The sequence below is a fragment of the Scomber scombrus genome, chromosome 8 (assembly GCF_963691925.1).
Source record: "Scomber scombrus chromosome 8, fScoSco1.1, whole genome shotgun sequence".
NCBI lineage: Eukaryota > Metazoa > Chordata > Actinopteri > Scombriformes > Scombridae > Scomber > Scomber scombrus.
Window position 1 is genome coordinate 22,751,498 of NC_084977.1, and position 72,089 is coordinate 22,823,586.

The 72,089-nt window shown below is 39.1% G+C and overlaps 3 protein-coding genes across 3 annotated transcripts in view; 2 read left to right on the forward strand and 1 right to left on the reverse strand.

Annotated features, from left to right (window-relative positions):
• The first annotated feature begins 4,037 nt into the window (after positions 1-4,037).
• Positions 4,038-9,557, forward strand: LOC133984661 (DET1- and DDB1-associated protein 1). The gene is made up of 5 exons (XM_062424103.1): positions 4,038-4,342; positions 6,096-6,176; positions 6,847-6,898; positions 7,119-7,180; positions 7,328-9,557. Exons 1-5 carry the CDS (start codon positions 4,334-4,336, stop codon positions 7,430-7,432), a joined length of 309 nt encoding a protein of 102 aa, XP_062280087.1. The 5' UTR covers positions 4,038-4,333; the 3' UTR covers positions 7,433-9,557.
• Positions 9,558-9,697: 140 nt separating this feature from the next.
• ano8b (anoctamin 8b) lies at positions 9,698-50,252 on the reverse strand. The gene is made up of 19 exons (XM_062424736.1): positions 49,923-50,252; positions 31,877-31,987; positions 30,690-30,822; positions 23,214-23,352; positions 23,032-23,128; positions 22,673-22,789; positions 22,430-22,557; positions 21,774-21,935; positions 21,539-21,691; positions 21,141-21,267; positions 20,838-20,893; positions 20,642-20,716; positions 17,664-17,911; positions 17,227-17,386; positions 16,628-17,035; positions 15,914-16,105; positions 15,458-15,589; positions 14,274-14,384; positions 9,698-13,817 (listed from the first exon to the last, which is right to left on the reverse strand). The coding sequence occupies exons 1-19, from the start codon at positions 50,074-50,076 to the stop codon at positions 13,077-13,079; spliced, it is 3,444 nt and encodes a 1,147-aa protein (XP_062280720.1). The 5' UTR covers positions 50,077-50,252; the 3' UTR covers positions 9,698-13,076.
• A 6,833-nt stretch (positions 50,253-57,085) lies between these two features.
• gtpbp3 (GTP binding protein 3, mitochondrial) overlaps positions 57,086-72,089 on the forward strand; it is a 17,680-nt gene continuing 2,676 nt past the window's right edge. Inside the window, exons 1-8 of the mRNA XM_062424091.1 lie at positions 57,086-57,427; positions 58,629-58,900; positions 59,628-59,714; positions 60,642-60,724; positions 61,490-61,609; positions 66,847-66,919; positions 68,659-68,802; positions 70,544-70,709. Of these exons, the coding sequence (XP_062280075.1) occupies positions 57,363-57,427; positions 58,629-58,900; positions 59,628-59,714; positions 60,642-60,724; positions 61,490-61,609; positions 66,847-66,919; positions 68,659-68,802; positions 70,544-70,709 (1,010 nt within the window). The 5' untranslated portion in view covers positions 57,086-57,362. The remainder of the gene's footprint in view (positions 57,428-58,628; positions 58,901-59,627; positions 59,715-60,641; positions 60,725-61,489; positions 61,610-66,846; positions 66,920-68,658; positions 68,803-70,543; positions 70,710-72,089) is intronic.

Sequence of the window (72,089 nt, forward strand, 5' to 3'; positions counted from 1 at the left end):
CAACATAACCGTCCCACTCGTCTCTAAATCGAGGCTGAGAGAGTAGGCTGCACCGTGCATGATGTGCCAACATGTTGATTCATATTGCATGTCATAATTCAGCCAGATGGGTGAAGTACACCGACTGTCTTTAACCATATCTGTAATGGTAGAGATTAGTTGACTAATTAATTCCATTTCTGTTGGCTGCTGGTGCAGTCAGGTGTCGTCTGTCTTGTTTACCTTCATCAGCGGGTAATGAGGGAAATGCTTCTCATTCACATTCCAGCTCAGTTTAATGAAGCTCGTCCAGAGATGACCCAGAAATTAACCAATAACCTCATCATCACAACCCAGCTACCCTTTAGTAGTATCCTAGTGTTACTGATGTGTTTCATACTGTAAGTGTTTGCCTTTACATTACACCTTTACATTACTGCTATCCTCTCTAAATGCTGTGAGTTTGATTCTTATCGCAGTCTCTAAGTGACTTCTGTTGACAGTGGCTGAAGGAGGCTGTTATATAACAATCCCTGCAGGTCAGACACATTCACAGTGGGGACTGGTGCCCAGAAAAGACCAGAGACTGTCACAGGGATTAAAAACAATTAGCCTACAGTATAGTACAGTACAATCACTGTTGGTAGCACTAATGTGATCTACTATCTTGAAAATAAGTCTTTCTTAAGAACTGCTGCATGGACAGAAGACAAGATGCAGCATGACTGAACTGCACATTTTAAGAAATAGATCATCACTGTCTGCATGTTGCTTTGTATGATGACAAATGCTCCAAACACAACTGATGAATGAAACTGCTTTGAATGAAATTTGTTTGAAAGTTGTTTTGAAGCATTTAGCCACAGACTGTTGGGACAGATGCATCATTTATAATGTCAATATGCTAATGTATTCAAAAATAAACATATTTTGAGTAATTTCACACATTATGTGTGAAAATCAAGTAGTCGGAAATTAGACATTTTAGTGACCATTCAGCAAAAATGTAATGCTGATAGATAGGGCCTATAATTTAACACATATTAGCCAACAGAAAAACAACTTTTCAAAAAAGGAAATGATATGAGGCCTGCATTGCTCACTATTATAACTTTGTTGTCCATTAAAGAAGAATACGGTAAAAGATATTTTACCTAATGTTTTACGTGAATTAGAAGGACCATCTATTCACTAATAACAATCCGAGGTGAATAGGCCACCCACTGGCGTCTGATGCTGCATAATGAGGCAAATGCCAGAATGTCTTTCTCTTTTAGTTCAGATTCATTTCAGAATTTTACACTAGACACACTAAATAACCTGTTTACCTTGGATAATAAAGCGCAACATGATATGCAGCGACCTACTTCTTGTCTGTTGTCAAACATTATACTGTAACCAAAATAAAATTAGTCCAATAAAAACAAAACTACATGGCAATACAGCAAAAAAAAACCATACCTTTATATTTCCGAAATTCCGCGTGAAATATGATCAGATTGATGTAGTTTTCTTATGAAGCACCGAAGAAGAAGGGGAGCTATAATCTGTTGCAGTCAATCCAATAATCTAATTTATCTCTTGTCCTGTAGGTAGCATCCACATGGCGGCCAGTATCCGCCTGATGACAACATATCTGTTTACTGCTCACAGGCTCCAGATATCTGCGCGTCCCGGTACTCCGGTTCCATGTTGGGATATTGGTTAAGGCGCATGGAGACGCGCCGGAGTTTAGCCGGATGTCATCGGTGTTTTTACTCCATCAACTGGACTAGTTGGTGCGTCCGACCCACTGAAACGTCCTGGTTGAGTTTGTGGATGTGTAGAGCTGCCCCCTGCTGCTCTGTGACGCAAGACAAACGGAGGATAAGCTCATGCTCAAGAAAAAAATAATAATAAACACTGCCAGTGGTGTAATAGGATTTTTTTTTTTTTTAATTTACAGCAATTTAAAAATTAAGGAGAGAAATGTGAACAGCTTGTGTCTTATCTAAAATATCCTCAGTATGAGTTAACTAAAGAACTATTCAAATGAGAATCTTTAAAAAATAATAACATTTTAAAAGTCTGCAAACCTCTCAACATTATAACTGATATATAAGGGGGTGTATTAAGGCTAATGCATGAATCCAGCAATGATTTCATTTGGCTTTCACAATGCAGTGTGTATGTGTGTGTGTCTAGATGTTTTCATTAACTTCAGGAGCTGATTCTGTTGTCAGAGTTTGTGGGTTTAAACTTATGGCTGCACAGAAAAGTTTAGAGGAGATCAAGTTAGCTAAGTCACTTTCTTTTTTCTATATATTGTAGACAGTGTAGTGTTTCACTTTCAACCCATGCTTGAAAAAGTTCCTATTGACAGTTTTACTTGATTTGTGTCATTACAGCAAGACAATCCCCATCAGTTATTAGTCATTTTGAATTTTAATCAAAATGTTCAAGTTACTATGGACAAATATTCCCCGACAGCAAAAAATATTCACTCTGTCTCATTCACAAGGAGCTGGTGCTGTTGCAGTTGCCATGGCTGGTGTTGCTAGGTAACTACTGTATATGTAAGGAGCCCGTGAAGGTAGGTGCTAGGGTGAGGTGAGAGAAGACCACAGACATCAAGACTCAGTAAATCTCTTCAATCACAGTATCAATCTTCAGTAACAAATTAAGGTTAGTTCAAGGGCAATCATTATATACTATATGTTGGGATACATTGATACTAATATTGATAATGCTGCATGCTGTAGCTTGAGATAGCTGAAATAAACATATTGATGTAGCAAAGAAGATCAAATAAAAGTAGAGTCACTCCCAAAAAAGGACAGAGGCATTGTTGTAGCTTCAAAACTATGTTTTAAAGTAACATCTGACCAAAAGCTTGAAACGGCAATGCCTCTGTACTGTTGTGTGTTTTAAATACCAGGGGCTTTCCTCAAATTAAAGAGTGCAGTCTAGACCTGCTCTATGTGTAAAGTGCCTTGAGATGACTTTTGTTGTGATTTGGTGCGATATGAAAAAAAGATTGATTGATTTGACTCTTTGACTCTCTTCAGTCATTTGAGATTTCTGCTGCTTTTCTTCACAGGATGTCCTGCACACATTCACAGATCACTCATTAACTAACTCAAATCCAGAAGATATAATTATTGAATTCAATTTGATTAAATACCCCAAATTGTGTCTACGTCCAATTTTGCCTATATATTACATCATTTATACTGAAGCATCAATGTGTAAGCAGCATGTAACTGTTGTAGCTGCTGGAGGTGGAGCTGGTGAGTCCTGTGGTTCTCACCTTAGAGAAAAATTGAAGGGGTCATGAGATGATCTATGGGAGAGGAAAGAAGATAAAAAAAAACTTCTTCTACACAAATATGTTTTCAGTTTTGGACTTTTCCTCTTATCTTTGATATCTTGTGAAATATTACATCAGTTGAACATTTAATAAAATGAAACCATGTGAACCAAGTTTAGAGGGAAAAATCACTAATTGGTGAAGTTGTTAACAACTCATAGACTTCTGAAATGTGACCCCAATTACTCACTGCTTTTTGTAAGATGTCAAAAGCCAAAAAGGCTGGAAACCACTTTAACTTTAACAATGTGTTTTATTTTGAAGCATGTTATATTATTTATTGTGCCAAATCTTCATCTGAGAAAGAACTAAAGCTGTCAAATAAGTATAGTGGAGTAGACTGCAATATTTCCCCTTGAAATGTACTAGAGTGTGTGGTGGAGTGGAAGTATATATGTAGCATCAAATGGAAATAATCAAGTAAAGAACTAAAAGTAGCATTAAGGTACCTCAAAATGTTAAAGTCGCCTCCTTGAATTAATATTTAGTTTTTCTCCCGCATTGCATTTATCAGTAACATCACATGTTCAGAGCATTGCTCTCCAAGCTGTCTAATGTGCTGTGACGCTTTTTTCATGAAGCTGCCTGCTCAATATTTTAAGGAGGGGTCAGTCTTTGTTTTGCTCACTGATTGGCTGTTTCGTCAAGGGGACAACACGTGGGGGCAAAAACCAGCCAATGAGCGCTTTCCGGGGCGTGGTTAAGGAAGCGTTGCTACCATCCAGCCATCATGCTAGCTGAGGAAGTCCTGTGTAACTAGCTTTACCAGCTCATGGGCTATTTTTCTTGAGTTAATATAATTGTTTTAGTGGCTGCCGGGATCTACAATGGAAACAGCAACTTGTGTGTGAACGTCGTTGTTTTCTTTTGGAAAGAGGTGCCCGACAGGACAGCTGTGTGTCGGCTAACTGCTCAGTAAGCTAGCGCGGCTAACCGTGAACGCACTCGACAACAGACGCCAAGTCACAAGTCGGCGGCTCGACGTTGGATATTTCAACCACTACCATGGAGAAGGTACATACTACACATACCGATACAGAGCTACTAATGTCTACTCAAGCTGTCGTATCGATCTGAAGGGGTATCATGTGAGTTAGTTAGCTGCCTGGTAGCTGCTCGGCACACCTGCCTCTCCTGCTGGATATTCATTCACTGAAGGCCGGTTTCGTTTTGTGCTCTCTAATTTGACACCACTTTGCTGTCACGTTACATTCAATCTCATGTCATCGCCTGCAGTTTGGGAGGTTAACGGGAGTGTTATGGGGGTAGGCAGCAGGCCTGTTAGCGTCCACCGGGTGTGAAGGCACGCCCAGCCCCGCTGTCTGTGTCCTGCATCCACAGCCTGCCTCCTCTCTATCTAATCTAACATGTAGTGCAAAACTCAGGATACCTTTAATGTTAATGTGTTGTAGCCAGTGGTGGAAAGTAACTACGTACATTTATTCATGTTCAGGGTAGAGGTAATTGTGTTTTACTTGAGTATTTCCATTTGAAGCTACCTTTTTATTGGGTTTTTATCCATAACATACAATGCATTGTAACAACAACAACTACTACTACTATGCCGCCCCCGCCCCTGAGAGACTGGCCAACACATGCAGAAAATAATAGTAACAATAAATAAATAATGAAATGAGTATCAGTAGTGTAAATACCAATCATAGTTAAAAAAAAAAAAAAAAAGAGACAAAAAAACCTTGCATTAATATAAAAACAAACAATACTAAAAAGAAACCTTGAAGAAAAAATAATAAATACAAATAAAAATTATACAGCGACTCTACCAAGTTGATCTTCAATTACAGTCATTAAGTCATTTGATGCTACTTTATACTTCCACTCCACTACATTTCAGAGGGAAACATTGTACTCTCTACTCCACTACATTTATTTGATAGCTTTAGTTACTTCTAAGATAAAGGTTTCACACAATGGATAATATAACACGTTTTTTAAAATACAACACATTTTTAAAGATGACACCAGTGGTTTCCAACCTTTTTGGCTTTTGACGTTTTACAAAAAGCAGTGTGTAGTCGGGGTCACAATTCAGATGTCTATGAGTTGTTAACTGCTCCAACAAATAGTGATTTTTCCCTCTAAACTTCTCACATGGTTTCATTTAAATAAATGTTCAAATGATCCAATATTTCACCAAAAATCAAAGAGAAAATCAATTAGAGAAAAAGTCTAAAAACTAAAAACAGATTTGTGTATCAGAGCTTTGTTTTTTCTTCTTTCCTCTCCCATTAATCATGTCATGACCTCTCTGATTTATCTGGTGACCCTTTGGTGGGGCCCGACTACGTATCTGTATACAAAGTAGTTGAAACTAGCTCCACCTCCAGCAGCTACAGCAGTAACATGCTGCTTACACACTCTGATGCTTCAGTATTAATAATCTAATGTCACATATTATAATATATAAGTCAGGGGGATGAAATTTGTACTTTTACTTAAAATAAAGGTTTCTGCTTATATTGCACATGTGTTTTTACTTAAGTAGGATTTTTCATACAGGACTTTTTTCTTGTGATGGAGCATTTTTAACATTGCTGTATTGGTGAATACTTCGCCCACCACTTGTTGTTGCAGTTGCTTTATAGGTGAATAACCACTGAAATGGGTCTACACGCTAAAAGTAGAATCACTATGGGAGACAAACAGGCATGAGGTCAATGTTTAGGGTCAAGTAATAGATGGAAGGAAATATATTCAGCAGTCCACAGCTGCAGGGTTAACTGATCACCTCACCTTCTTCCCACAGGCGGATTTTTTGAAAGGACTCCCTGTCTACAATAAGAGCAACTTCAGCAGGTTTCATGCAGACTCTGTTTGTAAAGCATCTGTAAGTAGACTGTGATAATATGTATTTCATCACACTCTCATTAATCACAATACACTGTTGGAAAAGATGCCTAACAGTAGTCTAATACAGGAGGTTTTAATGTCGGAGACTGTGGGCCTCCCTTCAGGCAAAGGTTGGAAAAAGGCACCCCACGCCCCCCTTAGTTTACTTGCTTAATAAAGTATAGTTTTACTCAATTCCTAGATGCCTAAGGGATCATTATTATGTTATTTGATCCCATAGACATTCAACAATTGAGCCAAGATAACCTGATATCACTGTTTGACATAATTCAGACTAGACCAAATACATTAAAAATCTGTCCTAAGGCATTTATTAGTTTCTGACTCTAGGAGAGTTAGAAAAAAACTACTGTATCTCTGAACTATGTCTTTAACCAAATCACACACATTTAAGCTATTCTATGTGATCTCTCTTTTGATCACTAATCTAATATCTTTACACTTCCATTAACTGAGCCTCCCCTGAAACTGTTTGGGGCCCGCCTCCCACTTTGAAAACCTCTGGTCTATGTTTGCACATATATATCAAGATCAAGACAAATAACATAATAAATGTTGTGATTGTTCCTTGATTCATTTATACATTAAGAATACAAAAGACAAATGCATAACTGTAATTCGTAACCTCTTACTGCCCTGTCTTACAGAATCGAAGACCCTCTGTTTACCTTCCAACACGTGAATACCCCTCTGAACAGAGTAAGTACCAAAAGGCTCAAAGGTCAAAACTGTGGGAGAATAGTCACTTAAAACCATACATTAACAGTAAGGCTGTACTAGCACAGGCTTTTGTTGTAGTTTATCACTGACGTGTCTTCACCCAGGCTTAACTGGCATTGTTTTTTGGGTGACTGTGCTCTCAGATGGTCAGCTTTAAACTTAATTTCTCAGTAATATGCTGGTTGTGTTTTCTCTACAGTTATTGTAACAGAGAAAACCAACATCCTCCTGCGTTACCTCCATCAGCAGTGGGACAAAAAGGTGAGCATGTTCAAATCTTCGGAGTTAATTTTCTAAATCTGTGTTTACTTGTTAACCATCTTAACTTGGTCTCAGTTAATGGTAATGATTCATATTTGTGTAGTGTGTGATTTTACTTACTGCTTTATAATCCTTTGTGTCAAACAGAATGCAGCAAAGAAAAGGGAACAGGAACAAGGTGAGAGCGACAGCCCAGCACCCCCAAGGAAGATCGCCAGGACAGATAGCCAAGAGATGAATGAAGACTCATAAGTGTGTGTGTGTGTGTGTGTGTGTGTGTGTGTGTGTGTGTGTGTGTGTGTGTGTGTGTGTGTGTGTGTGTGTGTGTGTGTGTGTGTGTGTGTGTGTGTGTGTGTGTGTGTGTGTGTGTGTGTGTGTGTGTGTGTGTGTGTGTGTACACACAGGGCATAGCCAATATAAACAGAAAGGATAATCCCACCTGAGTAACGACTCCTGGCCATTCTCTACCATGGCAGGATGCCTTTCCTGGCATGAAATTAAGGGTCACCCACAGAGAATTGGGGACATTTCCATTAACAAAGCAGTCATTTATAGCTTAAATATCATGTACATGGAAAAATGTAAAGATAAATGGTCATAAATGCTGTAGTTGGCTTTAGGAGAATTTTACACCAACATTTTTTCCTGAACTGTCTCCTTAACTCACTGTTGGTCAGTGACACTTTGGCCACGAGGATAGGACTCCGTACTGATGATTCTTTAATTTGTATTGACCATATCCTGTGTGGATTCATGTATGTGCATATGTTTGTATGAATGTTGAGCTGTGAGTGTGTATTGTGTGTTGTACTGTGTGTGTGTGTGTGTGTGTGAGGTGAATGAATAGTAAAAAAAAGAAAAAAGAATAGATCAGAATAGATTCAAGATCAGCGATGGACTTGACAGATAAAGTCAGACTTGACCCTAAAAAAACCTCTCTCATACTGTTACATGACTTGTGTAGCCTTCTGTCAGCTGGAGAGTCTGTCCTGATTTGTGCAAAGATAACATTTTTATTACTGTTTTAATTTTATTATATCTATTCTTGTTTATGTATGGCAATGCGCTTCCTGCCAGCCACAGTGCCCACCCTCTCAGTTTCACTGCCTACTCTGCAACCACATGGGGACATTGCATTATTTCTCTACACTGTTTGAATCAACAGAACCAAGAATGCACTGTGAAGAACAGCACAAAGTAGAAGCAACTCTTCCACATTTCCCCTTAGACGTGTATGTTTATGGTGAATATGCATATCTCCATTCTATCCGGGAACTTGTGCTTTTAGGACTAAATGTCGTCTTGGTGTTTCTGGGAAATATTTTTGCATCTAGCACCACCCTCTGGCTAACTGAGGCTAGTATAAATGGGATTGGCTCTGAATTTTAGCTGTTCTGTCATCAATGGGCGTAAAAAGCAAAGAAAAAAAAGCAAAGAGTTGAGTTTAAATATGAAGTTGTAAATCCTAATGTCGGATTTTATTGCACAACTTGGCAACAGCACAGATAGTGAGGAAAAATATGTATAGTAATGTCTGAAAAAAGGGATAACAAATACATTATGATGTGTTAATAATTGCCAGTACCAGAATTAGTTTATCCAATGAAGTATCTTTGTGTCTGCCTTTTTGTAAAATAACACATGCCCACAGATACAATAAGAAACAACTCATGTGTAGGTAAAGACAAGAACCCCATTGCCCAGTGGATTTTATCTTGCCTTGCATGTTGATTTTTTTCATGGCTGGGCATTATATTCCTGGACCAGTAATAAAACTTAAGGGGTTTGAGGTTGTGGCGCTATCTTGTGTGACTGTGAAAGATATTAGAGGCCTTACAACCTGTCATCATGGTTTGGACCCTTTTCCTCTCCCAGCTCAGGTCCGGGTAGTTGTACTGTACGTCCTGTACTTGTGACAGCCCTGGGTGGTTTTCGTGTGAGAGCTGGTGCAATGGAACATAGGAGGCTCAAAGGGGTATTATAATTTCAGCCATAGAATGCACAATAAGCATGCACAGCAAAGTGCAGTCGCCATCCTGCCTTGTTCCTGAGATTCAGTTTGTATTGGTGTCACATACTGAACAACACTGAATAAAGCTTTGGGTTTTTTTTTTTAGAAAAAATGTTCTTATCACTGCCCAGCAGAGTCACATAAAAGCATCCTGTCCTTCTGTAAGTCTATGCTGCAATGTGGGTTGACAGTGTGGTCATCTTCCTACCTACAGTGTAAATAGCCTGTCTGTTTTTGAAGTGTAAAGCCACATTTAGCTTCTGCTCAGACTGTTCTACAACACCCTAGGCCTTGCCCCCATCTCATGTGTGTTAGATCAGATTTGTTCTTTTTAGCTTTACTGAAATAAAACTGGACTGAAACTGGGTATTTGTCATGTGGTACTTTAAATGGAAGATTGTATTTCTAAAATTCTTGAATTTATGAGATACTGTGAGGCCTAAAAGACAAATGAGTGAGAAAAAAAAACTGATTTTGCAGGAACAAATGAGTCACAACACATGAAATGCATTTGAAATAGTTTTATTAACTATTTTTCAGGTCTTACAAAAATATGACAAAATAAATTAAAAGAAATAAATAGTCCCATTTCCCAGTATTTTTCTTTAAAAGATTTTTTTTGTACAGTGGTACATTGGAAGAGCATATGATGTTCAGTAAATGAGGCTTCCATGAAGATGTCTAATCTTAAACTCTGAGGTTAGGGTCAGGATTTAATGTAGCTGTGGTGAGAATCTCACCTGTTCATGTCCACTCTTAAAATCCAGAATACTATACGTTTGCTAAATTCATTCAGTCCAATCCCACTGATTTCACATGTTTCATGGTGCTTGTTAAGTTTAAATGAGCCAAAAACCTTGTAAAGAACTGCTGTTGCTTTGATAGTGAATTTGAGACGGCTGATGAAGCGTCTCGGTTGTCTGAGCTGATGTCCTTCTGTAACGGACGCCTGTGCTGGGCCCGAGAAAACAGTGATGGTGCTGTCTCTGGATGTGTCTTGAAGATGTTTTCTACGATATCCAAAACTATCCAATATTTAGATTTACTTCAAACAAAACTTATTTAAAGACCTCCATAATAACAATATTCAGAAGAAGACAATATGCTGCTGCCGAAAGTGCAAGGATGAAAGAAGTAATAAGTTGGTCAATCCATTTCCATTTTATGAAGTTGTATGTTTTCCCTGAATAAGGAGGAACCTACATGGAGGCCTAAGCTCAGATTCACTGTGTTGCACCAATGTCAGCCCATGCCCTTATCGTCTCTCCTCTCATTTAAGTCACCTGTTTTGTCGCTGGCTTCTCGTTTCTACACAAACTTTTAAATGATATATGGACTCTATTGCATCCCTGAAATCCAAATGCTGCAAGAAAAAAAAGATTTTGATGAGACTAAGCTCAGCTACGTGATACCGCCCTGATCTCTATCATGTGTCTCTTTAACAATGTCCAGCCTGTGAGAATGATACAAAAGACACTGATCATATTGCATTCCTCTCAGCCTTTCACATCTCATTTTACATTTGTAATAAACAATGACCTCTAAGTATAAAAAAGAACATAGATTGACAGAAAAATGATACTGAGACCATACAAATTAATCTCCTGTCTATTTCCTTATTGCATTTAATATAATTAATAGAATCTCATATTTTTGCCCATCTTGTCTGTTGATGCATGTGATTGAAAAAGTGCACTAGACTTGTTAAGTTGTTACAGATATCATGAAAGCAGCAGCAAAATGCAGAAACTTAAAGGTCAATGTCATAACCAACCTCAGGTGGGACAGATTCTGTGAACACAAAGCGGTTGATGGATGAGATTATTGGTATTATTATTTTAATAGTGAGTCAGGGGAGATTCCTTGCATTAAATATGACACAGGAGGGAGCTGAGAGTGTACTGCATTCACTGACATTGACAGTGAATACTGAGCGGACACAAAGAAAAGGTTTTGTAGCAGGAACATGGTGCATAGAGTCTGACTGGGGATAATGCAGGGTTGATGGGTGCCGTGGGTGGAGGGGTTAGTCTAGACTTATAGTATTACAGATAAGTCTCCTGCAACTCAGTGTTATTGCCAAAATCCTTGCCAGAGGAGGTGGTATTGAAATGCATAGTTAATGTTCTCGTCTCTCATCCTATAGTGTGTATGTGTACCTTTTCTAATGACTGTCTTATACGTTTTCCTTTCAAAGCCCTCTTAAACTGCAGTCTGCTCCCCTTGCTGTATCACACACTGATGGCATGGGCAAGTAGTCAATAGCACATCAACATAAGTGGTTCAACAACACAATTTGCTATGCAGCTAAACTCTGGCACCACCCTCTGGAGACCCTGCAGTAGTGAAATACCGGTTAATGGTAGATGATGGGCTTGATTACTCAAAGAACAATATATAGTATATCCATGATGTACATGATCAACAAAACATACAGCACATACATCTTGGGTTAACAGTATAATCCGAAAAATACCGCTTTGGTTAAAAAAGGAGATCCCATCATCAGCACTGCATTAAAGGAATGCAGCAAATGGCTCGTATAAAAAAGATACGGAGCTCAACTGAAATAAGAGCAACTATTATAAAAAAAACAACAACTTAACCTAAAAACAAAACAGAAAAGAAGCCTAATCTGAATATTTAGGAAAATCCCTTTGTTGCTGAGGGCAGGACAGGTGAGTAGATAGCATGTTTTGTGTGTGAAAGGAGGAAATCGGAACAATCCAGCTTTTGCATAATGTTATGAGGCAGGCTGGTGTCGGCCCTCTCTCCTGCAGAGAGAGATACGTTTCTATGCAGGGCGTAAGGGTTTAGTGCAAATGTATCTTCTTCAACTCTGCGCTCGTGGAATGGAGCACCATCTGTGTTTACAAGGCGGTCTACAAGCTCGGACGGGGAACAGCAAGCAACAGGCTTCCATGCTCCATTTTCTCCAAATTACCTACATCTACTTCTGCATTTTTATTTTTTTGTTTGTTTGTTTTTTTGCCTTTTCTCTTGGGAAAAATACTGGTATGTGACAGCTTGACTTACTAAGCTCTTTACTTTCTTACTTTCTTTTCAAACAGATCTGATACTGCCACAGGATGGGAAGTAGTGTACAAAGCTCAGACATCATCACCTCTGCTTTGAAAATAAAGCTGGTGATATATCGGGGATGCTTATTAAGGGAGGGTTTATGTGATGATTGATAAGAATTGAAGTACTATTTATAATTAAAACACTGATTGATATTGCTTTTCCATTTTTCCACTTCAATATAAAAGTGAAGGGCCCAAGAATTCTTCACAGTCAAAAATGAGACAGTTATCTAATAAATCACTTGTGTTGTGATGGCTAAAAACATCCTCAGTAGTTATTTGATGTACAATCGGTGATCCTTTCATACCACTGTATACTTTTTTTTTTTTTTTTTTTTTTTAATCTTTTTCCTCCACAACAGACTGTTACGTCCTAGTGGGAGGCCACCAAGATGCTTACAATTTCTGACTAGAAGAAATCAAGAAACACAGCTCTTTGCTTTAAAGGCTTAAAAACATTAGAAACGCAGCTCATGCATTTCTTTATGTATTGCAGACAAGGAAGGATTCATATGTTTGTGTGTGTAAGGGAGTGTGTGTGTGCGTTTGTGTGTATTTCCTGTCATGGTAGGAGGGTTACGTCTTTCTTAAGAAGCCTGTTTTTTTTTTTTTTGTCTCAGCGAAAAAGCAAACCAAATCGACAGTCACCTCTCATCATTTTCAACTTTTCATTTCTCTGCTTCAAGTACTTCGACACATGGCCTGTGATAGCACAGAAGGAAGGTTAGGCCTTTCCTCACAGTAAACACATCATTTCTTCAGTTAGATGTAACCAAAGACAAGTTTGTTCAATCTGGAGCTACTAGACTTTCGGACCAACCGGGTCCAAGTCTGTTGAATGTCCATTTTGGGACCCTTCCCCTCCAGGAGAGGGGATCTCGTCCGGTACGCCGTTCAAATCAGACCTGGAAGCTTGTCTATCTGACGTCTGTGATGATGATCCTTCCCCAGACCTGGGCAGCGGAGCCCCATTCACACATGTCCCCCCCTCAGATTTCCCAAAATTAAACAGTTTCCCAGGGTTGAAGGCTTTGCTGGGTGACTGAGAACGCTCCTGAGAGCTGCTACCTGATGATGAGGATGATGATGATGCTGTCGCTGTGGCATTTGTGCCTGCGGTGGCAGCCGACGAAGTCGCAGCACATTCCTTCTTATTCTCAGGTGACTTGAGGAATTTGAAGCTCAGGAACCCGGGTAGCTTTGGCTCACTGCCGGTGGGTGACTGAGGGGAGCGGGCACCACTCGAGGAGAACTTACTCTGGAGCGGGATGATCTGTTTTAGCTTCATCACATTATTGTTGGCCAACAGAGAGCTGGGCCTCTTGGGCTTGTCTGACCCGCCGCCCCCTGCTCCTCCACCACCGGTGCGTGACTTGCTGCTGTGACTTTTGTCGTGGTGGTGATCCCCAGAGGAGTCGCCCTTGCCGTCGTCCCGCTCCCTTTCCCTGCGGGCCATATGCTCCGCCTGCCTCTGCCTCTCCTCCTCCTCCCTCTTCCTCCTCTGCAGCTGCTGGTAATGCTGCTGCGCGTGCCGCTCATGCTTCTGCAGAGGAAAGGAAACATTCAGTGTATTTACTAGAATCAGCACTAACCCAGCTAACCATTACAATACTGCAGTGCTACCCATAAAGAAATACCTTACCAAGAGTCCTGCATTAGTACAGCAGAGGCCACCACATCTTTTCTTATAGTGCAACTTGGTGAACTTACAATACAAAGGCTTGTTGCTAAAATTTGACCAGTAGTTTAAAACAAGCAATTTGTTTCCAAAAGAATGCTGCAGTGCCGCAGTACATTGTGATAGCAGCAGCAAGTCTGTCTCCTCTGACGGCTACTGCTATTGATTTTTATTATATTACAGTACACAAACAATAATAAAGGTTGGTCCGGTGAAGGAAAAACACACTTTGGCTTGTTTAAAATGCCTGAATAAAACTTAATTTCTCTCTTTTCCATGACAAATAAAGTTTTCCAATTCTTGCACTGTCTTACAACTTACCTTAAAGGCCTCCCTGCGCTGATAATCCAGTTTAGCCATCTCCTCTCGAACCCAAGTAGGAATGTCGGGAATGGCCACATGGATGATATACTTCAGGAGGATTGCAAAATGCTGCAGATAGACATGTAGAAATAGGAAGTTTTGGACAAAAAACAGTTGTATGAAAATACAATGTCATAGAAGACAATGTCAGAAATACACTCCAAGAATATGATACTTGAACTAATTCTGGCACAACAACATTTGTGCCTTCATATTCTCCCTCTGATAGGCCTGACTTTTTTATCAGGCCAAGACAGAGCTGCAGGCTGTTTACCTTTTTCCGAATATAGGCAGCCACAGAGTGCAGAGCTGACAGAGCCAGAATCTAAATATGTTACAAGTAGTTGGAGAAACATGAAGAGAGCCTCAATTTACCTCTTCAGGTTTATGCAAAAGAAGCTGGAACCCATCCCACATTAACTACTTTTGATCAGCTTCATCAGCATTCATGTTGCACTTCCTTCATTCTTTTGGATAAAATAAGAGATAGTTGTTTTTTTTCGGCACAACTGACTGATCCAACTCGTGTAGATTACTGACTGTATGTGCATATCGGGCATCAGCACATACAGCATTTGTATCAAGCACATAACACAGTGCATTCTACTGTTATGCACTTTTCATTAGGTATTTATTTTATTTTATTTATTTAGTTTAGTTTTTTTACTTATTTATTTATTTTTTTTTACATTTTTATCCTACCTCTGGTGTTTCCTCATTGCAGATTCTTAGGAGTTATGAAAGCTTTTCCTGAGTTCCTTTTTTTAATGAGTTCCTATTTTTAATGATTTGTTCCCCCTTTTGTTTGTTTGTTTGTTTTTGTGTTCTGACTATGTAAAGCACCTTGTGTTACATCACGATGTATGAAAAGTGCTATACAAATGAAGTTTGATTGATTGAAGAGATTTAAGTATGTTCTGCCATACATCTCTCCTCTGTGGGCAGAAAATACTCTGTATATATAATAATAAACTTGTTTGTTATCTTGTTTGCAAAATACCTGGCACATTTTCTGATTAGCATACAGTTTGTACTGGGTCATGAGAAAAGGTGATGTTGAAAACGCTGGCGCCCAGAGAAAAAGTTTGAACAAGCACTACTCTAAGCCCTTCAGATTGGCTAGCAGGAACAAGCTGCGTTACCTCGAGGATGACGATTGAGATGATGGCCATCTCAGGGCTGAGCCACGGGAAGAGACGCTGCAGCTGACCACACTGACCAATCAGGTAGCAGTTCACTATGATTGCAATCAGGCCCATGGCTTCCATCGCAGTCTGTGAAGGAGTAAAAAAGAAACCCACTTAGATTCTCTTGACACTTCATGTGGTGCTAAACACATAAGGTAGAATAAGAGAATGATTTCTGTGTATTTCAGTTCAATTGTGTTCAGTTATTTCATCTGAATTTATAACTTTAAAGCCATTATCAAATGGTTATACTGTTTACATAATTATCCATTGTACTCAATCTTTAAAGTCAGTGTTTCAGCATCTAGTCAGCATAATGTTTTTAACTGTCTCTGTCTTCAGGTGACAATCAATTCAATCAATTTAGGACTCAGACAGAAATGCTTCACGAGCAAAGTGTGTCTTTCTGACCTGCCACTGGCCGATGCTCTCCACTCTGAGTCCAAAGGGCCTCTGCAGACCAGTGCAAAGCTTAAAGGCATCACTGCGGATCTCAATGATGTTGTTGATGAGTGCGCACATGGCCGCCAGGGGAAAAGCTGAGGAGAAGAGCACCACGTAGCCAAACTGAACAAACATCTCTTGGTAGTCCTGGAAAGTGTCCTGAGGAGGCAAAGTGGATTGTTACACCAGATCTACCACGTGAGTAACAGTACTAGCTACTTTTACTAGCTAGAAGACCAGACTGCATTTCTATGGTTCAAATCACACACACAATTATACCAAATACCAAAAAAAGTTGTTGAGCTGTGATATAGTCATTTATCACTGCCCTGTTTCAAAGTGTACAGGGTTACTTCTTTGACAGAAAATATTGTTAAAATATGATTAAATGAAAACAAAGATTTTCCAACCCTGGAATAGTTTCTGAAAGATATGTTGCTGTTAATCTTTTAAAGTTTGAAATTTGTGGGCATTACAAATTAAATTACAGTCAGCTTCTGAGAGAAAGATATCTCTAAACCTGGGTAAATACTACCAGTGGGGAGACCACACACTACCACTAGAGTTAAGTAAGAAAATGTATTTCTTTTGTACTTTTAGTGAACTGATCTTTGAAATATTTTTAAAGAAAATCATTTAAAAACAAATCTGGTTCTGTTTTGGTTTATCAGTTCTTCTTACCTCATAAGTCTGCATGCAGCTCTCTATCTCAGCCTGGGTGAGTGTGGTGCTCTCTTTCTCCTCAGGGGGGTCAATCCATGAATCCCTTTTCGTTTTAGGTTCAGCCCTCTCTACACTCCTGCCTCTTCTTCTGTGCCGCAATGATGTGCTGCTCTCAGCCCCAGAAGGTAGATGGGTGCCACTGGCAGCAGCCGCAGCAGCACCAGCAGCAGCAGCATTAATTCCTTCTGCCGCACCTGTCCCTGCCCCACCTGACTCTTTCACATCATGGATGCCATTATCATCGTCGTCGTCACACATCTCAAACACAGAAGCAGGGTCCATTCCTTTTTCCACCATAGTGGGGCTCCCCTCCTCCAGGAAACTGTTCTGCATGGGTGGCACACTGCAGGCTTGCCTTTTGTCCACCTTAACAACAACATGGTTAGCAACAGCATTAGCAACATTGAACAACACTATTACTACAAATAAAAACTACTAATTGTTGGTACTATATTTGTATAACACCTTTCTCTACAAATGAATAAAGCGCTACATTAGAAGCATACATACCATATTAACATCTCATATATTAATGATGTTATTAAACTGCTTTGTACCTTCTCTATGAAGCTGACTTTCCTCAATTTCAAACCGCAGTCAATTAGACTTTCCTCCTCCGTCTCTCCTTCACTGAACCTCCCGCTGTCAGCCTCGTCCCTCTCACGTCCCTCTTCTTCATCAGGCACCCCACATCCCCCGTTCAAACACTTCTTTTCTCTAAGAGGAGTAGTAGGAAGAGACAGACTTCAGAAAAAATGTGTGTGTTAACCACTCATAGTGATGTTCTAATGGTCTATTTACTCAGTGTCCAGCTGGTGTGAATCATAACTGCATGCGGTGCACAGATAATGACACAAGCAGATAAAGTGGATATCTTTTAAAGCCCAAGCTGGTCTGTTTACAGTGACTAATGACTTTTCTTTAATTTAACGTCAGTGTATCTTTACAGCATTATTTTTACTGATTCATTTAAAGTGTAAGTAATGAGTGTGACCTTCTGTCTGTCTGCCCCACCCCAGGCCTGGTGCCCCTCAGGCCAGGTCCTGGCATGGTCTGGTCAGTGGGAGAAGCCTGGGCTTTTCCAGCTGCCAGCCGGGCATATTTCATCAACACTGAGAGCAGCAGATCCCACACAGCTCGCAGTGTAAGCTCTCCCAGCTTGTGGCGCTCATACAGGTAAGGCTGCAGCACTTCCTTCACATTTTGAAGGAACTGGCGTATAATGAGAAGAGTGGCCAGCATCTGAGACAAACAGAGAGAAACAGTAACAATGAATGAAAAGATTGATGTGTTTCTGCTACAGAATAACTAATCAGAACAATAAAAATGAACACTATCTTGGAAAAATGCAAACAGCTTAAAATGCAATGAGTAGAGACAGGTGGGAGAGCAAGAGGAGTACCAAGACAATCACACAGACTTAGGAAGTAATAGTATATATCTTCAAATCAATATAAACACAATCATTTTTTGGCTACTATGCGAACACTTTATCCACAGGCAAATCACATGGGTCAGAGATCTTTTGCTGAACTTTTAGATACAGGTTCAAACTTTTTAACTGTGACATTTCTGATTTGAGTGTCAAGAGCAGACAGTTATCTGCCCTTTAAGACCACTGAGACCACTTTTCAATGACACAAAATGCACAGAGGCTAATGACAGAGGAGTATGGTACACTTGTACCTTACAGAGCAAATGCAAATCACACAAACACGAAATACAAACACTTTAAGACACAATTAACTTAAAGAATGATGCCAGTTGTTTGTTGTTTTAAAAAAAAAACTTTTTATAGTTTTACGCTACATTGATATGAGTAAAAATCAACTCGTCAAGTTGCTGAGATCTGGGAACATGACAATATCACAAACAAGTCTGACAGATAAAGCAACACTAGTAGACTGTCATACTGGTTTTAAACAAACACTCCAGGTAGTGTGTATTTGGAAGAAGAAAAAAGGTAAACTGTAAATGACTATCAGTCATTTACAACCAACTTCTTAGTTCAACTTTAACCTACTTAACTTGTTGTGGTAATTTTGCCCTGTGCAGTGAGTATATTTTCAGGTGGGGTCACTTTCAATTACACCTCCAAAAACTGTGGTTTAGATAATCTGGCTGAAATGTGTCATTATTTTCTCTCTTCTTTCCCTGGTCAGGCTTTATGTTAATCATAACAAACAGAAATGATGACCCCAAACCATGAAAATAGTATTCAAGTGGTAATAAACTAGAATTATCCTTAACACTCAAATATGTGCAGGGACTATTTGGTCAGCCCTTTAATATAAACCCGGAGTTTAAACATTTTCAAGCATTGCAGCATCACAAAGCTATCTTTTATTAGTTTTAATTTAAAAATAAATTGTTTCCAAGTTAAATAATGCTGATGCAAAAATATACTGCAGTTTCTTGCTACAGCACAACACAAAACCACAGTGAGTTCCTGACAAGGACATAGACATAATGTTATTTTCAGTCAATGAAGGTGACATCTTAAATGGAGAAAAGCAGATACTGTTCTCCCACTGCTACCTACTGAAGGAGTCAGAATAGATGTGTCAGAGTCAGACAATGGCAGAATGAGGCTGACAACACCAGATGGTTTTCATTTCAGATGATTAAAAGACCAAACCAGTGTTTTTTTCAAATGTTCCAGCTACGTTTTTCTTAACTTTGATATCTATTTATTGTGCTACAGTATTAAAATCAACATAAGAAGTCATGACTGCTTATAAGGTTATGTTTGTGGGCTGACTGACTTGGCAAAAATGTAAAATGTTCTATCACAAATAAGTGTAGAAGATGGACTTTATTTGTTGGGATCCAGACATGGGAAAACTATGAAGGCAGCTGATGTTAACAGATTATGAAAAACTCAATGAGGTGACACACCAGGCTGAGAGTGTAACAGAAACTGACAAGGTGAGAAATTAAGGTTTGGGTGATGAGAGTTGTATCGACAAAAGTATACGCACCAACTGCACCAGAGGAAACAAATTATTAAAAAACTCCACATTGAGTCTCAGGTGCAAAATCATCATGTAGTGTGGATGGGTGGGTGGGTGGGTGGGGGTTCACGTCCCCTCCAGTATATGAAATATGGAAATTATAAATACTGAAACACTAGATAATTAACCAGTCACGTCATCAGATCCCTCTAAAAGCTAAAAGACAGCATTTTTTTCCCTCAATGTCCAGTTTTAAACCAGCTGGGACAGGCTGGAGAAATATTATTTTCTGACAGTCACTTGCCTTTTTAAAACTGGGTGTGTAGTTGTTACTAAGCTGTGTTGCTTTTAACCAACCAGGTAATCACATGATCCTTATTGCTCAGAGTACTGTGTCTTCAGTGTTTTACTGTTCGTCCAATATGTAGCCACTGTCATTATAAGACATCATCATATTTCACATGGTGACATTGTGAAATTACACTTCGGCTTTTGAACCTCAATGTTGTCGAGAAATTGCAAGCTTTCACCACACACCACGGAGACAATCAAGAGACAAACCATAATATTTTTTACAAAGCAGATTGGTAGTTAAAGGCGTGGTTGACATGACATGCCACACAAGGTATGACGGGGTTGGTCAAAAATTGACCTCTGACCTCCCATTCAGATAGAGAATGTGCAGGGGTCATACTTTGGATCTGAGTAAGGCCCTGAAGAGCCAGGGAACAGAAACCACAAGCATCTGGATCTTGAGGTTGAGGAAAGGCAGCACATTGACCCAGACCTGCCTCTGTAGGCTCCTTAACAGAGACATCACCAGCAGCATCTTCCACAGATGGACAAATGGATGGATTAGGTGGAATGGTGGATGTGTTGAAGGACGGTTATGGAAATAAATGCATTTCAGCAGAGAGAGGATGAGACATTATAACAACACATGTTGGTAGACAGAATAATAGCTGAAGCTAATGTGTGATAGAGAAACATTAGAGTTGGGATTGTGATGGTGTCTTACCTCTTTCAGCCGCTCCATGTCTTTGAGGTAGAATCCAATGTAAAAAAGGCTGAGATAAGAATTTACAAACTGAAACTGCAAGAGAGAAGAATTAAAAAACGTCATCGAGAGAAAGAAATTTGAAAAACTGTTTATGAAGTATGACTGTAAATCAGATGTTTAAGTTAGATTAGTTATGAAATGAAATGTCACTCACAAGAACCATTTTGATGATGAGATTTTTCTCATAGGCACTCTGGAGTCTATAGTTTTCTGGGGAAAGAAAATATAAATCATCATATAGTGCACCTACTGAAGCACTTGAACAATGTAATGTACTCAAACTGTTCATAGAGTTTACAAAAGATTATCAAATATCTATAAAGACCATTCAATGTTTTCTGATAAAAGCAATCTTTTTTTATTCTTCACATTTATTTCATTAACCAATGTGAATGTTTGCAGTGTGAGACATCTTGCACTTAATGATTTGGATCAGTCTGGGCAGCTTCACTCTTACCCATGTCATTGAGCCAGCAGGCAATTTTTCTGTACACCTCATCACATGCGGTCACAGTGATAGCTAGCATGATTTTGGGGATGAAGCGAGCTAGCCGAGGCATTTCCTTGATCCCCATCACAAACTCCTGTAGAGACACAATCACAGATTTTCATTTTTCGTCTCCTAGAAAAACATCAAGGGCAACCAGGGAGTTGTATCCTTGAAATACATTTTTAGGAAGAGAGTATCTCTTCTTTTTCTGTATTATTCTGCATTATTCATAAGCTGCACTCATAGTCTGGTTCTATACACAGCCATCTGTATCTGTCCTTTCTAAAGATTTTCACCATCTGAATTATTTCTGCTATATTCATGCGAGCAGGTGACATAAACACAGATGCTGACAGCTGACTTACCTGCAGCTCGAAACAGATGAGCATGAACAGGAAGACGAAACAGAGACAGAGGATACAGATGGGCAGGCTGACCAGCCACCTGAACACACGTCTCCGCCATGGAGGATAGTAGAACTCCTCACATCCTGTTATAGGACTGCAGCGCTTGACTCCCTGCCGAGAGAGAAGAGCATGAATGGGCCTGAAAGAGGAATGAAGAAGAAGATGAAGCAATCAGAGCTTTAGTATTTCTCACCCGAAACTGAGGTCGTGGTTCCTCCAGGGATTCAGAAGGCGTGTCCAGTGTCCCCCATTTGTACGCCAGCTCAGCGCCCCTCCTCTTCCACCGTTCCAGAAACAGAGTGGCCCACACCACATTGAATAGTGCAAACACCACACAGCAGATGTCACGGCTTGTCTGAAAAACCCCAAACACATACACGTAGATACTTTAAACTGTAAGGGCATATTAATGACAAATTTCACAAGTTATTGATTTACAACCCATTAAAAAGCACCGGTCTGTAAATGGGCCTCATTTTAATTTATAGCAAGTAATCTAAAGTTTCAAAACATACAAAATATGTGCTGAATTTGGGTATGTGTTTGTGTATTAAATGATGCACAAGAAATGTGGAATATTTCAATTTGATGGAATGAGTTTGAATATTTTACTCATTATTTGACATATAGCTTCAGCGAAGTTGAAACAACCTGTACTATATTGTGTGAGTCAATGTGGAGGGGAAACTGTATGTTATATGGCTGACACACTTGTATTTACTGTATTTGTTCATATATTTGTTTAGCATTAGTCATTAAAATCCCTGGAAGGTTGAAGTTGTTTGTTTTACCTACAGTAGATCACTTCTGGTTAAACATGCATTAGGCTATCGCATCTCCTCTCCTCACCTGATCTGACTCGGTTAGCATCCACAGCACAAAACCAATGACAGCAGGATATAACATTGAAGTGGTGTAAAAACCCAGCCAGGCGAAATACATGGCAATCTTCACCCCAAAGTAGTCACAGATATCATCTGTAAACACCATAAAAGATATATTTTTAGATAGACGTCTATATATATAGTATAGGATTCAAACTGTGTCATTATTGTACAGTTTCACTGTATGAATGTATCTTGTTTTACTGACCTAAAGGTTGTTTCTCACAAACAGCCTGGACCCAAGACTTCATCAGCTGACTCAGGATCCTCTGCTCATGGAGAGGAAACATCTGCTGGATCACACCTCGTGCACTCAGCTCCGGGACTGCAGAGGTATTAATTAGTTAAAGTTACTTTAAAATTAATTTGATCAAAGAGAAAAACATAGACAGAAGAGAAGATATAGAAATAAATCTACTGAGTGCAGTAAAATATCAGATTCATCACATTTGGCTTCTCATTATTTCAAACTAGACCAGATCATTTCTAAAGCCTGTCAAGGAAGCTGTTTAATTTAGACAAAAATCGAAGCATCTAGTAACCACACTGATAAATGAAGCAGCTTACTGATTGGCTGGCCCTCCAGGAAGTTGATATTATGAAGCACCTCCCCATGTTTGGCACGTAGATTGTCCAGCCAATATTTAATGATGCTCTGTCTCTCCTGCAGCGAACAAGAGGAGGGCGTAAGTTCCTGTAATGCATTTTGAGCATGTCTACATGTTTGCATGTGAGTGTGCAAAACCGACCTGTGAGGTGAAGAAGCACAGCTCACTCTCAATGTTCTCGTAGATGTAGTCCTCCTCACAGGAGAAGCTCCGAGTTCCTGCTCCAAACTCAGGCTTCACTGCTTTCCTCAATCCCATCTCCTCAGCACCTCGCAACAAACTGCAGGACAAACATACAGACTATAAACACAAAATCTTCCCTATATTTGACTTCAGTCTGTGATTCTACAGTAGCAGGTTGCTGTTCTCACAATTGAGCATTTCTGTTAATCAGACAATGCCTTATAAATGCAATGTTCTCTGGTCTACTGTTGTTGCAATCACTGAAGAAGTTGGTATCTCCTCCTCTTGAGCAGAGGGTTTTTTTTGTATGAATGTTGTGTGTTGGTGCAAAATGGTCAGTCCTTAAAAATAAACTTGGCTCATTGTTCTTGAAACTGAAAGTTGTTTAATGTTGGTGTTTTAGAACAATTAAAGAATTAGCCATTACTTTATCAAACAAAAACACCAAATATTTGCTGCTTTTAGCTTCTAAAACAGGAGGATTTTCTGCGTCTTTTTGCAATAATAAATTGATTTTCTTTTGGTTTCACACGGTTTATTGGTCAGAAAATGGAGGTTTGAATATGTTACACTGTGCTCTGGGAAATTATAATTGGCTCTATTGTACATAATTAAACTCTCTTTTAGCTGTGTAAGAAATGTTTCATTGTATTTGGTAAGTTTTTCACAGGAATAAGAGACCCAACAGCCACCAACAAAATTAGCAGATATGTATTGTCCTTCATGGTGTTAAAGTCATCTCAACTCTCCTCTAATGCCTTAACCTCATCACTTTCATCATCTGGTTTCCCATCAACCCCTCCTTCACATATCCTCTCTTCCTCCCTTCTCCTCCTTTCTCTAGTCCGTACTCTCCCCTCATCTCTCTCTTCCCTCCCCCTTTACTCTTCATCCTTTTATCTCTCACAGTCCTCTCCTCTTGTTTTTTCTCCACCCCCTCCTCTACTATCCCATCATCCTCTTCTCCTCTCCTTCTGTCCTTCCCAGCGGCTTTGTGCTGAAATCGCAGTAATAATACAACACCACGCCCTCTGTTCCCTACTGGCTGACAGCTCACCTCTCTCTTTCACATGTACGTGTGTATATATATATAGCATACACACACACACACACACACACACACACACACACACACACACACACACACACACACACACACACACACACACACACACACACACACACACACACACACACACACACACACACACACACACACACACACACACACACAGGAGAACAGCCTAGGTGGGCCTTTAACACCCATCCATCATGCAGCTCTAGGCACATGGAGGAGCAGCACAGTGAGGTACATTCGGCACCATGATGGATTACAGCAGAAATGTGAGGTGTAAGCTTCTGTATCATCACTGAATACTGCTTAGTGTGCAGCACCATCATATTAAAGGTCCTTGTAAGAGAAAAAAACAAGACACTATCTATTTAAACCAACTGTTTGGTAATCTAAGCCAATGACTGCAAGGCCTTTAAAAAAGGTGTGCGGTTCCTGCTGCTGCCAGGAATCTTAATGAGATTCCCCCTCTCTTATTTAATCAAAACTTTATCGCCTTTTACACACACTCTCTCTCTCCCGAAATTCAAGGAGTCTTCTTTTGGAGACATAGTCAAAGGCAATGCGTGGACAGAGCTAACTTTGTAAGAGAGCAGAACACTGCTGAGGAAGAGCACCAGCGTTGCACGCAAGGTTTATGCTAATTTAGCAAATATCTATCACGTAATGTAGAAACTCAGCAGAACAGGGTGGAATATTGTAAATTGCCTGGTCAGAGTTGAGGTCTGAATAATGGATGATGTGTCAGGTAAGAGGAGGAGGACATTCGTGTCACACTGAGTATATTAGTTATTAAAATTGTGCTTCCAGCTAAAGTTGTTTTCAAAGCAATAGATGGAGCCTTACTGAAAATATCACACAGAACAGCACTGAACGTAAGCTGTCCGGGACTGCATTGCACCAGCTACACCAAGTTTGTGCGTGAAGTCCTGCCGAAAGTTCTTAGTATATACCAGCTAGTTTCAGAAAAGTGATTTTCTAAATTCAGTTGCACCATCAATTGCACTTAGTAATGTTTAAATCGATTGCTAAGAAACAACTGTAGTCCAATAAGAGGCAGTCATCTATCTAAAAAGGGGGTTAGTGTCACATAACTTCTGGCCCCCAAAAGACAAAATAAACAGTACTAGTCAAAGGTTTGGACACACTTTCTCATTCTAGTTAATGGGAAGATGTGTCCAAACTTTTGACTGGTATTGTGGGTATGACTGTTTTATACATTTTGTGTCATATTTTCCATGCAATTTAAAGTGCCAAATCAGATATGTTGACCATATTTCTTATTTAGGCTCTTTGATCTGGTCTGATATTCGCAAGCTAAAGTTAGCTCAATTGGTTGATTCAACTAACTTGTAAATATTCAGTAACAACTAAACTCTACTTAAAAACTAGTCAGTATGAACTTAGAAACAGCTGGTGCAACCGGCTCCTGCTGCTTATCTCATACTCTCAGAATTTCTACATTGACTACTATTGTCCTTAAAAACAACACATGCGAAAAAGAACAATGTAATTTCACTTCATTATACAAAACAAGCCTACATTTAGTAAATAACACACCTGGCCCCCCTCATGTTATGTTAGCTACATAATAGAAAGACAGAGGGGTAAATTCTCCCTAGTTTAGTACACAAAGAGAATGACTATTCAAGGTGAATTCGAGAAGATGGAATACTTTCTAGGTTATCTTTTCTATCACATAAAATGTGGGTCAACCTATCTAACAGCAGGTGTATGTGTGTAGAGAGCGAGAGAGCAAAAGAGAGGAGAGTGTGCTTCGTGTCACACACAGCAATCATTTTCCTTGAGCATTTCATCTAAAACCCACTGGCACACTTTCAGAAAGCTCTCTGCATCCTCCCACAACACTACCCTGCTTCTCTCCTTCATTTTCCTTATCTTTGTCTTTCTGCCTCTCTCTTTTTTTTCTCCTTCTATTATCTCAGTGCTTCTCTCTCTATCGCTTTCTATCTCTTTCTTCTTTCCCTCTGGCCATCTGTCTATTCGTATTCCATTTATGTGTAAAAGGTTTGGTCGAGACTCTAAGGATTATTGGGAGGCCTGTTGTTAAATGCACAGTCAGCAGAGAACTAAATATTTGTCAAGAGTTGAAATGCAGTATGGAACAGCAAGTGCCACCCAGATCTGTTGTCCAGATTTGTTTTGGTGCTTGTGTTGCAGTGGGAGAGAGGTTACTCTGCAATACGAGGGAGCACTGGCGCATACTGGCTGCCGTTCCTCTTTGCTAAATAGACAATTGACTGTGAACTTCACTGTTCGTATGTTTAACGTGGCCTTCCTGCATTTTGCTTAAGCTTTTTATGGTTTTCCAATTTCTTCTTTCTTTGATCGCTCGCGGAGTTGGAGTATGTTCTATCAAACTGGTGGACTTTGGATTAATTTAAGTAAAGTAATGCTGATCTCCTCTACTGGGATTTACGGATTTTGGATTATTCAACGTGAAGTGCTTCCTACCGTCTCTACTGGGATCCCTTTTCTCTGTAGGACAGCGGCTGTCTCCTCCAGCCTGCCTCCAGCTCCCCTGCACTCTCTATCAGTACGGAAACCACCCAGAGGTGCACTGTAACTGAGAGACTCTTGTGATTGGGGTTTTTCTTCAACTGGAGCTTCCCTCTGTTTACTGTAATGATCTCTACTCTGTGACTGTGGCTGTTACCAACGCTGCCTTTCTGCCAAAACAACACAACAGGTTTAATTACGATAGCCTACACTGCCACACAACTATGGAGTAAATGCAGTTTACATCTGACAAGGGGCTTTTAACCCGCTGCCAAGAGTTTGGGATTTTGAGAAACAGACCTTGTTACATCCATAGAGGCTTGCACCATGGCTTCATTGTGGAATACAGAGGTAACCCAAACCTGGGTCTCATAACTGGAAACATCGTAAGACTACCCTGCACAAGACGAGATGCAAATCTTGCACATCTTGGGCAAGTGGCTTGATTTCATGTGCCTTACTACTTACTACTCGTGGCTATATTTACATGGAAAAAGCCTGCAGCTCTGGTCATTGTGGTGGTTTAGCAATCATACACCGGCCTGAATTGAAACTGTCCCCTGTCAATGCCTAATCTTAAATCTATCTTAAATGTAAAACACCATAGTCTATGACAGTGCTTCTATCTACAGCCCCTCCCAAAACCAAACTCATCTTACCTCCCTGAGATTCACGACCTCCTCACCTCACTCTGCTTCAAGTCAACAAACACTGTCATTGTTGGTGATATGAATATACATGTCGACAATCCCTCCTGTCGTTTTGCAGTGGAGTGTTTGAGTCTGACTGAGTGTCTCCCTGAAACAGCATGTTGATGTCCACCAGGGGGGCATATAAATGGCCTGGTCATCACCACCCCTCACAATCTGGGGTCAGACAAGGTAGTCTCAATGGATTTGACATTCCTATGCTTTTTCAAAACTGGAAAAGCATAGACTATGACTAATGGACCTCCAGCACACCACATCAGCTTCTGCAGTCAGTTGGTAAACTAGTGGCAATACATCTCTGAGCAGAGTCTTTGATCTTGATGCGCAAATGCGTCAATTTTTCAAACTCTGCTCTCTGGTTCACTCATGACCTGTGAAAAATAAAAACAGCTGGATGTGTCCTGGAATGACGCTTCAGACACTCTGGGTTTGCTGTCCTTAAACTAGCCTTCTGTGAACATCAAAGGACTCAAAGTCCCTTCAAGATGCTCAGTCACAGTTCTACTCAAACCTAATGAATAACAATCCTGGCAACCTTACGCATCTTTTTAAATGTATTTTTAGGGCATTTCTGTGCCTTTATTATACCAACAGTGGAATAAGTTGACAGGAAACGAAGGGGAAAAGAGGGAGAGATGGGAAGTGAAATGCAACAAAGGTCCAGAATGAATTGTAGACGTTGTGGTTACATAGCATGCGTCTTATTTTTTTGACATTTTTTAATGGAGCAACAGAGAGGAAAGAGAGATGGGTATGGCATGCAACAGAGGTTCATGGCTGGAATTGAACTAGGAGTGTTGCCATCATGTGGCATGTTCAGTAACCATTATTCTACCAGGGTGCTTCTCTTTTTTCCCACCATAAATTATCTCCTGAGGCCACAATCATCTTCCCCAATTGAGGCTGCAGAATGTATGATGTAAGGGCCACATTGACTTTTTCAAAGCCAAGGTCAACAACATCCGCTCTCTGATGTCCAGCTCTTCCTCTCTACCTTCCTCCTGTCATCGACCCTCTGTCTGAGAGGTTGCCGACTTTACTCCATTTTACTGGCATCAGGCAGAGCCACATTGAGAAAATCTTCAGGGAGATGAACCCCGGTACTTGAGCCCGGGACCCCATTCCCACAGCTCTGCTAAAATCATACTAATGTTAGCCTCTCCCTTCAAACTAGAAGCGTTCCATCTGCCTTCAAGGTCACAGTCATCCGCCCCCCTCCTTAAGCCTACCTTGGACCAAGTTTTCATTTTGCTGATGGCAGCTGATGCAGGGTCTCCCTCTTTCCTGATTCTATGGATCACACTATCCTCTTAGAGAACCTCCACACCACCTTTGGACCATTGAGTCCCTTCTGGTACGACTGAGTATGTCTCATTGGGAGGATGCAGGTCTAGATCCCTCCCTGTCACCTGTGGTGTTCTGCAAGGGTCAGTTCTTCTCTACATGCCCCAAAGTGGACGTGTCATTGGCAGACATGAAATGTTTTTTCATTGCTATGCTGATGATATATATCAAAACTGCCTATGACACACCTCAGCACCTGTCTTAAGGAGATAGAGGCCCGCTTCAGTACATTCAGACCAGCACTGCCAGTATGGTGATGAGAGTGCGAGAACACAAACATATAACACCAATTCTGTTTTCATTGTACTGGCTCTCTGTTTCCTTTAGGATTTACTACAAAGTCCTGCTTCTCATATATAAATCCATCAACTGACATGTTCCTCCCTAGAACAGGAACTGATCATACAGTAAACCTCCACCTGCACCCTCAGATCTGCCAGCAGCTTGCTCCTCCGGGCCTCTAGCACTAAGCTTCGCATCATGGGGGATCAAGCCTTCTGCTCTGCTGCACCACGCTTGTGGAACAGCCTTACTAACCCTCTGATGGAAGCATAGTCTCTTTTTAAAAAAGGCCCACAAACCTTTTTATTCAGGAAGGCTTTTTCATCTTAACTCTTATTTCTATGTTCTTTATGTTGTGTGTTCTATGTTATTAATACTATAGCACTTCCGAGTCTCACTATGAATGAAAAGTGCAGTACAAATTAAATGTATAATTATTTATTAGGTCACTTGAATAGTATTTCTCAGTATTTGTACACCAAAGTCAGCACTGAGATAAAAATGACCCTGGGCTCATCCACAACTCCCCTGAGGATTTTTCAAAAACAACAGAATGCTGAACTGAGTCTAAGCAGTGTAATCAGAGCGAATACAATCAATACTGTTTAGCCTGACTCTAACCTTCTGAAAAACTTTAAATAACCTACAGCACAGCAGCCATAAGCAGAAGTGTGGTGCAGATACATAAGGCACCATGGCAACTTCACTACTTGCAGCTAAATATAATACTATGATAATCGAAGATACTATTTTACACCAGAACAGCAGGGATATTTTGGTCTGTAACATCCCAACTTCAGTAGTAGCATTTAAATATATCTGAACCTCAAACTACCAGGAGAAGTAACATGTTCTGTATTATTCATTAGGCAGTTTATTCCCTTTCTGCTTCTTGCTTGTATTTTTTCCACTGCAACAGCATGATAAATTCACAGGCATACACATAAAACAGCAGTAACCATAATACCATTAAGAGATCATTACAACAAAACAGAAAATACACAGTGAGTTGTTTTCAGATCTAATGTTCTGGAGGGTTGAATATTGTTCAGCTGTAGCTAACAGTCTTCTACTTTTATAAATATGATGCTATTTTAATCTATTTCAAGGAATTAGTAACTTAGTAACATTTTTTATTGTATTATATCATATACTATTCTATATTATATGATATAGCATAACATATACTTGTTCCAGCTTCTCCAATGAGAGAATATTCTGCTTTTTTCTGCTGTCCGTGATTGTATTGAATATCTTTGGGTTTCGATCTGTTGGTTATACCAACACGTTTAGTACATTATTGCATTGTTTCCTGGGAAACTATGAACATTTTCACTATTGTCTGGCATTTTATGGACAAAAAGTGTTGATTATTTTAGAAATAGTTGAGGAATTAATAAATACTTTTAAAAAAAATAGCTGCTGCCCTTCTGTCAATAATATAAAGCACACAAAAGATGAATGAGTTAAAACACCCTTGATATATATTAAGTACAGAGTTCTTACTTTTCATATGTGGCGGTGACGAAGAATGCGTAGACACGTGTGTGCTTATGATGTCGGATTTGGATGATGAGTTCTGGGATTCCCAGCCGGATGTGGTTCAGTAGCCATAGCAACGTGTGGTCATCTGTAGTGTCTGTGGCAAGAAGTGAAAAAAATAAAAATACATTTTCAAACATACCCACGCATCACTGTACTCAGGAGCTGGCTGAATACTCCCACAGTCTAACGCTATTTATTCCTGAGCAGCAGCTTGAGGTGAAGTGTTGTACTAACAAACACTTGAATATGACTCTTCTCCTCCGTTCCCTCTGTTGGTTTAGGGATTCAAGCTGGTCATAAACCTATTTCTCTGATGTTAAGGCTATGGCTAAGAAAGTTTAAAAAGTAGTATTATCAACATCACAGTCATAATCTCTATCTTCATTATCAACAATTAATAACTGCATTGATTCCTACTAATAGCTGAAAACACTCTTCTGGGTTGCTCTTTAAGAAATACAAAACCATCTGAAATTAATTTAAATGGAAGGAGTTAAAAGGAACAATAAGAACATTACTTCCTTCCATGTCATCATGGAGAATTTAAAGATAAATGTTGGAAAGTTGAAAGGGAATTATGAATTAAGAAATCACAATTTTACTGCAACGCACCAGAGGATAAGTGGTAGAGAAGATGGATGGATGCACAAATCTCACATTTTGTAGAGCATCAAACTAAAATGATGTTTCATGTGGCAAATTTGTGTTAAATTGCACACTACAAACATGAGTATGTGCTCTTGTGCATCTATATTTGTGAAGACTTTTTCAAAGGCTGTTTGAGGGTTAAGAATTGATTTTAGGGTTTAGAGGAACAAAAAAAATTAGCTGAATAGACAGAAATTTAATAATTTTCCAAAAAAAGAAAAAAAATACATTATTCAAAAGTTAGGATATGCTGATTTGTATGCATTTAATAGGATACAGGATCTATTTAGGCACAGTTGCACAGTTAAAACCAGCAATTGGAATATATTACCCTGGACATTACTTTATATTGACATTTTATAGACAAAACATTAATTGAGAAATGATTTACAGAATAATGGTTAATTAAAACTATTTTATGGAAAGCATTACTGTTTGTCAATGAGGGCCCTCACAAGTATAGAAGCGCAAGCATGTGTGTGTGTGTTTGAGTACTTGACCTGCAAATGTCATGAGCACATCACAGTTCTCTGTGGGCACCGTTTTCATCCAAGACTTATGAGACATGATGTGTCTCCCAGCCTGCAGCAGCCGCTTTCCAAACAACTTATCTGAGAGGGCAAGAAGAGGAGAGAGGGGGAGAAAAAAAAAGAGAGAGAGAGAGTCACCTTTTCAAAGTGAAACAGTGTAAGGAGCAATGACATTTCTAACATTTTCAGCAAAACCCCTCCTCCAAATCTCTTACCCACCGCTGCCCAAACACAAAATCGTCCTTCTCGACGGGACAGATTTAAACGTCACGCCCCTTCACCTCACAACATGAGACTGACAGCGCTAATCCTGCCCCACCAAGAGAAGAGGCCACACATTGTCCACACTCTCTGAATTGTCACACACTCAAATCAATCAAAACATGTGCAGTCATTTCTCTGTTTCTCTGTGTTGTGGTATCTCCTGAGTCTCACGGACGCCCACTGAAGAACCCTCTTCAAGGTTCACAGGAGGACAGTTAAATATTTAAACTATGCTGCATGAACAACCATGAATCCAGCTCCTGTGTAGAATTACCTTGTCTCTATTTCTGAAGTCAACAGCACAGCACATCAAAAATAGCTTTACCATAGCCACACAGTAATGTCACATCATAACACCGATGCCCTTAATGCATCAGTCTGACAGTAAATAATGCACAGTATTTAATTCGTCTACGGTTACGTCATGGAAAAATTACATTCTTGTCTCCAGGCTCAAATGAACTCTATCTTCAATTTGACACTTCAGTCATCTGTCACTGACCCACTGGAGTCTCGTATTCTCACAGATATGTACTTCAGAAAGCCAGCAGTGCCAACAGTTTAAACAGGACTAAGCCATCCTTTAACCAGTGCAACCCCAGACCCTGCTCAGCTGTCAGAGAACAGTTTGTGAGAAATATTTCCCGGGTCCTGCATAATAATGACAGCACCCCAGAGAGAATGCCTGTCCCACAACAACGATGTTATCACTGAGGCGTGGGTCGTTAGAAAAGCCGGAAAGTGGAACACTTTCCAGCAATCACACACAGGCACTTTTAGTATCACAACATAAATCATTTATATGACACATACTATTTGTTTATTTATATGTATTTGAAAGCAGAAGAATGTTATATATAGAGTGGGAACAAAAAGAGACCATTATGAAATATGAGAGTTACACTGAGAGTCATTTTACACATGGAGTTACTGTACATACGATCACTGGTTTAGGTAGTATTGCCTACTTCGTTAGAAAAGTGAATGCATGCCACACAGAAAGATCAAGGACATGGCAGGCTGTAAATTTAACCATGACACACTACTACTAGCATGTTGCAGTAAATCATGCAATATCTGTCTGTGTTCCAGGGATCCAATAAACACCTGTCACATAAAAACATCATTGTGCTGCTGTTCAGCGTGTTCTCCTACTTCTTGGAACAGAGTGGTAACAGTCAAAGAGGGACAGAGAGAGGTGTCCCACAAACCAAATGGTCTTTTCCAGAGGATACACTTTACATGTATTTGTTTCCAATATGTAGAGTATGTGTGCACATAGACACTACAATATGACACACTTAAATCATTATTTTAAGTCAATTTTTCCACTTGTCATTGCAGCCTATTATTTGAGAAATACATTCTATTTCTATTGTATGTATTTTAAAGATACAGTAATCATTTTTTAAAAATATATAATATCTGTAATGGAGCAAATGACAAAGTGTAATTAGTTGGTGGTTGTGGCTCAGGAGGTAGAGCAGGTCATCCACTAATCAGCAGATAGGCAGTTCAATCCCCGGCTCCTTCAGTCCATGTGTTGAAGTGTCCTTGGGGAAGATACTGAACCCCAAATTGCTCCCGAAGGCTGTCCATGGTGTGTGAGTGTATGTGTGTGAGTGATTAGAAGCTCCTCCTGATGAGCATGTTGGCACCCTGCATGGTAGCTTGTGCCATCAGTGTCTGAATGCGTGTGTGTGAATGGGTGAATGTGGCATGTAGTATAAAACGTTTTTAGTGGTTCGAAGACTAAAAAAGCGCTTTTTAAATGCAATCCATCTACCATTGAAAGACTATTTATTACACAACTCAGCTCCTCTCAGATCTACAGTCTTTGAGTCTATTTTTGAATTAATGTTTTGATTGTCCCGCCTGTAAAATCAGTTCTGCTCAGCCTTGTTTCCAGAAACAGCAGGCAACTATCTTTTTTAACTAAAAAGTTCAAATAAACCCAGTGTACACTACTTGGCCAGCAACAAACAGCAGACAAAGTTATCATCTACTTAGTAAAAACAGAACATTTAGCCACTAAAGAGCCATACATTATTATCAGGAGATTGTGGAGACCAAATTGAAGCAAAAAGGTTAACTGTAACACAGCTCTTATGAATGTCAATGATGCTCCGTGTCTGTTGGATGTGTAAATAGGCAACTGGTTGCTTAGACATTCGCCAGAACAACTTTATTATGTAATAATATGTCAACACAGTGTTTGCAGCTTGTTCCGCTGCCCTCAAAGTGGCCAAAAATATTGATGAAGCCTGAAATCTTTCCTAAGAACCGTCTGTGAAGATTCTCAGTTTTTTATGTCATGATTATCCATCTATCATCCGTTCAATAAAATTATTTCAAATATGTATTTTTTGCTCACTTGTCACGTTAACACATCATCACAGTATTTTAGGATCCTTTGTTGTATATATATACAATTTTTATCCTTGTGTTATTATCTTTTTATGGTTGTAAATCATCCAGATCTCACTTGTAATTTTATTCCTTTATGTACAAGTATAGTTTTATCCCATTTTTGTTCCCCATTTTTCCTCTAGAATGCACAATCTGACCTAAATGCACACTATAAATAAAATTAAGGAAAAATAAATAAGAGACATCACAGACGCAGAAAGGACCAAATAAAAGCTTTACCCAGTAAAATCTGAAGACATGTTTACCTTTTCTTAAAATGTACCTCAATATATTTGACTGAGGATGATATTCTCTGTCATGATATATCAAAACACATTGGTACCTGCAAAGAGAATTGGACTTGAAGGTTGCATTACTATTAAAAGGATCTCTCTTAAGTACTTACAAAGAGGTTGTGACAACTTTATCTGGTTCCATGCCACTTTTCCCTTCTGAAGAACATTTTCAAACATTGCAGCAGGCCGAACAGGAAACAGAGCGAGTTATTTTTGACTTTTAATCTTGAGTGGTACTCCTAGGTAGCCTTCCGACTGGCAGCGCCAATGTGCTTTAGATGAAATGCTGCAGGCAGTGCTGCAACATGACAGCAATTCTAATGAGTCCTGTATTCATCGCTGAGGGCAACACACTCAGCACACATACGCAATCCTGGAACAGCCACCAGATTGGTTTCAACACTCTCACAATGCTTACATTTATGAGCCCCAATACTCATACTGTTCGAATGGTTTGCATGCATTTGTGTGCTTGTTACTTGGTTTTACATGAAGAGCATTTCATACACAACCCATCAAGGCTCAACTGCTCAGATGAGACTAGTCTGACAGGTCTGTGTACATGTTTGTGTAAGAGTCTGTTTTTGTACTGCACAAACAGTTTTACATTACTTTTTAGTTTTCTCATGTAAACTACAAGAAGTTTGCAGAATATAAACATATTCTGACCATCATCGTGATTTGGACTCATAGCCCATTACTTACCATTGTTTTTAAACTCATTTGTCTAGCCCCCCTCTGTGATTGATCTAATAAGGGTAATCAATGGGTACTGATGGCTTCTACCTAATTTTACATCATTATTCTTCATGAAAATAGTGCCACAGATATTTTGTACGTACACTGTATGTTGGGTTTGAACTGTAAAAACATTTTACTGTGTTTGAAAGTATGATTTACAGTAGAGTTACAGGTTTAAAGTTATTTTAAAGTTTACCCAGTTCTATGTATGTTTTTTACATTACAGCCCAGAAAACAAAAAACATAGTCACAAATGTTGTTTATTTTGGCAAAATAAGAGAATTACAGAGTTTTGATAGCAGCCTTTTGCCCTGTAACAGAAACCAGGTCGCTATTGAACAGGTTGGCCCACGCTCACAGTGATACAGATAAAGCCTGTATTACTCACGGCCTTCACAGGGAGACCGTTCCAGGGCTAATGCTTATCAGACAGCAGCCAGGCAGGCGTAACAACCAGGGTGTCTTTCTGTGATCTGAGTCGCTCTCTGAAGCGTTTCTGTGGGGTGTTTGTGTGTATGTGTGTGTGTTCGTGCAGGTATTTGTCTATGGCATGTGTGTGAGGCTGAGATATAGAGTACCAGATTAATAGGGTGTAAGTCAGTTATGAAACTCAAAGCAAAGCACTAAACTGAAGGTCACAGACACTTAATGAAAGACGATGATGCATGTACCATCCTCGCTGGCTGTGTGAGTCCGTTTGATAGCTGGCTGATCTATAGCCTTGACTTGACAACTTTTGGGTCAGTTTTTAGTTCATCAGGTGGAGGTTATCTTAAGTTTTGGGCTGAATCTTTAAGCAGTTGAAACAAAAGTTTGGGTTATGTTTAAAGAATATGCATTATATTTATGAATAGTTGGAAGATATACAGGGCAAAAAATTAGCACCAGACACCAGCTAAATGCTGGAAAAATATGCAGACGGCTACAGGTACATTTCCTTCACTCACCAGCCAAAAATAAAAGGTCTGTTGAGTGACTGGTAAAATTTGAACATTAAGTAGCCATTAGGCTGATAAAAAAATAAAATTTTCACCCATAAGATATATATAATACTACTGAAAATACACCTATACCTATTTTGGTTCCTGTGTCATAGACTGACTAGGGTGATTTATGAAATGTGGTAGATTTCAGTAAAGGTACCATGCTGTCAACTTGAGGACACATAAACACAATATGAAATAAAAGAGTTTTTTGCATCAAAACATGAGTTTATATGAATCTTCCTTGAAAGGAACAAAGTGCATGATACTTTAAGCCTTTCTGCTTTTCCTAAACAGTACACTGTGAAGTTTCTGACATGTAGTAACACCATGGAGCTGTTTTACACAGTCCTGCCAATGGTTTCACACTCTTCCAATGATCAACAGGCACCAAGAAACACAGCAATACACCAGCAAAGGCAGTGAAGAGGAAGACTGCAAGTGAAAGAATCTGCTCTGCAAATGTTTCGTGAGGACGGAAATGCATTCAACACACGTTTGACCTCAGAGATACACATTTTTGTCAATAACACTGAATGTAACTATAACTTATATTTGTTTACAAGTCAACTCCAAATCAGTTACATCATGTGGATAATGTAGTGTTGGATGGAGAGAGCGCAGTGGAAATAAATAAGAACTTTATGACCAGAGAGCAGTATTAATATTTTTTTTAAAAGAAGAAAAATGCAACTGCGACTACCTTACAGCATAATATACCAAAGATTTGAAGGACCTTAAACCTAAAACGTAGCCTTGGGCCTTTGCAGACCACAAATATACAACTTTATAAATTGACAGATAAGAGGTCAGATCTCGTTTCAAGTTCACATCACTTTCCTGAAGGCAGTTTATGGAGAAGGTCATGGTTGAAAGGGCTATGCAGTATGGCACTTTAGAAAGAGAAATAATAAGAAAATAGAAATAATATAAGAAATAATGTGTCAGTTAAAGTACTTGTTTTCTCTTCTTGGTGATTAGTAGTTGCTTCCTCAGTATTTTGCATAAGAGCCACTAAATAACACAGACTATACCGTACATTTTATCTGCCTTATTACGAGCAAGACATGGTTGGCAGATGTAAAAGAACACGTTCGCAGCAGAGAAGTTAACCTTATCCAACAAATGACATTACTAATAGTGTAGTTATGCTTAAACATGAATATTGGAATTAAATATATATGTAAGCAGGTCTTTGGGTAATGTTATTATTATTTGATATGAGGAAAACAACATGATCTCACTCTCTGAATTTTGACTGGGAACAAAGTTTGTTTGACCAAGCATCCAAAAATGAGACGACAACATGTTTGCTGAATCACTACCAGTGGTCTATTACAGGTGCGATCAGGTGATCATTTTACCTGATGACTTATTTGGTCATTGCATTCACAGCAGTAAAAAGTGAAACAAAAATCAATTCACAGTGCGTGGGTAGAAAAGCAAAGGTTGAACAGATTTTGAGTTCAACTTGGATTCATATCAGGTAAAAATAAACAATATACTGGAATACTTTTTCTGCTTGCTGTGGATGCATACAGCATTTGGCATCATTTGGCGAGACACAATGCTACCTTTCTGTCTTTTTGAAACCTGCAGTGCTGGTTTACTTCGCTGATGTGAAGCTGGGAAGTTATATTTTCACATGCACCTTTAGAAAATAAATGATGCCCTCACTTAGTGTGCCTGGCAACAGTGTGTTTTTCCTATGAGGCTGGAGATGACGACAGCATTTGACTGTTTTTCTCAGCCAAGAAACTTGAGTCATTTTAAAGTCTTATCCACACAAACTAATAGAGAGAAAGACACAAACAGGCAGACACAGTGACGGCAGGAAGACTGACAGATCTCCCAATAGACATGGAGGAAGGAAAGCAAATAAAACAGGCAGAAAACATCGTCACATCTTGAGAGAGTGTGTGTGTTTATGTGTGTGAATGAAGAAAATGACCCTATTAGAATGATTACATCAGTAAATGGGACTAGATTAGAGCCTAACAGAGTTCAAACACCCAATAATGTTCTTAATTGGAATAATCTCTGTCCCCGACTCTGTACTGTATGTCGCCATCCTGTGCAGTTCACACCCAGCCACACTGGACAACAGTGTGCAACATGACTGATACACAGTGCCCTTTTCTAGCCTGTTCCCAACTCTCCACCTGTCTACACAAAACACACACAACACAGAGAGAGATGCAGACTCAGTCACACAGTAAAACATGCAGACAGCATCACTACGTATGTATGTACTGTATACAGAGGGCTCCAACAGTGATATATACACAGTCATCAAATAATGCAGCAAACATGTCTTCAATAAATACCAACTAAGACTGTTCCACCTGTGAAGATAATGCACCTGCAGCCCATGTTTTAGGAAAAAATTCAAACCATAATCCCACCTTCTCTTATCTGTCCCTCTCCCTGTTTCCCTCTTCCTCTCCCTCCCTCTTTCTCCTACTTCCAAACACTGACTCACTTTATTGCTTGTCGCAACGGCCACAACACTGCACCCTCCTGATGCAAGGTACCGTGCAGTCTGCTTACATTCAGGCGCCAAATCGGAAAAAACACAAACACCCCCAGTTGAACATTGCATCTTTTTTTCTCATTGGCAGCCACACACACAGATGTGTTTAGATGATATGAAAGCCCCTCTTCCCATTGAAGCAGAGCACTCCTTCTGTCTCTCATCGCTTTCTCTCACCTCAGCCTGTTCTTCTCTTCCACACCATGACCATCTCTCTGTCTTTCTCTCTCCTCTTTATATATTTGTGCTACAACCATTCCTGCCTCTCTCTCATCCAAATCCTCTCTTTTAGTCCCCCCTGGACAGAATCCCTCAATCACTCCCTTTTTTCTTGCTTTCTCTTTATTTATTTTTTCTCTCTCAGCTCTACTGCTTTCCCTCTCACTCAGGCTGTCTCAAGAGTTATTTGTCATCACCATGAACATGGAGCTCTTACATATGATGCCTTCAAGCAAGGCAGAGGGAAAAAAGAGGGTGACTGCTTGATTCTGATACAAATAAATTTGGTTAAAGGATGTGGAGATGCTCCAGTGGCGAAACATCAACACAGCATTTTTTTTGCAAAAGTTTAATTTCAGGAATTAATGGGAGCATTACAACTGCTGCAAAAAACATTACACATCACTTCAAATACTGACCTTGAAAGAAATGAACGTACACGAAGAGAAACATGCTGCAAGTTTGTTATCAAAGACGAATGCCAGCCTGTGATCAGAACTGGTTTCCTGTAGCTGTAATGCAATCAGTCCGCAATCAAGGCTGTCCCTCATTAACAAATCTCAGTTTCTTCCTTCTCCAGCCATTAATAAATGCAGCTGAGGTAAGCTTGGCATCACATTTTATACAAGACTCAGCTTCAAGGCAGTCCTCAAAAGGAAACTTAAATGCGAGACAGGACTAAGAGTCTAAAAACATACTCACAAGGCTGTACTTAAGCACTAAAGTCAGCATGCTAACATACTCACAATGACAATGCTAACATGTTCATGTTAAGTAGGTACAATGCTTACCATGCTCTCCATCTTATACTGTATTAATGTGTTAGTGTAAGATGCACTTATGAGCACTAAACACAGGGTACAGCTGCACCACTGATGGTGATACAGGATAAGTTTAGGGATCGCCAAAGTTATCATACCTGTAGTTCATTTTGAGTGTCTGTGCCAAATTTCACGGCAACGCATCTAGTAGTGAAGCCCACTAATGTCAACCTCATGATGGCACAATAAAGGGAAAACTTAGGAGATCACCAAAGTCAGCAGAAATCATTCTGACCATGCAAAATTTAAAATTTCAAAGTTATTTTACTTCGGACCAAATAAATTGACCAACTAGACATAATCTCTAGACAAATTCATCAGTAGAGAGACCTGTGTGGTGATGAGACAACCTGTGAGTGTTAGTAGTTGTGATTAGGATTGTCTTTCTATGGCAGGGAGATGGTAGGTGTCTGTTCCACCTTTGTGACAAATAGGATGAAGATGTCAATACTGGTGGATGTCAGAACTCTGGTTTCCTCATTAACAGGCACAGGGAGGATTATGGGGACTCGTCCTTGGCTTCAAAATAACAATGATTACATGTGACACTGGAGCCGCCCGAGGCTGAGAGCCAAGAGAAGGACGAGGCAAGACTAGGCAAGAAGAGCCACAGTGCTCTCGCAGCAGAATAAATGAAGTATCACCATTCCCCATCCTGTCTTCTTTCTCTCCTTTACATCACTTTTTTGTCTCCGCTCCGCACTTAGTCTCACTAAATCTGCCTCCTTCATTTCCCACTCTTTCTTTCTGCCGAGCAGATTAATGTCTGGTTCATTCTAGGCTAGCTGGTTAATTTGGGTGAAAAAACAAAGAAGCCAGGTTTGATCTGTAATATGGGTTACACTGTAAAGCTGAGGTTAAATGAGGAAATCAACTCAGAGGCAGTGCCGTCTGCTGTGCAGTCAGGTAACAATCATGAACAGAAGACAGTGTTGAATCCCTTTAATGCCCAGTCGATGCAGACTATTCCCTCAGACAACCACAGGCTGGTTATCTGACTGGTTGAATTGAGTATTGTCGGGGGGGGGGCGGGGATTACGAATTATGAATACGCGAGTGGTAATGATGAATATAGTGGAGTGAATAGCAGCCTTTGTGGAGCAAACAGACCTCCTTGTTGAGCAGTGGGCAACTGCCAAAGTGGAGGAAGGGTTTTCTGATGAATACACAGAACAAAGGGACACAGATTACACTTGTGAACACACATAAGTGGTCATTTTTGTGGGGGGGGGGGGGGGGGGGGGGGGGGGGTTTGGAGCAGGTTAAGGGTCACTGTAGCACCATGGCACAAGATACCTTGTAACAAATTAAAAATAAGATCAAACTGATAACAAAGTCTTAAAGGATAAGTCTGGTGATGTTCTTTATTTTTCTTAATGTCAGCCAATCTCATTATCAGACAAAAAACAACAATGGATTAACCCTACTAACATGTATTATCTGTGCAGCCAAAGCCTGATGTGGCTTATTTCTCTGTGCCTTAGACCTCCACAGTTGTCCAAACACTACTGAAAACATATCAATGAGCCACATCACTGGACTGTACTGTCCCTTCGTCATCATGAAAATGCTCCTTGTGCTGTACATTCTTGCTGGGGTTTATTAATCTGGAGAGGAAAATAATCCATAACTAATGCACAATTTGCTTCTGTTTTAGTAATGTTTGCTAAAAACTACGATGTGCAGATCTCTTAGAAAATTACTGAGCCTTTTTAGAAATTGTAACTTTGTATTTATCATCCTTTTTTAAGAGTGTCACAGTGTATAGGAGAAACATGGACAAACATGTATTGGTTTTGGTCTTTTCCTTGCATTTGTTGACAGTAAAAAGTTACAGAAAAACAGCAGCCTTCTCCTTTAACCTAAAAACGTGTGCTGCTGAATATGTTTTAAATCAGAGCACACTAAGTGTCTGAGGACTTAACAACTCAGGCATTCAGAGAAAACATACTCATACATTTTTAAGAAGCTTTAACACAGAGCTGAGTCTCTAATGTAGATGTGTTACTGTACACTTGACTGACTGAACCAGGCTTAAACACTATTTCAGCAAAAAAAAGAAATAATTAAAGGCTACAGAAAACATTTAAGAGTCTTTTTTGCCACACCTATTTAGTGAAGGTTATGAGATCAAATGTAGGAATGAGATTGCTTTTATCAAAATTGAGGGGATCCAGCCTGTGCCAGTGTCCAAGCAGGTCATTCATAATTATAATCATTAGATAAACAGGCACTTTCGTGTAGTGAGAGATTTCAATACTGTACATGTCACACAAATTGGGTATTTCTACTCGCATCGGAAATTATGCTAGGCATTACCACAACAGAAGAAGAAAGGATAATAACAGAGTGAATTTGGAGGAATACATTCAGATACTGTAGCAGTGACTCGGTCTGTCTGACAGCTGTGCACTGACCAATTGGTACGATGGCACGATACTCTATTCCTGGACAGGAAAGATGGGAAGACTCAGAATAAGATCAATACCCAGAGGAACCAGAGATTATTGTACATTATTCCTACACCATTCCTCCCATTTCCTTTCCCGCTCAATGACAAGCAGAGGAAGATATCATTAATGACTTAGGCAGTTTGATTTCTCACGTCTTTCAAAAAGGAGCTTGAGGAAGATCTATGCAGCATTTCACACTGACTTATTTAGCTCAGCAGTTTCCAAAGTGCAACATTAGGGAACGCTGTAAACTACTATACGAATGACATAAGAAGACATATACAGTACAATATACATTCTTGAGTAAAAGCAGTACAAGTATTATGAGTGTAGCATACTGGATGGTTAATCTGCAGCCAAGAGCAGGGTTGATAAAAATGACTATTAAACAAACAGGAGCAATTTCCAAAGTCCTTGTACCTTTAACTGAGCAAAACCTCATCATTTAAATAGGAAAATGAATTAATCTCCATGTGAACGAAGACAATCACAATCAAGGACCTTCACACACAACAACGGGCTGTTGACTGCTAACAATCTGGAACAAAGTGAATAACTGGAGATATTTCTCTTAAATGCGTATACAGGTCTTTCAGCAGTGGCAATGCGGTTTATTTTCCTTGACTTCTCATTTCTTTAGGCATCATCAGAAACGCTGCACAATCGCAGCCCTCTCATGCTGAAGCACTTTGCCAAATGAAATGAACGGGAGTAAAAACTGCAGCAAGCATAACACAGAGGACCAAAATTGTGAGTGTCTGACCATATGACAAAAAAAATAAGTGTAGCCAAGATGCTACAGATGCTGTAGATGCTGCAGTAGATGACACACACATTATATGCCTTTTTATATGATATTGTATGGCTTGAACTGTAAGAAAAAAGGTGAGGAGAAAAGAGAAAATAAAGGAATAAAAGGCACAAGGAGTATAAGAGAGGGAAACATAATAGCAGCCTATACTTTACTGGTGTAGCCTCCATCAGTCAACATTGACTATGTGCAAATATATGAGCTAGAACAGAGTGTTCCTCTCAGCTATACACAGACTATCACCACATCCACATTCTTATTAAAAGGCAGGGGCCAGACTCTGACTGGGCTTTTTAGACAAAGAAGAAAAGCTGCAAATCAAAACAGTGCTAATAACACACTCTAACCTCTTCAATCCCACTGAACCGAGGTTGTGCAGCAATGCTCTGTTTTACTTCAAATTCTAGCGGAGATCCTAACAGTTTCAAAGATACCAAACGTGTCTATAATAAACTATATAATCATAATGATGATGATAATGATGCATAAGACATAAATAATATTTCCATTTGATGAAACAACAAAAAACAAAACTATAGGATGGTTGGTCCTTGGCTGTTTTTTGAAGGTTAATGGGATTGGCATTTTAGAAAGCTCAGCAAGGACCAATAAAAATAATGTAGTGTCATAGTGACAGATGTTGCTTCTGGCAGGCATAAAAATGAACACTGAAGTGATTCTCCTTAATTTATCCTCCTCAAGAAAGGAGCCACAAAAGGGAAAATACGTAATTGAGGTAAGATCTTAGGGGAGAACCAACAGTCAAGATCTTATCTATAATCTCCAGCTGTGGGTTCTATTACTAATATTTAAGCAAAAACTGTTGTTTCCCCCCTTAATGTTGTTTCCCCCTTACGGAGCTGCATATAAATTACTCTCTCATAATACTTTAGTAGGCAGAAATGGTAAAGCTGGGGAGCACTGATTCTGTTTTTCATATGCACTATGAAGCTCCCTTCATGCCCTACACTCCTACCAAAAAGATGAAGCCATGCAGGACAGTGAGGGGGAAAATATTTGTATTAAAGTATAGTGACTAAATAACACAAGTCACAGGAGGAGACTAGGAGATGGAAATGATGGAAAGGATGGAGACCTACAGAATAGTACAGGCTGACTGTGCTTTATAATTCCCTTACTTATCATTGACTGAATCTGTGCTAACACTGACATGGATAATATGTCTAGTTATTAGCTGGAGGAGAAATATCTTCCCCCCCATTTAGCTGTGCGTTACACTTCCGCTGCCCTTTAGCCTTCTCTGGAGGCTGCAGAGGCTAAAAACAGCATTCTTTGCCATGGCCATTGTATTTCTCCTGGCTTTGCTTGGCAACTACACAAAAAAGGAAATAAAATCCAGGCCTAGTCGTTGCATTCACAGAGGATAAACTAAGGACAGGGTAACCGAATGCACTACAATCCTACTTTCTCCTTGAGGAATGCAATATCAGTTTCACACAGGAGGAGGCTGGTTATTGACTCTGCTTTAGTAGTGCTGTAGTGAATGGAGCTTAAACTTACCGATGAGATCTCTGCGACAAGCCAGTGGCTCCACACAAAAATGGATACAGGCAACACCAGCAGCACTCACATCTGTGCTTCGAATGCAATAAGCTCTGGAGCCTGCATTATCATTTTCTGCTTACAGTTTGATAATCTTCATGGCTATAAATGGAAAAGTGCAAACTTCCAGAGGGCAAGAATGGGGATTTAGAAGTTGGTTGGCTAGAAGCAAAGAGGCATTAAGGGTGATATGATTAAGCCATTTCAAAACTTGAGAATCTGGGGCAAGTGAATCACCACTGGCAAGACAGATGGTTTATCACAACTCAGGGGAAGTATTTGTAACTTCTTAATACATTCCCGCATCTAATTGTTGTGGATGAATATGATCTACACAGCGGCATAGTTACAGGGGGATTCTGTCCCCTGAAGGACTCTGATAGTACAGGTGGTACAAGAATGGCGTTACCTCTGCTGCAGCTGCAGGGTAGCATCTGTAAAACCAAGCCAGCAAGAATCAGGTAGACTGTGCTGCTGGTTGGAGGGTGTAGACACATCGATCCGTCACTAAACGGATATAAGTTCTGCAGAGCGTGTTGCTCAGAGTTTGTTTTAGAATTATTTAAGATCACGAAACTCGCACTTGACTCAACTGACTAAACACATGATAGAAGCACATCAACTGCTTCAAAAATATTTTTACTTTTTTTTTAAAAATCTAGGAATGACTGTTGTATCATCAGCTCTGTGCAATAAAAACAAACCTTCCTCAGTAAACAAAAGAAACTGTTCAATTTGTCTATTTGGCCACAGCCTCTCTGTGTCAACCAAGGTCACTGAGGTTTTCAGGTCAGACTTTATTGGAGAAAACCACACAAGAGAAGCACTAATCCAAATTTTTCTCACAATCTCTGACACTGATTCTGGTGCTTTGACTCAGATTATGTACGAGAAACTGATCCAACCCCAGTGCTCTCTTTTTCCTGATTTTTTCCTGTATGCCTCACTTTGTGGGACTCCTTGGAATCAATTTTATATAAAGTAACATGAGTCTGGGGGTTGCTGTGGCACTGAAGACTGAGCCAGAAAGCCCACTGTCACTGCATGTATGTCACTGAATGTAACTGACTGTGAAAAACACTGACACTGATGAAGACACTGCATTTAATGTGAATAAGTCACATCATGGCAGATGGATATCTGCCTAATATGGTCGGTATTTAGCACAGTATTGATGAGGTGATGAATCTTATGTTTCTGACAACAGAGAGATCAGTTTGGGGAGATAGCATGAGCCACATACAGCCACTATGCCCACAAATAGACCATGAGACAAGCACCAGCCACATAGACGCAACAGAAAATTTATTAAAATGATTGCAGCACTAACTGCAGTGTTTACCATCATTTGACCAGCATCTGCTTTACTGTAATGATCTCAATTTTAAGGCAAGCTGTGCATAATAAATATGAAGTATTATCACAGTAAAGAGCTGGCCACTTAATTTTATAGTTAGCCTTATGGCGCACTTAAAGCGTGAAATGTCTTGCCCCATCAAGAGCTGGTTCACATAAGTAATCAGTCAGTTGTGTGTCTGACTGATCAGGTAAGGTTAATAAAGCAATGACATTACGAACAGCAAGGTCATCCCACATAAAGGCGATTTTTCTTGATCGCTAATGTAGCTAATATGCAGCTCAGCACTCACTCTAGGAGGGGATAGGAGAGGTAGAACAAGAAATATACCTCCATGGAGCATGCAGTGAATACCAGTGAGAAAGGCAAAGAGAATCAGAGAGAAAAAGGCATTAAGTTCGGAGTCATTAGGCACAACACACTGCTGTCATTATATCATACTGCATTACATTCATCAGCCTCTTCATTTATGAAGCTGTGGGAGGGCACAAAACCAGTGGCTCAGTCTGTCTGCTGCTGTGAAAAACAGCTCTTCATTTAGGAAGTTCAGTGCTTTTTTCTCTCAACACTGCCCTGCCTTACACTGCTGTATTTAAAGCAACCTGTGTGACACTGAATCTAACTAAATCTGTCTGAAGCAAAGCTGAGGTATTCCACTTGCTTAAGAAGCACTGAGAGTGAGAGGTAGAGAGAAATCAGAGCCCTGTCCAAATGGCCATACTTAATACATTTTTTCTCATGCATTTTGCAGATTGTAAAGTGCATAATGCAAAGCATTAAGAACAGAGCTAAATAAGTTTACATGGACGAAAATGGACCCTTCAGATCTCACCACCACCTCACAACAGACCATCACTTTCAGATCAGAACATGGGTGAAAAAAGGGTTTAGAGCTTTGGTTTAAGACTGGCTTTACTTGCTAAAATCTGCACACTCTTACATATTTTATACAGTGAAACTTATAGTGTAGCTGTTGATAAAACAGAGAAATACAATAAGCCGATAACACTGACTGTCCTGTAACAGTGTGACAAAAATGTGAAATTTTGCAACGGCCAGTTAAGAGTTAGTTTCAGAGCTGTTGTGATTAGACAAACTATTTAGTTTTCATCTACACACCAGCTCATTAGGCTTCGAGCTGCAGCAGCTTCCAATGAAAAAACTGAACTAAACCTGGTGTAAAAAAGTAATCTGAAGTAAAATGAGGTTAGTTCAAATCACATAAGATTTACAGGAAAGTATGCAGAGGACACAAATTTATAGCTGCAACATATTATCATCACGTCCTCTCGAAAGTAAGAATGAATCTCACTGTATATCCTGACAAATGTCCTAAATCCTAAACCTCTGTGCTGGCTGATTGGACAACCACAAATTACATGACCTGATTTCCATAACACGGAATCTTATCAACACTGGCCTCAGAGGGAACACAAACTAATTGGTGAGACTTCTGCGTTGCTTTTTCTAATGATGGGCGCTTAATTAATCTTTGAAAAATGGGCTTGAGAGTGTTGGAGCTACAAAGGAAGATGGCTGAGAGGATCAAAGTCATTCTGGTCTACTGTGAAGGGATTAGGAAAATATGGTGGAGGCATGGAGACAATCGAGCATCCAAGCCTCCAGTGAGGAAAATCCTTCCAGGCTGCAACCAAAATCTCGGCTGGAGAAATCACCCTGCAGTCATGCTGTGCGAGCTGACTGACACAGACACATGTGAGGGTCGTTATGTGATATCAGGTAATCCTACTGAAGTATCCAAACCCAATCCTTCTCTCTCATGACCCACGCAAATGAAATAAACAGCTATGTGGGAGCAGGACGTTTCAAGAGGGCAAGACACTCACTGCTTTTTACATTTCAGATACTTTTTTATAGCAAATTGTTCAGCTGTAACAGTTTTGTGTTGTCTGGGATTACTGTGTGCATGTATCAGGAAATATGCTTATTCACCTTCGTGCTGAGAGTTAGATAAGAACATCAATAACACTCTCATATCTGTCCATTCAATTATATGCTGGAGCCAAGAGGCGGCTAGCTTAGCTTCACATAAAGCCTGAAAACAAGGGGAAATAGCTAGCGTTGCACATTCCAAAGTAAAATAATCTGCCTACCAGCTCTTCTAAACTCACTGAACACATTGCATTTATTTGTGTTAATCCATAAAAAAAATACAAAGTGTAAAAATGACTAGTTATGGTTTGACTGGGACTAGCAGAGGCTCCAGGAAGCCTATTATTTTTCAGAATAAAATTGGAAGAATTTTGTTTTAAATAAAGAACCAATACTAGCTGCAACTAATACATTTTTATTGGTACCAGATTAGGATTATTATTATTAGAAGGATTATTAAGGGTTTGGTACCCAGCAACCATAATCTGACTATGTTTGGTTACTCTGGCTTGTTTACACTTCTTCCTATACATTACTATCTGCTGACCCCTCAACTATCCTGCAACCCATTCTTGGACCTAAACTGGCACCACTGAACTCCAGTTTGCTAACCAGGTGCCACCTTCTCAACAAGCTGACATCAGGCTGTTCTTCCATTCAGCAGCAGCCCTCTCAGGTTACCTCGTCCAAGTGTGGAAATGAGCACTCGTCGGCTGAGAGCCCACTGCTCCACTGCTCCACTGCATCACTCTGCAGCAGTACTCACAGAGAGCACAGGGGCTGTGTGTGCACCCAGCACACAGCAAAACAACCCTGGCTCACTCAGCAGCTGAGGCTAAACCCAGACTAATATTGTGGTGTGTTCCAAAAATAGCCTCAGTTGCAGTTCTTGCAAGGAGACAAATTCAAATCCACTATCCATGTCAAGGAGTGTAAACAGAAAGCATGCTTTCCCTTTTTTTTTTTTTTTTTTTGAAAGGCTGATAAATCAATGATTTTAAGAGGGGGGATGAAAAACACATTTAGCTCTAATGAGGAATATAAACCACATCGCATACACACACGGTAACAATCCAACAGCATGGCAACTCAAACTGAGGCAATAAAAGGGAAGATCAAGGCTGCACTGGATAGTTAACAATAGCCTGGATGACATCAGGAAGTTGATAAACATTTGGTTACCAGGTAGAGAGGCTGGCAGATCTCACACATAATACAATACTGAACGGAAACCTCTTCAATAAAAACAGCTAACAGAACAGCCAATCATAGCATAGTAGTCTACACTGGATAAGGATGCTATAGAAAACTACAGCAGCAATGACTCTTAAGTGTCCATATAAATACTGTGAAAATGGGCTCATGAATGATGACAGGGGGGTAATTCAGGCTACAATAACCATCAAAAGGGTCAAATATTGCAATTTCCCCCCCAAAAAAAGAAGACACTGCATCAATAATACTGCGATAGGACCATGCAATACAAGTCAAAGCCATTATCTATAGGCCTGTAGTCTAATCAATTGGTAATTTTAGGACGCCCTCGTGGAGACAAAAGAACAGTGCCTCGAGGTGTCTGATGGTGCTCGTGCCGTCTCCCAGCATCACGTCCACCTGTCCTCTCTTTCTGCCTAGCCGCATCGTCCGAGCCAAAACAGGCATACTCGACTCACCCAGTACACCGGAGGAGGCTTGCGGCGGGGCAGCGCCCGGCTCCGGCCTCTCCGCGTCTCCCTGCTGGGCTCGGTGTCGGTGCCGGGAGCTTTCGGGGCCGTCGCCGGCGGTGGTCGCAACACTGGCGGCCCCCGCCGACCCCGTGTCGGGCATGCTCTCTATCAGCGAGGAGCGACAGAAGATGAAGATATTCTCCGGGAAATTGTGCAGTGGTATCGCATCTCAGGAGGAGGGCAAAGCATGGGTGTAGCGCGGCGGCCGGCGGGGGTCCGAGTGAGAGGGGTCAGACGAGTGTGAAAGTGAAGTGAAGGTTGTCGGTGTCGGTGCGGCGGTGGATCATCCTGGTCTGGAGCAGGATGCACGGATAGATGGAGAGAGATCCTCCGACGACTCCAGAGGAGGGGCAAAGAGAGGGGGAGGAGGGGGGGCTGAGTGGCACACACACCTAGGACAATACACTACCGTAGCCTAATTTTGTGAGGATTTTATAACCTCAAAAAAAAATCACATTTGTAACGCTATTAAAGAAATATAAATATCACAGTCAGATTAGGTGACTATATTATCTATTATAAACTCACTTCACTTGCAATTCACTTTTAGTCTCTACAGGAATATTTTTGGAACATTATCGTAATTTTCCATGAGTGCATGTCCGTGCAGTCTCTATATTTATCGCCCTGCGGTGACCTTTGCCAGCAGCCTGGATTCAAATTGATGCCAGAAATAGCATCTGCTTTATTATATTCAAGCAAACAAAAAAATAAACAATTGAGGACGCTTGTTAATTGGCCCCATGCCCATTCATGTGGTCACCAAAATCCTGTTAATGAGTAACATATGACAATGTGTTTATGTACCTACCTTTAATTCTCTCAGCTGTGCTTTGTATCAGGTAGGTGGCTTATCTTCCTGTCCAGCAGGTAGACGATTGCTCCTCTGTGAGTATGACTGCACTATACCCTGCCTTCAAAGATTAAATAGACTATGATTTATTTATTAATGCAGAAAATATCTTCATAGATTAAATTTTTAGTGACACTCAGGTCTTGGGACAAGTTGTGTCTCCTCTGTTCAGTCCACTGGACACTCAGTACACACTAAAATATACTTTGCAGGTAGTTGTATAATATTCATTTTTGCATGCACAGCAGCTGGATGTAGTTACTTCACACCATCCACATCCACATCAACAAACTATAAACATGCAGACTTAATTTACAGAAGAAATTATGTTGTCATATCTGTTCATATTTGCCTCTTATGTCTAGGAAGGCAAATAATTAGTCAACTTCAGACAAAGTAAGCCTACACCTTAAGCAAACTCACAACCTTCAAAGCAAACACTGATGATGATTAAGATGCAGTTTCACTCATATGATCCACTACAGGCAAACATGTATTTCTCTCATAAATAGTCCTGTTTGTCAGTTTAAACTCTGTGTGTTTGTGTGTGGTGTGTTTTGTCTGTGTTACCATCTTGTATCAGATCGATGGTTTAATTAACAGTCTTTTTGGTCAGAAGAGACAAAGATGTTTGTGCATTGATGTTGCTCAACAGCTGTGAGGTGGCAGCTGTCATGCTTTGTGACCACACAGTGCAGACTATAAATTATTGAGATCCCAGGTTAAAGATTGCCCGGCGGGCTTCAGGCCGTGCCTCTTTGGCGTGTACACAATCTATCTCCTTGGCCGGCCCCCCTGGATGCCATGTTTCACTGTGCAGCCATGCAGGCAGGCAGGCAGCCCTCCCCCTCGTAAGGCTCAGAGCTCAGAAGTATCTCATCTGCGAGCAGAAATTCTGCTTACTCACCACCCTCTGGGCTGACAGCTGCAAGGATCTCTGGTGGGGCACACACCAGCGTACATGTAGACTATATTCTGTGTTTATATTCAGTGATATGCATGAGATACTGTAAGTAGGCAGGACACAACACCAATAATTTGCTAGGCAAAACATATTCTAAGCATGCAAAGCAAAACACAGGGTAACAATTTAAATTTGTAAAGTTAACATGGTGACAGTGTTTTGTTTTTTGTTGTTTTTTTAAAGATCAATTAACACATAAAATCCACTTTTTTAGGGACACATAGCCCAAAGTAAGGTAGTTTAGTACAACAGCTCTACAATAGCCTAGATAATGCACTCACTGTAGCTTATTTTTATGGTTCTTTTGGAAGCTGTAGTTTGTAGTTATACTAAAATGCATTTCTAATATTTAGCCTACCCTTGTTGATATGAACTGTATGAGCAAAATATCAGTAACATCCTTGAGTATAAACTGGAAAATGAAGCTAAAGAAAAGAGTCACGCTAAAGAATAATCAGTTTATTAAAATAAAGATTTTATTGACACTGATTGTTGTATTTATGTTGACAATCTTGTCTTTAATGAAACACCATTTTTTTTTACCTTTTTGTTTACTTACTACTAAATTACTTGTTCTTTAATCTGAATTGATTTGTTCCTTACCGGTAATTCTGTTTTGCAGAAAGCACCACAACTAGTCATCTCTGTTTCCTTAGACAGATAGTCATTTTTCATGATCTCTAAGGATTTTCACCACCTCTCAATTTTCAGTCTATTGGAAAATAAAATAACCATGTTAAAGTTGAACCAGACATATGGTTGTCCTGTATTGTAAAATTTACAACCAGTATCAGTCATTTTGACCCCTAATAACCTAATAAAAAAAGATGCAACTTCTCCATTTAAAGAAAATTGCAACATGCCCTTTTAACATCAGTCATAAAATCTTTCCTAATATTTCTTTATTTTTCTGAAGGAAATTGCTTTCAATGATAATTTTCAAATGCTCATACATGTACATTTTTGAAATAGTACATACATGCTTACACTCACGCATAACCACAGAACCATCTCTTGTCCGTTTTTTTTGTTTTTTGTCTCATCCAACTATTTGCTCACGGCATTTCAGACACCTCTTACCTAATTTGCAAGACACGCTTCTTTTTCTATTTTTGTCTTTATTTTCTCACTGACCTCCTCTGTCAGGCCAGGTCACATACACACTACTTTCACTAGATAAATACAGGCTGCATCCAACTCACCTTTTTCAGTCAGTTTTGAACACTGTTCTGAAACACCCTTGCAAGACTGTAATTCTGTTTTGCTTCTGAAATAATTAAAGAATCTTAAAGACATATTGTCTGCTCTGTTTCTTCTTGCCGAAATACATTTTTTCCATCACAATTTTCTCATTTCATTGGGTGTTCACATTAAAAAACAAATAGCACAGAAATGATCTTGTAGTACATGTAGTACAGTGCACATAAACAAGTAAAAAGAAAATAATTTCAAGATGTGTACATAAGCATGTTTTGTTTGTGGTTAGTCAATGTATAAGTACATTTATCTATATGTACTGTAATCTACTATTTAACATAGCACAATGTGTTAAAGTTTTAATTGCTTTTGGTTTTAGGGAGGATTGAATTTAGTTAATTTGATCTCATTGCTGAATGCAATGAGAAATTTACAGCTTCTTACCTGTAAATTTACGCTTATAGATATGGAATATGGCCATTGTGATAATAACATTTCTCCTGTACAAATGAGATTGTTTTTTCCCCCCTATCACTTTGACCCCTAATAACCTACAAAAGATGCAACAAATGCAACTTCTCCATTTAAAAGAAAATTGCAACATGATTGCCCTTTTAACATGTCATGAAATCTTACCTAACATTTATTGATTTTCTCATTTCATTGGTTCACAAAAAAAACTAAATAGCACAAACATGATCTTGTAGTACATGTAGCACATTGCATAAATACGGAAGCTTATTGCATTCATTCAATAAAAAAAAATACAGATCCTGTTTTTCTGAGTAATTTTTCTGTTTTTCTGAGTAATTTTTTTTAAAATCAGTTTTTCTGAGTAATTTTTTCTGTTTTTCTGAGTAATTTTTTTAAAATCAGTTTTTCTGAGTAATTATTTCTGTTTTTTTGGATCAGTTTTTCTGAGTAATTTTTTTCCTGTTTTTCTGAGTAATTTTTTTTGGATCAGTTTTTCTGAGTAATTATTTCTGTTTTTCTGAGTAATTTTTTTTTTCCTGTTTTTCTGAGTAATTTTTTTCCCCCTGTTTTTCTGAGTAATTTTTTCCCCTTGTTTTTCTGAGTAATTTTTTCCCCTTGTTTTTCTGAGTAATTTTTTTCCCTGTTTTTTTGAGTAATTTTTTCTCTACTTCGAAATCTCGCGATAACACCTCACTTGCAAGTAACTTTTTTTTTTTTTAACAACTTTATTTTTGCTTTACAAAATAACAGTGCATACAACCATATGAGCATCATATTAGTAACAATTGGATAACAAATAGACGTGACAATAAAATAAAAACATACATAAATAGAAATAAATAATAGTAAAATAAATAAATAAAATAAAATAAAAAAAGAGTCAGACACACCAGGGGATACGAGCAATGGAAATTAACTTGAATTAAAGATATTAAATTGGGAGCACAGATTTATAGTTTTGATAGCTTTCTTGTTATTAGCAGAGGAAACTGACTTGAAATACACCTCCAGTTCTTTCATGAAAACACAAAAAATGGGTTTTACCTTGGCAAATTTACACTTGTGGATATAAAACTTTGCAAGAATTAAAATGAGATTAATTAAAAAATATTCTTTTTCAGCTGGAGCGTCACTCTTTATAAATCCAAAAAGGACATTTTGCCAGAGGAGCTCAAAATCATAGCAGATATTATCTAAAATGAATCTACAAATATCTTGCCACAGTTTACGGGTATATTGACATTTCCAAAACAGATGAATAACAGTCTCAGTATGGGAGTCACAAAAGGCACACTTCAGATATAGGTCAACAATTTTGAATTTGATAAAGAAGGGTTTAACTGGGTAACATCTATGAATAATTTTAAATGACACTTCTTTCACCTTATTAACCACAAAAAAATTTTGAGGAAGAGACCAGATTTTTTCCCAACATAAGTTATTTACACGACTATTCCAGCGAAATGTTACAGGAGAAACAGAAGTGATATTACATTGGAAAAGAGCACGAATTTTACGATTGTTCTTACTAGCAGATGGGTTAAAACATACTTTACCAGCTGGTGAGTCAGTTACATCAGTAAAGGGAGCATCAAGTACAGAAACAGACATATTACTTTTGAATAACATGAGTACACCAGATGGAATAGCATCAAAAACTATGGCATACTGTTTAGGAGTTACAGGTATTCCATAATATTGAAGAAACTCCTCATAAGAAAATAAAACACCATTGCTGTTGAATAGCTGTCTTACCCAAATAATATTATTGCTAAACCATTCCCCAAAATATATAGATCTTTTCTTATACAGTATATCTTTGTTATTCCATATAGAGTAACGGTGTGGTGAAAAATTGTGCTTGTATATCATTGACCATGCAAGCAATACTTGTTTATGAAAGTTGGAGAGACGAATAGGGATTTTTTCTATGTTATAGTTACATACTAAGAGGAATTTTAGACCACCAATTTTTGAAAAAATATGATTGGAGATACAGTTCCATATTGAATTTGGTCTTTTCAGAAATTGTTTGATCCAATTGATCTTAAAGGTGTTGTTCAAAGAAACAAAGTCCAAAAAATTAAGTGCCCCATTCTCATATGTGTTAATGACAACAGATTTTTTTATGTAATGCGTTTTATTTTTCCATAAAAAGTTGAACAACATCTGATCTATGCATTGAATGGTTTTACTTTCGATATGTAATGAGAGAGCAGCATAAGTAAGTCTAGATATTCCTTCTGCTTTTGTTATTAGAGTTCTGCCTCTTAAAGATAGATCTCTTAGCAGCCAGAGATTAAATCTTTTTTGAGCTTTTTCTATGATCGGGATAAAATTTAAACCATTCCTGGCTTTCTGATCTTTGGTGATTGAAATTCCTAAATATGTTACAGTATCTTTGACAGGGATGTTCGCTATTGAGTGAGTAGCTGAGTCTTTCACTGCCAATAACTCACATTTGTTTACGTTCAAGTATAGGCCAGATGAGATCAAAAGTGAATCGCCTTTCTTCCATTTTATTGGCTTGGCACAAAGTAACGGCGTTACTAGGCTAATAACGCTTTACTACCCAACACTGCTCATAGCCTATGAGTCATAGGCTACGATTAGCATATAGCTTAATATTATGAGGGCATGTGGGCTCGTTTTATTTGTGCCAAGCCAATAAAATGGAAGAAAGGCGATTCACTTTTGACAAAAGAAACTGTCCGGCATGATGGAAACAAAACTGTTAGCGGCTAACTAAACTGAAATCATGTGTATCATACCCTGTGTGTAACTTGCCTCACCTTAATTGACCCCGGTGGAGTAAAGAGCTGAAGACGGGTCATAGCAGGAGCAGGAGCTGCAGGAGTCACTTGCAAGTGAGGTGTTATCGCGAGATTTCGAAGTAGAGAAAAAATTACTCAAAAAAACGGGGAAAAAAATTACTCAGAAAAACAGGAAAAAAAAAATTACTCAGAAAAACAGAAATAATTACTCAGAAAAACTGATCCAAAAAAAATTACTCAGAAAAACAGGAAAAAAATTACTCAGAAAAACTGATCCAAAAAAATTACTCAGAAAAACAGAAATAATTACTCAGAAAAACTGATTTTAAAAAAAATTACTCAGAAAAACAGAAAAAATTACTCAGAAAAACTGATTTTAAAAAAAATTACTCAGAAAAACAGAAAAAATACTCAGAAAAACAGGATCTGTATTTTTTTTTATTGAATGAATGCAATAAGCTTCCGTACATAAACTACAAGTGAAAAGAAAATAATTTCAAGGTGTGTGCATATGCACGTATTGTTTGTGGTTAGTCAATGTATAAGTACATTTACCTAGGCTACTGTAATCTATTTGTCTAACAAAACTACTATTTATCTATCAAAAATCAAAAGTTAATGTTAAATTCGTATTAAGTTCTCCAGAACTGCAAGACAATGCAGATAGATAGAGCAGTCAGTGACGTAAGTGTTGTGAAGGGCAACGGGAGCCACACGGACAGAATTTGACGGCGCACAGTAGGCGGGACTTACTATAGATTGACAGGTCCATTAACGAATGGGATTGAAGAGACTGCCGCTGTCCTGGAAACCGTTAACAAATCACAACCGACCGGGGGAGCGACAGCCTCACCGTGGTAAATGTAAACGGCAGGACCTGTGAACATGGATTTGCTGGCCTTTTTAATGCTTAGACACAGCTGTGGATGATAGACTCTCTCTTTTTATCAGCTAACGTTACATTCACAGGTTATTCTGACATCAGCTTACAGGGGGGGAAGGTAAACATCATGATCTTGTCAAGGACAGAGCACATTTCTGCAATGTCAGTCCCTGAAATCAGCCACATGTGAAACAGCAAGTACATTAAACGTTTGGTTTTAGTATTATTAGTATCTTATATCATGCTACCACTTCCGTCCATTTATCGTGGGATATGGAGAGTTGCTGTCCACACAATTAGGACAAGGTTTGTTGCTAGATTTCATTTCTTTTATAACCACTACATCCGAAAAACTACCACATAACCTAGTAGTGTTTGGATCCTTTAACGCTAGAAAAAGCAATGTAAAAATACTCCAGTAAAAGTGAAAGTCCTGCATGAAAAATGCCATTGAAGTAAAAGAACAAAACAAGTAGCCTACGTTTACTGCACTAAAGTACAGTAAATGTAGTGCTTTGGTCCCTCTGACTGATATGATATAAGACATCATAAGATTATTAATACTGAAACATCAGTGTGTGTAAGCAGCATGTTACTATTGTAGCTGCTGGAAGTGGAGCTAGTTTGAACAACTTTACATACAGATGGCTTCAAGTCCAGTGGTTACCAACGTGGGGGTCAGGCCCCTCTAAAGGGTCACCAGATAAGATGATTAATAGGAGAGGGAAGAAGAAAAACAAACTTCTGATATACACAAATCTGTGTTCAGTTTTTGGACTTTTTCTCTAATCTTTGATTTTTGGTGAAATATTGAATCATTTGAACATTAATTGACATGAAACCATGTGAGAAGTTTAGAGGGGAAAATCACTTTTTGGTGGAGCTGTTAACAATTCATAGACATCTGAAATGTGACCCTGACTACACACTGCTTGTTGTAAGACGTCAAAAAAATGGTTATAAATTACTGGTTTAATCTTTAACAATGTGTTGTATTTTAAAAGCTTGTTATATTATCCATTGTGTCAAATTTATAGTAGTGACTAAAGCTGTCAAATAAATGTAGTGGAGTAGAGAGTAAAATATTTGCCTTTGACATGTAGTAGAATTGTACAGTACCTGAGTAAATGTACTACTTTCCACCACTGGTAGTAGATACAAACACTGCAGCAGGGAAATGTTGCCGTTTAGTTTGTTTCAAAGGTGATTTAATGTATATTTCAGGACATGTTGAGCCCCAAAACAGACAAAAGGCAGTACAGATTGTCAGATTTTTTATTCTAACAGTATTATTTGCTGACATACCTGGCTATATTTTTGATGTGATAACCTTCACTACCCTCTGTCAGTTCCAAGGCTCAATAAAAATACAGGTTTTTCTTTATATAATACAACTTATCACATGTCTATATAGATAAATAACCAACATATTAGACGATATATTAGACTTAAATACTGAATATATAATTAGAAGTTACAGTGTGTCTCACCATTTTCTTTTTTCCAGCAGAGGGAGCCCACATAGCAGACACTTGTGCACCCACAATGGAGCCCCAGCTGGACTGGTGGATGCTGACACCATCTTTGCGTTGTCATCAGGCCACGGCAGATGTGGTGTGGCGGTGGTACGGGTCAGTGGACCCGCCTCAGCTACAGCGCTGAGGTGCATGGCCGGGCTTACACGCAGCCTGCCTTCTCCGCGCACAGCCCTGTTAAGGAGCATCACAGACCCCCAATCCAAAGAAGTGCTGGACCGCGGACTTGTCCTCTGGTTCCCAGGTGTGCTCACTTGGACAACACACACATTTCCCTACTTCACCTTTCATCTGTGCTCTGTTTGGTGGATGTAATACAGTACATTGTGTTTTAAGGTGTAGATTTTTATGCCATGCTGAAGTGAAAGTAACATACCATATAGCATAGTAAATGGGTGAAATCATTAATTCTTGTCACTGTCCATCAGAGACGGATTAAAATTCCACCAAAATTCTTCTAAGGACTTAAAAAGATACAAATCAAATTGCAAAACAGTGCTGAGTGCCCTCTGTGCAGCTACATATTATTTTAAATATAAATGAACCAGTCGTTATTTTTTTATGATTCATTGTTTAGTTTATAAAATGTCAAAAAATTGTGAAGTATTAGAATTTGTAGGAGATGAAGGTGACATGTTTTCTCAGTTTCATTTAATCAATTATAAAACTCTTTTTTTCACCAGTATTTCGACTCATTTAGAGTGAGGTAATGCCAGAACAACATTGTTTCTAAATATTGATGTTAATTTTCATCTCCCATGTTAGGAATATTAAGATCAATCATCTTTGACTGCCTGTTAACACCCTATAAGCCAGAGCTGATGTGTTTTAATCATCATCACAGTATTATCAGTATTATATCTTCTCCTAGTAAATATGACATGAAGTATTTCTTGGATTTTGAGCCTCATACATATTTAAATAACTAAAGAATATTCAGCCTGTTGTTTGTCTTGTGTTCATGTCTTCAGGTCCTCACAGTTTCACAGGAGAGGACAGCGTGGAGTTCCACATTCACGGCGGTCCCGCTGTCATTACTGCTGTCTTACAGGCTCTAGGTAACATCCAGTTGTTGTTATAAGTATGATAAATATGTGTTATGCAACTTGATATAATGCAGGATAACACACACATACTTATTTTTTCTATGTTTGTGCCTATTCTATTCTATTCTATTCTATTCTATGCTATTCTTTTATATTCACAGCCTTCACTCCTCAAGCTTTAAGCCTGCATAAATATTCTAAAAACAGTATCTGGTCGAGTCATGTGACTGTCCATCAGTGTGACTTAAAAGGGGAAACTGACACACGTATTCCTATTTCTAAGATACTTATAATATGAGTCTTGGCAGGCATGTCAATCTCACCGTGACCGACAAATACATTTTATACTGCAGTTCTCACACTGGCCTGCTAGAGTGCAGTGTTGTATAAATCTGAAATGTTAATGAAAGATTGTCACCAGTTAATATAATGTTTTCATTCATTATGAATAGAGAGACAAGAAAACACTACAGTGCATGCAAAAGGAATTTTTGAATAATTCTTAATTTTTAAAACTGAATGAAAGGTAGTTACACTTTTAGAAGGATGATAACCAGTCAATATATTGCTCCAGTTAACAGATTGTGACCTTGTTTGGCCAAAATTGTTGGTGCTTACTGTTGTCTGATGAAATTTGAAAAATGGTCATGAAAACAATGAAATCATGACCTCTTTAACCTGCACAGTTGTCAGTTTTTATTCCAAGTGAACTCTGAGTGACACATTGACTCTGCGTTTGATCCTCTTTGGTGTGTGTGCGTGTGCGCGTGTGCGTGTGTGCGTGTGTGTGTGTGTGTGTGTGTGTGTGTGTGTGTGTGTGTGTGTGTGTGTGTGTGTGTGCGTGTGCGTGTGTTGTGTGCATGATGCATGCCAACCACCCGGCTCATACATTTTTTCATGTTTGTATGCTGTGTGTGTGCCTGTGTGTTTGTTTCTCAGGAAGTGTGCCTGGCATGAGACCTGCTGAAGCAGGGGAGTTCACGCGGAGGGCCTTTCAAGCGGGGAAACTTGGCCTGACAGAGGTGGGTCAAGAAGAGCATGTACAAACACATCTCTGCAGATTTGTTTCATTTTTGGTGTAATTATACAGGGTAAACAAGGAATAAACAGGGTCAGATATAAACAGGGATTTCAAGTTCATAAAATGTCAGCATTGAAATTTTCTACATATTTTGCCCTTTGTACATTTCTTTTATTGGATTGTCAAATATTTATGCATAAATGCATCTGTGTGCCCCCAGAAAAAGCAGCCAAGTATGCAGCCTTAAACAGTATACAGGACTGTTCAGGATTTTCTGTGTACTGTGTGTGTTATAGTATCATGATTTAAAGTAAATTATAGCTTTATAAATTCAGTGTGCAATCCAAAGTTATTTTTCTGTTTTCATTTTATGACAGAATTGCCCTTGAAAATGATGAAGATGCTCTGTAAAATCAAGGACAAGGAGGCAAAATTCTTCCTGAGAGAATAATAATTTTCTAATTTTGCAAATGTTGTATTCCAATAAAGAATATGATAAACTTAATTGCCCCGGAAAATAATCTTCAATTGTCGAGAACATAAAAACAGTCTAATCAGCAGCATACATCGTGCAAACAGCAGCATCACATGCTTATAAACGCATATAACTGGTTCTATAAATAACACGTTTGAAGGGAAACCCGGCGATCACACAGTTAGTCATAACAAACACAGTATTGCTGTATCTAGCTTTATAAAAACAGAAATTACAGTATCAAAGTGTTTCCTTTGTACTGGTTCATATTTATTATAACGCTTCTTGAAGGTGGAGGGGCTCGGGGATCTGATCCATGCTGAGACAGAAGCCCAGAGGAGGCAGGCTCTCCGGCAGATGTCAGGGGAACTGGGACGCCTCTATCAGGACTGGACTCACAAACTGAAACGGGTAGGTGGTCCTGTAGATACTGGTGGTGTAAACATGCCAGAATTAGCCAAAAGGCTATTTTACATCTGCTGTCCCTGGACTGATGTTACGTAGTCACCCTAAAAGAATATAAAAAGATTTAGTTTTAAGCATACAAGTAATACATAAAAGAAAAGAAGACTAAATCTAAATAAAGATTAAAAAGCAGAAAACAATGCAAAAATCCACACATACACACGCAAGCTAACAAAGACTCAGCTCAAACAGCAGACAGTTGCTACAGACAAAAACAAGAACAACATTAATCAGCAACACCAACATCAACCAAATTGATTACACAAGACACAATAACAAACTAGCAGGCCACAAGCAAGCGGGGCATAGACAATAGACACATTATAAAAAGCCATGCACAAAAGCAACAATAATGCTAGACAATTAATAAACTGACAGACAACATGACGGATGGCATCAGAAAGCACTGACAGGTAGAGCAGCAAACGTGGAGGAAAACTAAGCACTAAAATTTAATGTTGACAACTTTGACCACTAATTAACCACTTTTTATTTATTTATTTAAAAGCAGCATAATTTGCAAGATTTCTAATGTGAGTTGGAATTTGGAGTTCCACTCACGAGCAGCCCTGATTGAAAATGCAGACTGGCTAAAAGCACTTTTTCTAGATGGGACAACACAGTCTCCTCTAGCTGCACTCCGTGTAGATGTTGATGCCAATTTTATAAACTGGCTCAATACAGGAGGAGCAAGTCCATGTGTGATTTTGTACATAATTCAGGAGTGTGAATATAACAAATAACAGATAGTAGACCTGCAGACAGATGGATGTTTTCATTAGGAGTGGAGCTGTGAGGTAAAGGTGTAGTGCTTTATGTGTGTCAGAACTGAAGTTGTATTTCTAAAATCTGGCTTCAAATCATGTTTGGATCACTTTTCTGACATTATGGTTTTGTCTTGATCACCTAGTCACCTTTCTTTTTTACTTTTGTATATGGCACAGAATATTTTCCATTCATTTTTGATTTGCCATGTTCCAGCACTACAAACTGTACCATTATGTCCATCTGTTCAAACTGTGATGAAACAGGTGAATGTCACACTTCTGTTTCTCAGACACTTCTAGTAAAAAAAGAAAGCAAATTTGCTCGGGACTTTAACACATCTCGACCACCTTTGGACCTGGTCTTGACTCCTAATCTTCTAGATAAGAATTTTGAACTGACATGTGAACAGGGAGCCACTTTCTTTATGAAAACAACCAGTGTAGTATTTAATTCTGTTTTGTCTCGACAGCGGAAACAAGCTGTGTTCCTCCTTTTCCTTGGAGAGACTTTGTCCATGTTCATGATGTCTGACATTTCTCCGAAAACAGTGTTTTGGAAAGAACCCATCAGTAGTGTGCTGTAGGTCAGGCCTCATCAGTTTCCAAAACAATGTTGTCTCTCTTTTTTTTCTTTTGTATCTTGCAGTGGCTTTTGCAGCAGACCGTTGATAGATTAACTAATGGGAATCGGAGGCTTCCTGTTTTCATTTTGGCTGTAGTACGCAACCATTATGTCCATCTGTTCAATACTTAGAATCCCAATATTTATTCCTATAATCCATTTTATGGGGTGCCCCCATGGTTTAGGGGTCAAGATGCCAACCATGAACTACAGAGTCTGGCTTTCCTGTCATCTCTCAATTATCAAAATCAAGTCAAGACATTTAATAAATTAGATCTAATGTCACTTCACATTTAGAAACCCGTCCGGTGTGCTGAAATACTGATATTTTTTTGCAGGTATATTACCATATCATTATCTATTACCAATATGTTCAATATACTTTTAAATACAATTTCAGGCACATTAAGACATTACAACTTCTGCCATTACTTACAAGTCTTTTTTTTTACAATAAATACTTGATCCTATAATTGTAAAAACAAAGCATTTTCAGTAAACTTTTTTTTTTTATCCTATTAAAATGGTATATTTCCTAGCAGATAAGAGCACATTTTTGTCTGACCATAATTTCTGATTTATATTAATGTTGATCTACTGAAGGATTTTTGAATTTCTTATAACAGTTCATACGTGCTCCTGTTTTTACTATTATGTGATAACAGCGGAAAATCAGGTTTCTTCCTGTTAAAAGGGAGTTTTTTCTTGCCATTGTCGCTAAGTGCTTGCTCATGTGGGAATGTTGGGTCTCTTTAAAATTAAAACCTGAAGAGTTCGGTTTAGAACCTGCTCTATGTGTAAAGTGCCTTGAGATAACTTTGTTGTGATTTTGCGCTATACAAATAAAGATTGATTGATTGATTGAACTAATGTGGCTGAAATGATGAGTTCGGTGACCACAATACTTCCTGTGATCAGCACTGTGTAATTCTGCTCTGTCCCGGTATACGAGTCAAAGCTACTGAGGGTCAGAGACCTTGTTAATGTGGACTTTCCTGAGGAAAGCAACTAATGCGCCTTTCCACCATCACTCAAGTGACACGCACTCAATGGTTTTTCTTCTGAACAGCTGGTTTTGCATTGTTTTGGGAACCATAATGCCAAGCACAGCTGTTGTGTATCTGTCACTCAAAACAGACACGCAAACAAGACATGAAGATATTCTGTGCAGCAGTATTGTCTGTATAAATGGTATCCTCTATACAGCATATATAAATAGTTGGTGGAAGTTGATCCACTCTTAGTGGATACATTAAAGTGGAGGAAGAATCAGTTCAACTGTAAAATTCACATTACTGTACAATAGTTGAGTACAGGATTTATAGAATGTTGTTGAAAGCTTGTAGTGTGTTGTACTGTTTTAATGATCAGAGCAGGATGTTGGCTTCTTCTGCACCACCTGATACTTGAGCCAGCTCTCAAAGAGGTTCACAAACTTGGTGAAGATTTAGCTTAAACTGTTCTGGGAAAGAAAATAGCAACAAAAAAATTTGGATTGCAGCTATCCAAAGTCATGTTTGTGTTTGTGTTAAATTTCTGCATGGTTGTTTGCCACCTTGCATACGGTGTCACATTCATTAGAGACTTTCAGATAATAACATACATATGCTTATTACAATGATGTGGTGGTATATTTGGTGTGGCTTATTTCTGAGAGAGTTTTCTTTTCACACCATGTTAAGGCAGTTCAGAATAGCAGGTCACTGAACACTGATGAACTCCATGGCTGTGAGCCAAACCCTCCTCTTCGGTGGAATGTTTTGGAGAATATAGACCAGTGATCAGGAAATACTTTGGCAAAAGGTCTGACCTAAAAGTCCAGGTGTTCTCCCTCGAGAAACTTTGTTGAGCTGCTGATCAGGTCTTTTAGGAAGGTGACTTTATTTTGGACAAAGCTTTCTGGGAATCCAGTTTAATCAGAAGTATACCATCTGTATGATGCTTTGTGTCAAACCCTAACTTGATGTCCAAACAATGCAGCGTTTTGAACCGCTGGCCTCCCACTTCTGTGAATGGATTAAAGTATGGGAATATGATGCTTCCTGTTATTGTGCAGCTATACTACCGTGTGTATTTTCCGTACTTTTAATCAAGATACTGATCGGTGATGTAGTGGAAATACAATAGCTTTTCTTCCTCTGGACTCCAAAATGAATCTCACAAATATGACAATGATGTAAAGAAAACAAGACTTTATCTGATTTGAGATTAGTCTTGGATAAAGATCAGTGGAAGTCATTTGAATTTCTAAGTTTAGTGTCTAATGTTTATATACACAAGATTGACACATTCCATACATGTACATTTAAAGAAACGGAAAAAAGCTTTAAGTATAAAGAATAAAGAAGAAATCTCTGGAGAAGAAAAGGTTAGCTTATTACTGCATTATTACTGAACATTATTTTTTTATAACTGTTATTATTATGTCTGTCTGTCCATTCTATTCTCGTGACCATGGTATCTCAGGAACACTTTGAAGGTATTCACATTGGGCACAAATGCCATAAGTCACAATTCATTCGCTAATTATAAAAAGGTTCACACAAATGTCGAATAGGAAAAAACGATTAATTGATAACATTTCATATCCAAAAGGTCAAAGGTCAACTTCACAGTGACATCAAAATGTTCTGCTAGAACACTTTTCTGGTCATTATTCAACGCCATAACTCCATGACCATATTTCAGATACTGAATTGGTGACACTAATCTTGGCTGCCTGCCTTGAAACTGTGGTGATTGTAAAGATCTTCTGTGTTGCCGGGTTGAAGACGTGTGTGAAGCATCAAAGTTTTATAATTTGTAGCTTTTTTTCAGCAACATCCACAAATGAAGCATCATCTATTGTCATTGCTACAACTGCTCAATGAGAATCAGCTTTATTGGGCGAGCATGAGAACATATAGAAGGAAAATAAACTTAATAAATGTTATTTAATTCCCTTAAAACCTTCACTTCAAATGTTAGTCTGGACAAACATGGATGTAAACTGTAACTTCACTAGTTGGCTAAGGTACACAACTGCAAGATGGTATTTTATACATTGACAGTTAACTGTTTTTTTGTCCTGACTGTTTTATGTTTTTGAACTTTTAATTAATTCATTGAAGTAGCCTATACGTACGTTACGTATTCACAAGTATCACCAGCAACATGTTAATATGTCCAAAATAGAACCAGTTACGGCAGCATCAAGATATACTGCCTGTTCACTCTCGCTGACATTTTTTGTGCTACTCACCTTTTAATGTTTCAACATTAAATCCCGTACACTGTCTTGCTCACTTGTGTAGTCAACATACAAATACACTTGGAAGTATCCATAGAATTATTTTTTTTAAATGCATTTGAGGCTTTTTTGAGGCATCATTGTATTTATTAGAAATATACTCCTCGTGTTACTATCTGTCTGCCGTGGCTCAGCAGGGAACACTGTCTGTTGAAGCATGGACAGGGAATTTCACACTAAAAATATAAGTAACTTTTAAGTGGGTATCTTACAACATGTGTCCAAGTCAAACAGCTTCAGGTTAGCTTCGGCTGAACTTGAGAAAGCGGTTTTGCATGGAGAAAGGACTTCGGGTCTTGTCTTCCATGTCTTACAGTGAAACTGATGTAAGAACGGATCTCTTGAAATGGAGAGGAAGAACAATTTTAGTAACTATTTATACTTTTCAATGTACATATGGGCATGTAGGTTATTTTAACATTAATTTAAGTGTATTCATTAACTGATTTAAGACAACCTGCATTTCACTTCACCTCACTTCTCTCTGTTTTGCATTGTTTCACAGTGTCTTGCCCATGTGGAGGCCTTCATAGACTTCAGTGAGGATGAACTCATTGAGGATGGGGTCTTAAACCAAGGTATGTATACACTTTGTCCTCTGTGCTGCAGAAAAATCCCAGAACAGTCATCCCTGGGGCTTTAGAAGGGAGATGAGGGGTTCTGTTTCTTTCTAAGGAGAGAGGAGTCAGGCTGGCTTTCCTGTTTGGATCTTTAACTGGCCATCGTGTGAGTTTGCTGCAGTGCGGGGAGAAGCCATAGACATCAAACTGCTTAAAAAACCATTTCCTTTTAGGAAGTGTAGAGAGAAGGCCAGGGGGACAGTACAGGCATTTGTCTTGCCTTCAAAGCCAATCTGCCATGTCACTCACAGGAATAGTACTGTCAGCAGCACCGCGTGCAGCCCAACTGTTCTTTCTATGCATTGGTTTCCCATGCTCGCAGTGTATGCGAAGCTCAGCATGTGTGTATGTGAGAGGGATGCCCCCCCTGAGCCTGTCGCCTGCTGTCTGTCACTGGCAGAGCTTTTCAGAAGCCTCAGATGTTGTGAAGTTTCGACACAATAAAGCCTGGGAACGATTGTTTGTTTTGATGGCATGGAATGTTAGCTCACGCCTCGGAGGCAAGCTGCAAATAATAATAGACTTGTTTCCAAAAATAGAAAGCCTGGCATAAATGCTTTCCATTGCCACCTGCAGATAGAGAACAAATGACAGGAACAAAATATTTTAATCTGATGCCTGAAGTGTCTACCGCTGAGTTTTATCTGTGGTTATCTAGACTTGGGTGAATTAATGTGCTCAATTCAGGTTCATAAGATAAGATAAGATATTCCTTTATTAGTCCCACAATGGGGAAATTTGCATTATTACAGCAGCAAGTGGACAGTAAAATAGAAGAGCATCAATAAGAAAAGAATAAAGAACAATAAATAAGGACGAAAAACAAGAACAATAATAGTAGAAATACATTCATTTTCCAAACCGCTTATCCTCTCTAGAGGGTTGCGGGGGGTTGGAGCCATTCCCAGTAGTTATTGGGCAAGAGGCGGGGTACACCCTGGACAGGTCGCCAGTCCATCACAGGGCTCATATAGATTAGACAGACAACCATTTACGCGCACATTCACACCTACGGGCAATTTAGAGTCTCCAAATAACCTAACCTGCATGTTTTTGGTCTGTGGGACGAAGCCTGAGAACCCAACGCAGGCACGGGGAGAACATGCAAACACAGACAGATTTTTTTTCTTTTTTTTAATTATATATAATAGTAGAAATATATAATTAAAAAAATTATAATAATCATGACATTATTTACATTATTTACAAGAGTAATATTGGTATTAAGTGGTAATATACCAGATATTATATTATTATTGCACAGATTTAAGTGAGCGAAAATATACGTGTATATTATTTATATATTGCACAGTTTAATTGAAATTAGCATTATACATGAAATACGAATGTGGATATTAAAATGTGCAGTGTGTCAACATGTCCAGGTTGGGGGGGATTGTACTGTCTGACAGCAGCAGGGAGGAAGGACCTGCGATATCGCTCCTTCACACACTTTGTATGTGTTGATGATGCATCATATTGTATAAAAAAAATCTTGCCCCGTCAGTCATGTGTAGACATAGACAGGCCATGACCTATTCCTCTTCCAGACAAAAAATGTTTGACACCGGAGAACAGGCCTTTTTCCTTCAAAGGACAAAAATTCCTTTTACAAGGCCAAGAAAGTGAAGTTAAACAGTAAAACATTGTCATGTCCTGTTCTCTCCTTTGTCTCTCTCTCCCTTTCACCACCACAGTGGACAGATCTTTGTATGATCTGCAAACAGAGATGGAGCGACACCTAAAGGATGAGAGGAGGGGCGAGCGGCTGCGCAGCGGAGTCCAGGTGGTCATCGCAGGAGCCACTAATGCAGGGAAAAGCAGTCTCCTTAACGCACTCTGTAAGAGACCCAAGAAATCCAACACACACACACACACACACACACCATGAAGTGATTAGGATTTATATGTGATACACTATCTTCTAAAGGCAGACTTAAGTGTTGAATCATGTGGCTGTCAGTCATGACTTGAATGAGAAGAAGGTAGAATCAGTCATACATAAGCAGCATGACATAAAAAGATATTGTGAAATGTAGAGTCATTCAAATGCAAACACTGTGTGCACAGAAGGTGAGAAAAAAAGTTTCCTTGCCAAGACAGGATTTTGTGGAGGAGATAAATTTAGAAACAAGCAGCAATCTGACTTAGAAATCAGACAGCTTGAAAGTCGACGTGCGGATTAGTGTTGTATGCTTCGACCCTCAGCTCCAACATTCAAGGTTTGATTAAAAAAATAACTGAGTTTAAATTTTGAGCAGAAGTTGACCTTGGAAATAGAAGTTTGACAAAATAAAGTTAACTTGAGGTCCAATTGCACCACATCTTGCAGCCTTCATCAGCTAAATGAGTTTGCAGAAGGTATTTTATTTGCTTAAATGTTAAATCTTTCATCTAAATAGATTGGAAAGTCATGCTTTCATAGCACAGGAATGTAGTCTTAGCCTTCTTAGTAATCTGGTCAGGCTCCTGATGACATTTGAGCCACAGTCTGCAGTAATTTGCAGTTGATAATGTAGCAAGGACAGTTAATATACAATAAAAAACTATATTTTACACTTTCCACACATAGCATCTTGATTTTGTCACTCCTAAACACTTCCTCTCATGTTTGGTGTCACCCTAAAACCTTTGTTGTTTATGCTGTAAGGTTATATTTGTTTACAGTATCGTATCCTGAAATCATTTAGAGTCATTAATAAACTACTCAGAGTGGAGGCTTGGCAGGGGCCCTTCACAGCTTCCTATCAGAATAACAGCAGTATTTGTCAAACTTCAGATAAAATCCTGTTATCATTTCCTCTTCCTATTAGTCCTACCAATGGCCTGAGCTCACCCAGTCTGCGTTGACAAGTAATAATGATCTATTTGAATTGAATAAATGAAGATTAATGAGTTATTTGACATAGGGGAAAAAAAGATTAGGAAGGGCTATTCTTTTTCTCTGTTTTGAGATTTTGAGACCGGCTTTTAGGGAAAATGTACAAAATGATTTTGATGATCATGTTTCTGAGATATTAATTTTGAAACTCAGGGCTCATTTGGGATTTGTATTTATATATTTTTTTTTCTTTTTGTCAATAAATTCATGTAAAAAACGAAACCAATAACATGTATTGTCTGTGTAGCCAATGTCTGATATACTGTAGCTTATTCCGTTGTGCCGTCAACCAATTACAACACATTTGTGAGTCACACCGTTGCACCAGGAGACATGTTCTCCTATTATGATAAACATGGGAACTGTAATTTATATTGAATCGATCCCATAAACGGCATCCTGCTGCTGTAAATACTCACTAGAGAACTAAAACCTGCTGCTAAAAATAGTTGCCTGCGAATGCTCTTTTTACTCCTGATTAACATTTTTTAAAACTGGTGCCCAGCAGTTATAGGAAATTACTGATTCTTTTTAAAGAAATGATAGTGTGTATTTTTGATCCATTTTTGAAGATTTACTTCTTCAGAAGGAACATATGGCCTCAGCGCTGAGAGTCACAGACAAACTGGGTAAGCTGAAGGGTATCAAGAGACGGAATATTGCCAGCCTTGTCCTTTAATCTTTAACCTTCTTAAATCCAGGCCAGAGGCCTGCAGCCATCGTGTCCCCCATTGCTGGGACCACCAGGGATGTAGTGGAGACAGCACTGGACATCGGCGGCTTCCCTGTCCTCTTGAGTGACACAGCCGGCCTCAGAGACAGCCCAGACCTGGTGGAGAGGGAGGGGGTACGACGGGCTCGGGAAAGGTAGTAGCACATTTGCAATGCTGCTCATGTGTAGCCCATGTGTTCCTAATATGAGACTGAACAAGTTAGTCCTGAGATGGATGCTGTCCTGGAGAACAAAGAAAGGAAGAAATTAGTCATTCCTTTCCCCTGTGCATCATGTTATATGTACTATAATGTAATGTCTGCGCAGCCTCCTGAGTTTATATTATTGCTGAACCATAGTTATAAATACATGGAACAAACACCCTGAGGAGGTTATGTAATGATGAGCCACCTTTCCTCATTGTAGAAGATTTACCTCAAGTGGTATGATGTTGAAAATTGACATGGCCGTTCACTTGACAGCTGCTTCCACTGTTTACATAATGGAAGAATAGTAATACTCATTGCACCCGTCATCACGGCTTTATCATATGCAAGCAGGCAAACAAACAGAACAATGGACGCCTGTGCACACACACTATTAGATGTACTTTTATACACTTGCATGCATATACATGACATGGCATGTTTTATCACGGGTACTTTGTGTTTAATTCTAATTATCACTTTTTAGCATGTTAACTCACTTAAGTAGGAAACATGGTGAACATTATAGCTGCTCAACATCAGCCTGTTAACATAATTGAGAACTTAAAGACTCAGCAAATATTCACTAAAAAGTATGCTAATTTACATGCCAAAAAAAGACAAATGTCAAGTGTTTCCCCAGTACTTGTGTTCTTGGCAAGGGGGAAAGCATCTGGTGCAGTAATAAGGCATTAAATCACTACATTCATACCAATACCAGCCACATTTATTAAGTGGTAGAAGATGTAGCGGGACACTGACTCACCTTGTTATTGGGAAAATATACTGTTTGACATGTTCTTTGTAATTTGAGAAACAACCAAAGCATGACTTAAGATTTGTTTTGCAACTAGTAAAATCAGATGAAAGACAAATGAAAATCTGACTGCACTAATACAATTTTCAGTGCAAACACTCTCTTTAATACCATCCATTATGAATGGTGTAAGTTATTTGGGTGACCTGGTGGCTCTATAGGAAGGGTGGGCAGTTTGTGTTCTATAGGGAACTTTCTGTGCAGGGAGCAGGTCAGAGGCTCATGACCTGGGTCACTGCAGGAAGGACGTGGTGAGTACAAGCATCCGCTGCTGCTGCTGCTGCTGTTTCTACCTCACAGCGAGACCCGAGGTACAGCAGTGGGTCTGTGCTGGTGGCAGCAGCATCCTAGGTATTCAAAATGAATAACATTTATATTGATTCCCTTTTTAAATATGACTCAAGTCCCAAAGATAGAGACCAAGGAGCCACAATTCTGCTCTGAGGCATCATATCGGCGTACAACCTGCAGCTGTTGCCGTCCCCAGAATTGTAATTTTATGGAATGACATT

Bases quoted from the DNA above. Each gene is read 5' to 3' on its own strand.
- LOC133984661 (XM_062424103.1), top strand. The intron at 6,899-7,118 runs GTAAGTACCAAA...TTTTCTCTACAG, and splicing joins TGAATACCCCTCTGAACAGA to TTATTGTAACAGAGAAAACC. The intron at 7,181-7,327 runs GTGAGCATGTTC...TGTGTCAAACAG, and splicing joins ATCAGCAGTGGGACAAAAAG to AATGCAGCAAAGAAAAGGGA.
- ano8b (XM_062424736.1), bottom strand. From the start codon at position 50,076: ATGCCCGACACGGGGTCGGCGGGGGCCGCCAGTGTTGCGACCACCGCC. The intron at 21,692-21,773 runs GTGAGAAATACT...CTCTCTCGGCAG, and splicing joins AACCACGACCTCAGTTTCGG to GGAGTCAAGCGCTGCAGTCC. The intron at 13,818-14,273 runs GTAAGTTGTAAG...TTTCCTCTGCAG, and splicing joins AGCGCAGGGAGGCCTTTAAG to AAGCATGAGCGGCACGCGCA.